Below are 51737 nucleotides of genomic sequence, written 5' to 3'. Positions count from 1 at the left end.
TTCTTGTTCTGTTGGAGCTTATGAGTGTAGAAGAAATTCGGTGAATATGTTTTATTATGTCCCCTTTAATGTATCCTCTTCTGAGTTGAGCTATAAATGCAACATTGTCTTCATATATCACTGTTGAGATATTTGAACTTGAAGATATTCTCACGTACTTTGAATACGATGGATTACAGATCGCAACCATATGTATTCTCGACTAGTTTTATATAGTGCGAGAATTTCAGAATGGTTGGAGGATGTTGCAATGAGAGTCTGTTTTGTAAACTTCTAAGAAATCGTTGTACCATTGAAAGTGAAAACATATCCTGTTAGTGAACGAGCTTTATGAAAATCAAATAAATAACCTCATCAGCCTAAATTTTTCGTTAGTTCATTATAATAAAATAAACCTAAATCAATTGTTCCTCGAAGATAACGAAAAATGTGTTTGACACCATTTCAATGTATTCTAATTAGTTTAGAGCTAAATCGAGTTAACACATTAACAAAAAATGCTATGTTCGGTCTAGTACATTGTGCTAAATACATCAGAGCACTAATTGCATTTAAATGTGATACTTCAAGACCAAGTATTTGTTCATCATCTTCTTTAGAACGGAATGGATCCTTTTTAGGATCAAGAGACTGGATTACCATTAGGGTACTTAATGGGTAAGCTTTATCCATGTTGAAACATTTCAAAATTTTCGGAGTATAACTTGACTAATGGATAAAGATACCATTAGGTTTGTGCTTGGTCTGCAACCCGAGACAATACTTAGTTTTACCTAAATCTTTCATTTCAAATTCATTTTTCAAACATTCAACAGTCATTTGGAGCTCTTCAAGAGTTCCTATTAAATTTAAATCATCAACATAAACTGCGACAATAGCAATTCCAAATTTTGATTGCTTGATAAAAACACATAGATAGATAGGATCATTAATATATCTTATTTTTATCAAATATTCACTGAGGCGATTATACCACATGCATCCATATTGTTTTAATTCATATAAATTTTTGTAGCTTTATTAAATACAATCTACGATGTGATAATTGACAAGATTCTGGCTTTATATATATATATCCATATCAAGCGACCCATATAGATAAATTGTCACTATATTCATAAGACGCATATCAAGATTTTCTTATACAACCAAATCAATTAAAAATCGAAACATAATTGCACACATTACTGGAGAGTATGTCTCATTATAATCAATACCAGGTTTCTGTGAGAAGCCTTGTGCAACAAGTCGTGCTTTATATCCTATAACTTCATTATTTTCATTACGTTTCCGTATAAGTACCCATTTGTATCCAACAGGAACAGTCTTGACATCTTTAGGTGTTTGGACTACAGGTCCGAATACTTCTCATTTGGCTAAAGAAGTCAACTATGCGTGAATTGCTTATTTCCATTTGAGCCAATCATGCTTTAGTCTATATTTATCAATGGTTTGCAGATCATGATCATTTACAATGTCAGTAGCTACTGTAAATGCAAACATATCATTGATGATAATTTCTTTATCTCCAATCACTTTAAGGGCTTGACTCTTTAAGGGGTTCTTTAAGGTATTTAGTCTCATTAAGGACCAAACGCATTTTAAAAATAGTATCATAAGTATAATCAATAAAAATCTCACTATTTCTAGATTCAAGTGCCTTTCAAGGCTTTGTTCCTCATGAAGAGTTTGTGTATTGTCAGGGTTTTTGGTATTTTCAGAGACTAGTTGCTTTTCTAAAGCAATTAATTATTTTAGATTTTTATCATCATTTGCAGCAGAACCTTATTTAATTGTTTTCCTTTTTCTCGGAACACTATCTTTTGAACCAATTGGTCTACCACGCCACAGATAATTCTTCAGTTGCACTTTTCATTAATTATTCTTTAGGTACAATGACCCGGCCGAGCATATTAGCAGTTAATATATATGATTTGGTCACTTTTGCCATTTCTGTAAATGCATCTGACAATTGTTATGCAATTTGCTGTAAATGAACTATCTGACGCACTTTTTTTTCACTAAGAGATGTGCGTGGATTTAAATGAGACAGATGGGGCCACTTTTCATTGAGGATCATGCCTAACCATATAGATATTTTTTCTTTCTCCTAATAGAGAAAAATTTGTCTCATCAAAATGATAATACGCAAATCGTGCAGTAAATACATCACTCGTCAATGGTTCAAGATATCTGATAATGTATGACGAGTCAAATCCCACATATTTTCCCAATCAACGTTTGGGTCCCATTTTGGTGCGTTGCGAGGGTGCAATCAGCACTTGTACTGCGCAACTAAATATGTGTAAATGGAATAAATCTGATTGATGTCCCAATACCAATTGCAATGGGAAATATTTATAATAGGCAGTAGGCCTTAAGCAGATCAATGCCACAGCATGCAAAATAGCACGTTCCCATGTCGAAATAGTTAATTGACTTCGTAATAATAAAGTTTTGGCAATTACCTATAAACGTTTAATGAGAGATTCTGCTAATCCATTCTAAGTATGTACATATGATACTAGGTATTCTACATCAATCTCAATTGTCATGCAGTAATTATTAAATGTTTTAGAAGTAAACTCACTAGCATTATCTAGACGTATGGTCTTGATTGGATAATCTAAAAATTTTGCACATAACCTGATTATTTGTGCAAGGAATCTTGTAAATGCAACATTACATGTAGAAAATAAGTAAACATGTGACCACCGTGCAGATGCATCAATTAAAACTATAAAATAACGAAATGGACCACTTGGCGGGTGAATATGTCCACAAATAGCTCCTTGAATCTTTTGTAAAAATGATGGAAATTCAAAATTAATTTTACTGGTTGATGGTCTAACTATAAATTTTCCTTATGAACAAGTAGTGCAACTATTCTCATTTGATAATAAAATTTTCAAATCTTTCAATGGATGTCGATAAGAATTTTCAATAATTCTACGCATCATTGTTGATCCAAGGGTGACCAAGGCGGTCATGCCAAAATATAAAAGATTTTGGATCATATAACTTATCTTTTATGACTGTGTAACTTTCCTTTGATTTTATTATCGTATAATATAAGCCAAATGAGAATGCTGGAAGCTTTTCTAATATCTCTTTCTTTCCAAACATGTTAGAAGTAATGTATAAATAAATATCAAGCATTATGAATATCTAATTTCGTACTTTTTGCTAATATGATCATTGATCTTCCAGTGCCTTCTAAGATCTATTGGACCTGATATTGTATTCACATTTGCCTTAATTATATTTAAATTAAAAAAATACCTCTTGTTTCAAAGAATCGTATGTGTAGTTGCACTATCAGCCAAACATATTTCTCCATTAAACATTTTATTGAAATTTATACCTAGAGCAAAATTCGTGCTAATAACGTGTTATGAATTGGAGGGAATAGATGGTATAATTTAAAAGAATTGTATGTAAGCAATTATTTAAAAATGATATATGAGCAAATGATGCTTAAATCACAGGGAGACGAAAATTAAAGAAACAAGAGCAAAATACTTTCAGAGAGAAAATGAATTGTGTATTGTCATTAGCAAAGGAAAAGTAATAAGCATTAATAGGTGGGGCACTCACATTTCTTAATTATAAAAAAATTAATAGAGAGAACACTTAGGATTGTTAATAATAAAGAAGATAATGGGGAGAACACTATTTGGTGGAATCCACATCTGCATTCCACGATTTACAACAATGTCAACATTCTCCTTAACACAATCAAACTTTAAGTGTAGAGAAAAATATGGATTTTATTTATGCAACAGAAATAACAAAATTGAAATCTATTACAATAAAAATGTCATTTTATATCTTCATGCATTATATCTTATATCAAAATATCTTAAGATGCTATGGCTATTCTTAAGATATATGATTTATTTTGGCTCAAATAAATCAAATAATGCAATAATGACATTAAATATACACCATATGTTCAGTTCCACTAAACAAAATTCAGATTCATTAATTATATGGTCTAGCATTGTTTTTATAAAATAAGATGTATGTCAACATCCAAATTTTATAGTTAAAACATAATTATATGTTTTAACTATTCAGTAAAAGAGTAAAGATTCTTAAAATTGGTAACTAAAAGACACAATATGAAGGTGAGAAAATTTTATCCAAGGAAAAAATAATTGTAGAAAATTATCAAATTCAAGCACTCACATATGCTTTTCACCGCTAATGGTTGAATATCTTAGACCTTGAAATTAGAGCATAAAACTATATGTATATATAAGTATAACTATAGCTCCATTTCTAACATCTTTATGTGAGTAAATCATGCCATGCTAGCTTCAATTGGATGATTCTAAGCACCCATCTCTGTTAATGTGATCACTTCTAGATTTAGAGGCGACACATTTATTCCATGCTGTCAACAAAATTGTCAACTTAGGCACATAGACCGTTGTATATACATTTTAAGATAACAGCTACATAATCAAAGTACTCCAATAAAATCTTATCAAAGATGTACTTATGAAAAGCATATTACCTTTTAACGACATTGTATATATCTTTATTAAATTGTATTTGATGGTAAGTATTACAAAGTAACAGAGAACTATATATACTGAACAATATGAATTGAAGTAGATTCTGATACCACATGTTAAATAATTTAAATTATAATAGAGATCGTATCTCCAATCATAGTTGTTCAAACTTCAATTGTTCTTTATATACTCAAATTGACATAAGACATCATCTAGTCTATTCCACTTTATAACCTTTCTGTTGTGGAGGAAAACAAGTTCTTAGTAAGCATTCATTTGTTAGCTAGGTTAAAGACCCTTTTATAGTAGTATTTCATAACTTAAAAGACTTTACACTTCCTTCTATCAAAAAAGTGAAATTAATAAACTTTATCACTTAGATTATGAAAGTGGTTAATAAACATTAATGCCTTAGAGGTACCATGTCACTTTCACTATATATTTTATAATCTTTATCACTTTCATTATGAAAGTGAGAGAAATTCTAGAATACATTAGAGGTATCATTTCAGTCATACAACAAGCAAATAATGTCATGACATGTATACATATTTTTTGAAAAACCATCATGCAAGTGGTGATTATATTAAATTCAATTACACATGTCATGCGTGCAGGAATTGATTGTAATACATTAGAAGTATTCTAAAATTTTTCTGAAAGTGATAATAAACTCTACCACTATCTCTTAAACCAAGTAAATGGGTCATTAATATGAGTTTATATATTTATTTATTTAATCAAGTGACTTAAATGAATATATGTTCTGTATGCTTTCTTTTAGAGTAATATGTTAGATTCTTGGTCAAAGTTACTAATGAAATGCAAGTTACGCAACCCAATGGGGGGTGAATTGAGATTTTAAAAATTTATGCAATACAATTCGCACAACAAATCAATCTAACATCTTAATGGAATAGAAAACAATAAATTCAAACAAGCATAATAATAAAAGAGTAAGGGAAGAGAAAAACAAACATATGAATTTTTACATGGTTCGGCAATTCCCGCCTACGTCCACGCCTCCAAGCCAACCAAGCTCGAGAATTTCACTATCCAAGTCTACCAATACTTCAAGTTCTTACAATTGACTTCCAAGGTGTCAATGAACCTTTACAATCAAGAGATTATCTCCTCAGTCTCTTCACCCTAAGTATTTCTCACACTTGTACACTCACAATTTGATAAAAACTGAAAATTACAACAAAAGCTCTCTTTAAGAGTGAATATGCAAATAATAGCACAATAATAATTTAATCTATGATGATTTTACGATTTGGAAGCTCAATATATGTTATATGATCTTGTTTATGCTTGCATTAGTCCTTAAAATGAAGTTGGAATTGAGTTTTTATAGTTAAAGCCCGAAAACTAGCCGTTATAAATAAATTCCCGCAACCAAGCGGTTAGCCGCTTGATTTATCGGGCTAGCTGCTCATAACAGTGATATTACCGTTAAATTTGAATTTTACTACAGTAACAATGTTCATTAAAATTATACTTTGGCCCAAAACTTTTTATAATTATACTATAGCCCAATACGTCATAAAACTTTGTAAACATGTCTAATTTCAGAATTTCTAAATAATACTTGTCGTACAAAAACTTTATGAAATTATGATATATTAGTATTTTTCAAAGAGGTCCTTTCAAAATTTAATATAATACCCATATTTTTCAAAGTTTTCAAAATCTTTCACTTTAGTCCAAAATTTGAAAATATGAGATTTTCCTCAGCCGTCAAGCCGCTAGCCTCAGGCGGTTAGCTGCTCATCCAATTTTGGATTTCAAATATTTGGATTACCTTCGGGTCTTCAAACTTTCATAAATTATGGTATGACCCAAAACGTTTTAAATGTTTGCAAATAGATCCAACTCCAGAATTTAAAATAATGCTTATTAAATTCTAAGATTGTAAAACTTTTCATTTTAGTCTAAACTACTCAAATCCACAAAATACTTTATCTTATAAATATAAAACATTTTAGTTTATGAAAAGTAATTATTTAAACTAATCTCTTGAGTTTCTCAAATGCTAAATCATGCATCAATTAAATCATATCGGCTTTACAAGAATTTATCGCAAAATTTGTCCGTTGAGCTCTGAACTTTATTCTTAATTTCGCCGTTGTCCATTGAATGTCTTGAACTTGATTTCACTTGATTTACTTGCATAAATATTATCCTTAAAAAACTAGTGAAAATGTGAAATACAATATTTATTAATTTTATTTAAGACACATGTTTGTTGTCATCAAAATTATATTATGTGTAGTCTTTTAGGCTAACAACTAAACCCTTGATTATCATACCATATGATAGGCATTATAACAAGCTTGATCTTGAGCTCATTCAACAAGAACTATATCTAGATCACCTCTAAGGTGGCTTGAGCCAAAGCTCTATATACCCTTTGTACTAGACCTTGAAACTAGTAGCTACTTTTTAAAGGACCAAAACATAAGATTAAGGCGGAGAAACATAGCATAACCAGCAACCGATTTTCTATAATTATTGATGCAGGCGCTATAAGAAAATTGATGATGATGCGGAAATATAGAAGTTTGATAGATAAGATAAATTATGTTTGTGGATAATGAAAAATTTATTGGAAAAATTTGAATGAACAAAATTAGGGTTCTAACCCTCTTTTGTACTAACCCTAAATATTGCGAATTTATCAAGGTGAACAAATCTAACATATTATTTTGTAATAAAATTCTCTTGATTTAAATAAGGAAAGCAAAAAAAAAAAAGCATCCAAATATGTCTTTAAAAAAGATAAAAATCCTAAAAGTAATAAGAAAAATAGGTAAATATCTTAAAATTAAAAAACATCCAAGAAAGAAGTGGAATTTTTGGTTGGATGACAGGGTAATATGGCGTAAGCATTTTGAATTAGATTTGTCTTGTTGCAAGATTTAGAATGGTATGTTATACAAAAAAAAAAACCAAATACTTATAACTCAAGTTATGATCTATAGAAAATACCCTACCATGCTCATCTTATGAACCATCCTACATCAAATAACTTACAATGACAAATAAAAACTGTCATTTAGAAGGGTAGATAACAGTTGTCATATTTGTCATTTTAGGTGGAGTCACGAAAAGATGATATACAAAAACTCGTCGCAATTTACAAAAATAATTATAATATTTCAAATTAATTTCGTCGCAGGTGTCACATGGTTATGACTAGTAATGTCCATCACGAATTTTTTGAAATTTAAAATAATAAATTTTTTAAATTCCTAAATTCTACGAATTTATTTCCAAAATTAAAATTTATTAATCTAAAACATCCTCCATTAGCAACAAGAAAAACTAGATTTGCAATTTCAATTTACATCACAAATTGTTAAAATTACCACAATAACATATAATGTACCGACTCAAATACATACTTACAAGCTTAAGCACTCACTATAATAAGCAAAACAAAGACACATAACCTTGGTTTTTTTTTTTATTTTTAGTAGCGATACCGACTAGTGTATTTGGTAAAAGTAGAAAGCACCTGCAAGACAATAATTGCCTTACAATCAAATTTATAGTAAAAGAGTGTTGAAGAAATAGCAACTATTTTAAGGCACGATTTTGAGTAGAATTCACTTAATTTTAATAAAAGGTGATTGGTATAATTTTTCGCGAGTGCTTCAAAATGGTATTTTTTTATGGACTCAGCTATCTTGCAACAGTTGCAAGGTACCATTAATTTTTGTCTTTTCTTGAGTTCAGTCTTTTACCATTGGATTTAGTAAAAAAATAGTTTCAAGGGTAGAGATTTGTCCATTTGAATATTAACATTACACTCCCTGGTATTTATTAAAAACATAAACAAGTTAAAGAGTTAAAATTTTTAGCACATAAGTCCAGATTGTCTCCAATTTATATTGTTTAATTAGTAGTGAGTATTAAAACATAAATTTTATTTTTAATATTATATATTTTATTTAATATTATTTATTCCATTTTATTTAATATTATTTAGTCATATGCTTATTATTATTTTTAATAAAATAAATTTTTATTCTTTTAAATAAAATATATAATATTAGCTTATTATTATATTTATTCTTTCAAAAAACTAAATAACATTAAATAAAATAAAATAATCAGTAGTGAGCCTTAAAATTGAATATCATTGCCTCATTGATAAAGAAAGTCTGCTTGCTTAGTATGATTGATTGAAATTGAATGCTCGGGCTATGGCTTTACCCCAATAGAACTTCAATAAGTTCCATCGGAATGTCAGCTCTCGTAGAAGAATATTTATAAGGTAAATGCTAAGTTACATTGAATATAACTTATATCAACTTACATAAACGGTGTATGATAATATAACTTACATCTACTCACATAAACAGAATGAAGTATGGGCTCCTTACTTATAATTGCAATTCTGCAAACAAGCATGCCGAAAAATCAGAAGAGAAAGCTGTGTCAGAGCGGTTGGAGAAGTTGCTTTGGTGGTGGGTTTCCTTTGCGCACTTTGTACTGCTGAGTGCTGAATGGTTTCATTATTTACCATTAGGGCCTGTGCTTGGGCCTGGATTTCTCAAGTCCGTTGCAAAGCTGCCTAATGCCCAGGCTAAAGATAAAAGTCTGGGTTCGGCCCATGGCATTTAAAGTTTTATAACATTAAATTTAAATCTAAAATCTTTAGCCCCTAAAGATCACAGAATACATGTATCAAATGATTCAAATTAATTAATGATAATTGAATAATATTTCAAGAAATCGATTTATTATAAAAACTGGAAAATCCGGGACCGGGCTCAACTTTGCCCGGCCTAGACCCATGATGATTGTGAGCCTAGGCCGGCTCTCCGAGTTCAAACTGGACTTCCCCAAAAAACCCACGACCTGCCTCCACCAGGCCCGGCCCATTTACCATCTGCAAATGGTACCGACAACGATTCGGTAACAGACCCGAACCTGGCATATTTCGCAGAGCTTCTCTTACAATTGTAACCTGTATGCGTGTCGGGGTCGCTGTTGTCCTTCTTCTTCAACTGCCGTCAATTCGATTCTCTTTGTTTCTAAAATTAGATGGGATTGAATGAAATATGAGTTTTTTCCTTTAAATATGCGAGGCGCAATGCCCCGTCCGCTGAGCCTCTTATTGCCCTCAATTCATAAACCTCATAATACTTTACCCTCGTTATTGCTGTTTACACGGTCAAATACTTGTTCCCGTGTTCTTGCTGTAGCCGAACATGAATCCACTGATGATTTTGCCGAAAACTTCCCACTTGAGTTTCATCCAGTGTCCGGCAAGATTGCCAGAAAATTAAGTGAACCAAATGCGAGAAGCCGGCACGAGGACAGAGACTACAAGAAGAGGTTGAGAGAATATTCCTCGTTGCTGCATGACTCTGCTGCAAAAGGGTCTCTGAAAGAGGGGAAGTTGATTCATGGTCATGTCATTAAGTGCGGATTAGAACTAGATTCACATTTATGGGTTTCGTTGATCAATGCCTACGCCAAATGTGGGACCGTTGTGTATGCACAGAGGGTGCTTAATATAATGCCTCAACGAGATGTTGTGTCTTGGAGTGCCCTGATCACAGGGTTTGTGGCTCAAGGATATGGTAGCGATGGCGTTTGTTTGTTTTGTGCAATTCAAAGGGAAGGTGTGAGGCCTAATGAGTTTGCTTTAGCTACTTGCTTGAAAGCTTGCTCTATGTCTCATGATGTTGGTTTTGGGAAACAGGTCCATTTGGAAGCAGTAAAACTTGGGTTTTTTTCGGATTTATTTGTTGGTTCTGCTCTTGTGGACCTTTATGCTAAATGCAGCGGGATGGAACTTGCCGAAAGAGTGTTTAAGAGCATGCCTGAACTGAACGTTGTGTCTTGGAATGCGTTGCTGAATGGTTATGGTGAAAGTGGTGATGGCCAAAAGGTTATGCATTTGTTTTGTAGTATGAAAGATATGGAGAAGAAATTCAGCAAGTTCAGTTTATCAACTGTCTTAAAAGGTTTTGCAAATTCAGGTTATATAAAAGCGGGTCAAGTGGTGCATGCTATGGCTATCAGACTTGGCTGTGCGCTTGATAAATTTCTTAGTTGTAGTCTTGTTGATATGTACTCCAAGTGTGGGTTGGTGGATAATGCACTAAAAGTTTTCTACATCAGGATCAAGGATCCTGATGTAGTAGCTTGGGGTGCAATTATCACTTGCCTTGATCAGCAAGGATGCTGCCAAGAGGTAGCTAAAATATTTAATCTAACGAGAGAGTCGAGCGTCAAACCAAATCAATTTGTCCTTACTAGTCTTGTTAGGGCTACAACTGAGACAGGTGACCAGCGTTGTGGTGAGAGCATCCATGCCGTTATTTGCAAATATGGGTTCGAATCTGACACTCTGGTTGGCAATGCCCTGGTTAGCATGTATATGGAAAACGGATGTGTGTCGTATGGTTCCCAAGTGTTTGAGGCAATAGCCCATCAGGATTCAGTTTCATGGAATGCTCTTTTATCTGGATTTCAAGACTATGAAAGTCCTGACCAAGGCCTAAGAACCTTCTACCAGATGCTTTTAAAAGGATTCAAGCCCAACATGTGCACATTTATTGTCATTTTAAAGGCCTGCTCTAGCCTCTCAGATGTAGGTTTTGGAAAGCAACTACATGCTCATACCATAAAGCACAGTCTTGATGGTAACCATGTTGTGGGAACATCTCTTGTTGACATGTATGCCAAAAGTGGATGCTTGGAAGATGCGGGTGTAGCTTTCGACAGCTTGGCTAATAAAGACCTCTTTGCTTATACAGCCATAATTACTAGTTATGCTCAAGCTGGTGAAGCAGAGATGGCTCTTAAGTGCTTTAGAAAGATGCGGCTTGAAGGAATAAAGCCCAATGAATTTACTCTTGCCAGCTGTTTGAATGGTTGCTCTCCTGTGGCAACTTTAGCAAATGGACGGCTGCTGCATTCTATAGCAGTTAAGACAGGGCATCTACTTGATATGTTTGTTTCTACAGCACTTGTAGCTATGTATGCAAAATGTGGATCTATTGACGATGCAGAAGCTGTTTTCAAGGGCTCGGTATTAAGGGATACAGCATCATGGAACATGATGATAGGAGGATATGTGAAACATGGACTAGGAGAAAAAGCTCTTGAAGCCTTCAGGATGATGCTAGATGAAGGATATGTGCCAGATGAGATCACCTTCGTCGTAGTTCTTTCAGCATGTAGCCACATGGGTTTGATTGAAGAAGGGAAAAAGCACTTTAGCTCAATCAAAAAAATTTATGGAATAACTCCGACGATCAAGCATTTTGCTTGTATGATTGATATTCTAGGTCGTGCTGGCAAATTTACCGAAATTGAAAACTTTATCACAGAGACAAAGCTCACCCCAAATGCCTTGGTATGGGAGAATCTTCTTGGGGCTTGTAGCTGGCATGGAAATATTGAACTTGATGAGAAGGATGCAGAGAAACTCTTAGAACTTGAACCGAAGATGGAGTCAAATTACGTATTTCCATCTGACATTTCTGCCACCCAAGGTAGGTGGAATGACTTCAGCGGGGTCAGGGCACTTTTGAGTAGTCAGGGTATTAAAAAGGAGCCTTCATGTAGTTGGATAGAAGTTGATGGTTGAGTCCACATATTCAAGTCTCAGGATGGGTCGCATCTGAAAATCAAAGAAATTTATATAAAATTAGATGAGCTAGTGGAGAATATGATTTCGGTTGGACACATGCCTATAGCATTTTGAGTTCAGATATGATCAAGGGTCAGTTTGATCAAGCTGGTGCAGCAGGCAGGCATTTATATCGCCAGATTTGTCCAGATGTTTGCGGTTAATGGAATTTGAGGTAATAATATTTAACCTTCTACTTAATAATATTTAGCCTTCTACTGACTCTAAAAGCCAGTTAATTATAAGAACTTTAGCATTCTCTCTCTGTCTGTCTCTCATATTTTAAAATTTTGTTGTGTGTGTGGTTCAGGGCACTTCACTTTTGTTTGAAAAATGTTTCTGTTATTAAATTTAGAATGGAAACTGGATCTTTCAAGGTTGGATACTTGTATTTCTAATTATATCCACTAATCATTTATTTGCTATTATCTTTTTGCTTAACTAATCTGATTAATTCATTGATTGGATTGCATTGTAACTGAAGGCGGCAACGCATAAATCACTGAGATTAAAGTCAAATTGATGAAGGCAGAACTCAAGAAAAATTGTCTTTGTTTACCCTCTTTTTTCCACATTTAATTTAATTACTGCAGCTAGAGAATCAATTTCAGCAAGTTCATTGGAACATTATCCTCCTGCTCAAACTCTGAATGAAATGACACCGATGCCCCATTGGTTATGTGCTACCAAGATAAAGATCCTGATCCAATTGTAAGCAATTCCTTCCCGTTTTTCATTTGAAGGGCTTCTTTTCGCAGTATATTGTCATTTCTCAACGTCTTGGTATGTTTGTCTTTATTCTGACCCTCTTGCTGGGTTTCTAACTAATTGGCCATTTAGATCAACACTAGTAGCTTGTGCGATAAAGATAAACTAACAATTAAGGCCAATTTTGTCTGTATTTTGAGTTCATAATAAAATTAATCACAAGCATTTGTCTTTGTTACTTGATTACCGCAATTATTAGAAAATTGTTTTAAAATTCTGTTGAAAATACTAATCTAATTCTTCTTGGTTAAATAACGGTTATTCAGTGGTCAAATATGTGGGTACTTGTGCAATTACAAAATTAATTCTCTTACTGATAACTGTAGAAGTTATCACACGAGTCACCACAAAAGCATTTTTTCACCTGATGGATAAGCACCCACAATGGTTTTTATTGTGAAGACTCCATTCAAAACAAGAATGATAAACATATGATGTGGTTAGAAGTTACATAAACCTTACGCGTGTGGACCAACCAACTTTCTTGCCCTATCTACTCTTTCCTTTTTTTTATGGTGTAATTTAGATTTTAATTTTACTTTAAATTTCTAAGAAAGCCCTTTCCTGAGAATGTTATTTTTTTGGCTTTTGCTGTATAACAGCATGGTTCACCAATTTCTTTTCATTCAAAATTTCACTTGCTTATGCATGCAGGCAATATAACCCCTTAGGAGCATCAAAATGAGACCCTCAGGGTTCTTTTGACAGATCACCACACTTCTGGCCAGGTTTGGCTCTGATACCATTTGTCATCCTCCAAGTACAGTAGTTAAGAATTTTTTTGTCCTGGGCTTCATGCACACATCCTTTCATTAAAAATGCACTAGGCATCTGTAGGCAACATCAACTTCTTCTTCCTGGATGACATTGGATGTCAAACTTTAAGTCCTCATACTGTCAGTAGCTTCTCTGTTGAATGAGCACAAGGATCATCGTTGGCTTAAGATCAACCATTGACTTGGTAGAAGGTGAGAAATCTCAAATATCAGTCAATGCATTTTCACTGCTCTTCTGGAATTCAATGATATATTATTTTTATTAAAATTCATATGCTGATATTGACCATAAACTTTTATTAATGCTGATAATTTATCTATTTCTAGCTGATTGCTGTTCCCTTGTGTTACTATATTTGTAAATTTTCCTTATTTTTTGTCTTTCTCTCAAAATTTTCCAATTGAAATGGTGTTCTCTTACAGAATTTTGCTGGAAATTTCTTGTTCATTAACCATGGTTCCTGAAATTTTGGAGGAGATCCTTTTTCAAATAACTTGAAGAAGCCTTCCGTCCATCTGCAGCTGAAATTCAGATATTCCAAATATACAAAATAAACAAAATCTCCCACAGTGCCGCTTACATCAATATTTACAGGTGCTATCATATTTTTCTTTTTTGATGATTCAGGCATACACAACCCATGTTTATAAGGTGATGCTTCGACTCATGACAGAGCCAAATGTGTCCAACCGATAATATTATAATCCGGCTCAAGCCAACTATAAATGGTGAAATAATTGGAAATACGCTTTACAGAGATGGATTATGCTTAATTTCTAAATATGTAGGTAAGTAAACCATACAAGGGTGATTTTCATTTAGGTAAGCCTTAGCCTTGTTTATGTGAGTTTCTAAATATAATCCGTGGATGTTTTGTTGCCATTCTTTTTGTAAGAATAAACAGGAAGATATTAAATAGCAGTTTTTCCTGTGGCATTCAGGTTCTAAATTTCTGCTGCAAAAAGAATACTGCTAACATTCTTCAAAGATAATTACATATGTATCTCATGTTTGTACAAAGTGTAGAAAGATGAAATTCTCTCTTTTACTCTTTATATCCATTTGTTGGTTACTTTATCTTTTACTATATCATATTATCGTAGTGTTATTACATTGAACAATATTCTAAACACAGCTAAATCACAAAAACATATTAGTTGGAGACTGGACTACTGCTATAAGCAGTATGTGTTTCCCTATTTACTTACCAAAAAAAAAAAAAAAAGATGCTAATAACATGATAGACAACACTACCAATTAGTTATGCTAGAGCAATAAGGTAAACAATATAGATATTCCCTAGGTATACTGGGATTTGATTAGAGAATGAGCTACTTAATGGTCTTAGACCAGTCATGACTCATGACTAATGAAATTTTAATTCATAGGGACAAAACAATCATACCACAAATGATGACCTAATTAAGTGCTAATCATGGTATCTTCATATGCCAGTATTTCTATATTCAAATTAGTAAAACATTACATATCCATTAGAGAGTAGCATAAGAAAGCCACAGAGATGTCATCTTTCACCATCTAAGATCTATTGCTCCTTTGTTTACACATCTTCGTCAGAAAGTGGTTCTGCAATGTCACTCTCACTACTCGAACCTTTGTTACTGACGGATGAGAACCTCTCTTTAGTTGAATCACTAGTGTTTGAGAGGTCGAATTTGTGATACTTGATCTTTTTCTTCTTGCCAGAACTTCCCCTTTCTTTTCTTTTTCTCCCACTGTCTTCAGTCATTTTCATAGAGTGAGCAGCGGCAACAAATGCTGCATTCATGGATTCGTTAATCTCTTTGTTCTCCTCACCTTCACTTTCCTCTTCCTCTCCCTTGTTATCAATGTAAAAGAGAAGATTGTCATTTGCTTTTTTCCCCTCAATTTTTGATGATTGATGCTCATAGTCTGCTTTGGAATTATCTACAGCTAGTTTGGCACGAGATTTCAAAATTCTATCACCAAAAACTCGTATACCTTGATTCTCAAGACTTAGCAGCCATCCTAAGAAATAGACCAATTACAGCTCAATATTGGAGAAAATAAATTATTGTAACCTACGAGGTACAGATAAGAAGTAAATGGCATTAATAGCTGCTTACTCAAAAGAGCTTTAGGTGAGGATCCAATTGATATACTTGCTTTTTCATCCATGCCAATCTGGCTTGCGATCCATTTGATGATTTGAGAAGGTAATTTGGAACTCGAGAAGGCACTAGCATAAGAAATAGCTCTCTTCTGATCTCCATCTTCCCTGCAGTATGCACAAACGATGAGCAAAATGAGCGCTTCATCAAAATTTTCTAGAGCAATATTCAGTTATTCATACCTTGAAAACTCTATGGCTTCTTGCATAGCAATCAATCTTGTCAAGGAAAGACTTTTAATACGTTCATCTGGTAGATGGGCTGCTCTCTTAGGATTGAGGAAAGAATATTCCACCAATATCACAGCATCATATAAAACTTTCCTCAATAACACTTCATCATTGGAACTCTGCACATATTTTCTCCATTAGATAAAAGTTTTAAAATAACCAAAAAAAAAATTTCAAAAGTGGGAGCTTACTCCCACAAGAAAAAGGCAAAATTTGGCTAATAAATAAGAGTACTGATGTTTACCCTGAATCAAACCCCAAGCATTACCAACGATGACACTGTTTTGATTCATTCTATTTTTTTTAATTTGAACTTGAACTTTTGCTTTTTACTTTCCCTTTTTCATCCCAATTACAGACCCCCTTTATCTTCCTTCTGGGCTACACGATTTAGCTTAGATAAAAACAAAAATGCAAAAGCAGAAGCAGAGCAACCTGCCACTAGTCAAACCACACGATTCAAGCATCTTCATTTGCTGTGATGTGTCGTTCGAGAATATGTGCAACTTAACAAAAAAAAGTCTTCCCATTTTATCAAAAACTAAATCAATTAGCTTAGGCCTCATTTTTCATCAAAAATATGAAAGAACGAATATTTAAATTCATCATGCATATATATAATAAATAAACCCAGGTGCAGAAATATCACGTTGGTTGTGGCTGTGGCATGATGGCTGTGGGTGGTGGCAGTGGCAGTGGCTATGCGATTGGGTGATTTTAGGAGAATGTGGTTGTGGGGAGTCATGCTCTGTGGTTGGAGTTGTTGCTGCCACTTTGTGAGTGGTTGTGGCTGTTGCGTGATGGCTTGGCAATGGCGGTGGCTAAGGGTGGTGGCTGGAGCAAGTTGTGGCTGACTTGTAAATTTCTATGATGGGTAGTGGCGATTGGGCGATTTCAGGAGAATGGTTGTAGGGATGCTCTGTGGTTGGAGAGAGTTGTGGCTGTAAACATCACGATCTATATATATTTAGCTTAAGTAAAACAGTGCATTTCAAAGTGCTGCTGTTTGACTCAGGGTATGACTCAGTTGAAATAACATTTTCCTATAAAAAAATATTTGCAAAGTTGATAGCCCATTGCTCCAAGTAAATCGTGATAAAAAAGAAAAATTTGTAGCCCTCCAAATGGCTTACAAACCCATCTAAAAGGACCATATGAAAGAATGTGATGAAGTGGAAACAAAAACCAAATGAACATAGAGACAAATACATTTCCTCATTTTTTATTTTAGATTAAGAAATTGCTAGGGGGTCTGTTCCTTCTTAAAATTACATTCAAGTAACAGTCACATCACAGGAGCACAAGAGCATTACCAAGTGAGGCAGAGACCTACTAAGAAGTACAAACCAACAGGAGAAGACACATAAATGGAAGAAAACATACTAACCAATATGGAAGTAAAAAGAAAAGATGGCTCCAAAAGCATCTTCAGTAGGGTCTCTGGTAAGCAATTAAGAATAAGAAAGAGACTAATCAGACTAGAAAACATACTAGAATCAATTTTACGCTTAAGAAAACATATCCTACAAATACAATACAACTACTTATTTTTCTATCAAGTTCCTAAAGTGCACCTTTATTAATATATAATTGCCGACGTCCAATAACAAGGGCATATTTTCGGCAGAGAGAGTAAAAGTATTGAAGAATAGACTAGAGAAGTTGAATATAATAGTTTCACACTATAGATGAGAGCACATTCAAAACTTTCCAATCAAAACAAGGATTAACATACCAATATGTAGAAAAATGCAATGTTATTTGTAAAAGTTGAAAACAACAGATAGATCTAAAATAAGGGGATAAAAACTACCACCCGAATGAAGAAACTCCAAATTTCAATCTTTTGCCCTTTACAAAAGAGTAAGTAAGAGCACTCACCAAAGAAGTAAACATTTTGAATTTTGGTCATGGAGCTAACAACCCAACTTGTCAACTCTTTTTCCAACTCCTTCCCTGCATCCCCAACCATGAAATTCAAGCAAAATTTCAACAAAAACACCTCCACAACCACCACCCCAGCCAAGTGATTCACATCACACTCTCTTTCACAAATCCCTCTAAAAACATCAGCATTTACTAGCGGCAAAAAAGACTCTAAATTTCCATTTTTATCCATCCACAAACTAAAGAGATACTTGACCGGCACAATCGGATTCAAATCATTGTCACTGATAACATCACTTTGTCCATTCAAATTCTTGCAATAACACACAATTACAAACCCAAGAATCGCATCAATCAAAGACTTCAGCTCTCGTATCACTTTCTTGTCTCTCTTTGAACCCAAGTCCCTTCCTTTTAGTTCAACAGCCACTTTATACACTTGAAAAGCAACTGGAGCCAGCAATGCAATACTCTTTGAAGAACCACATGAACCTGAACAAGCTGATATCAACTGAAACAGGTCTTTTACTACTGATAATTGATTCAAAGGATCCTCATCCGTGAAATTAAGTCTTCGAAAGCTCAAAGCAACATAGACCCAGATGGTTTCGAGAGGTGGGTCAATCTTTGCTTGCATCAGTTCGTAGAATATGTCTACAAAATGAGTGAAATTTGGGGTTTCTTTTTTAATTTCAGCTACAACGCTCTGCATTGATTGGGCTAGAGTGAGATTATAATTTTCGCTGATTAACCCATTGGGATTCCGTTGGCTCGTGAGTTCGTTAAGGAGAGACGTAGGCATTTCGATTGTCAAAAATTTTCAATCGGCGAGAGAAATTAGGAAGTGAAGCTAAAGCAAAAACAAAAACCCTAATTTCTGTACTTTGGTCAGGGAGCAAGGTGTTTGGGTTTTAGGGGTTTGGTCCAGTCAGCATTAGACTTTGACACGTAAGCATTGTGTCTACTGTGTCTTCTTTCACTCCCTTTACGTGTACTGTTGCATCCTATTGGCTGAAAAAAGTAGGCCCATATTGTCAGCATCTAAACAACCAATCAGAAAACGCGAAACACGTTTAAGTGAAAGAATGAATTCTCGGGGGGGTTTTTAATTAAAGATGCCCTAAAAATGGGGTATTTAGTTAAATATATCTTATAGTTGAAAATTATCTATATATTTTTTTTTATGTGGTACATTATCTAAAATACCCTTAAAGAAAAAATATAAAACACACACAACTCACCTCCAACACTTACACTTTTTACTTCTTACTCTTTTTAACTCCACACAACAACAACTCACTCCACACTCTCAAAATCACTCATGCACAGCTAATGCACTGAGAATTTAGTTTGAGCTGGGTGCATTATTCATCTCATGAATAAGGTATTTGAAGCTTTATTTTTATTTTGTGTTATTTATTCATTTTGTTGGCATTATATTATATTTAGGGGTTTTGTTTGGTTTGTGATAAACAATAAAGCAACTCACATTTTCATTACATTTACATCATATGACTGTTATTTGATGGGTTTTATAACTACATTCGGTAAAACTTGAATTTGTTGCTAAAATTCTGTTCTGCACCCGACATACATGACTCTTGTCGTGTATGTATGAATTTACACGACTGTAGTCGTGAAAATGTGTAAAATATTCTAATTATTATGACACCCTAGCATTTTATTGGTGCAAAATATATATATTTTTTCACTAGATATGTTCTCTTATTATTACTAGATTATAGTCGTGTGTTTTAATAAGTTACACTACTACTATCGTGTACGTATGAATTTACATACTACAGGTATGCATATATGTAAAATGTTTCAACCGTTATGAGACCCTAACATTCTATTAGTGCAAGAAAAATATTTTTTTGAGAAGAAATATGTCCTCTGACTATTTACTGGGCTGTAGTCATCTCTTTTTGCAACTTACACAACTTTTGTCGTGTATATATGAATTTATACGATAGCAGTTGTGTAATATATGAAAAATATAGTAGTCATTATGACACCTAGGATTCTATTAGTGTAAAGAATATATTTTTTTCTAAATATATCCTCTGACTATTTACTGGACTATAATTGTATATTTTAGCAAGTTATGACTACTGTCGTGTAAACAAACAATTACACGATGGCAGTTGTGTAAATGGACAAACGATTCCACATTTCGTTTTATACATTATTTGAATTTGTTTTGTATTTGTTGTATAATTATGTGTTATATTATGATAGGAAAGAATATCTTGAGTTATTTCCGTTGATATTTCTAAATTTAACATTTAAATGAAGTTCAAGCTTAAAACATTTGATCCAATCCCTCCCGTTTCAATTATGACAGATGATGATGTAGATTATTTTCATGACGAAGCAAAAAAACTATATTTGCTTGGGTATTTTAGCTATGATAATTGAGTAGCAACTTGTATTCCCTTAAAACTTATTATGATCCTCACATGTATTGGACCGATGTTATTTGATGTAAAAAAAAAAAAAGAGAAACTTTTCTTGTTTGATGTATTGAATTGTGTTATCATTTTGTTGTAATTTTTGTTCTTTATTCACTTACTCGAATATAGTCGTGTATTTATAAAGTTACTCGACTACCGTCATGTATATATAAAGTTACTCGAATATGCAAAATCATCTTTAATGATATCATATGTTAACAATATCCTCATTGCAACTATTACATCTTATGATAATTAATCCAAAAAATGGCAAAATCACAACAATGAAGTTTTTAGGTATAACACTATGTTGTTGGTTTCAACGACCTGTGTCCAAATAATTTGACAGCCAATGCTTTTCGAAATTGTGTAACATCATCCTATTGACAATATGTGTTGACGTCAAGGCCATGTGATAGGACCTCCAAGTACTACAACAAAAATGCTTCACAATCACCACTAATAAAATTCATAGACATCAATAATAAAATCACCATTCTTATTGGAAAAAAAATTATGATGTACTCAATTGCATACCCTGATTTTATTGCGGGATATTACGTACTCACAAGGATGATCTTTATTTATGTCTTTTACTGCATCTAGTGATAATCGATTAGAAATCTTTGCTTTGAAGTATTCAGATTTCTTAATTTTTAATTCCATCTGCATAAACATAAAATATTTTAATTATAATATAAAACAACTGAAAAGTTGCATAATAATATATTCTAGACCAATCAAAAAAATTATACGATACACAAGTCAAGTAAAGTAAAGTATTCATTACACGACAATAGTAGAGTAAAACATTCATTACACGACTACAACCGATTAAAATATTCATTACATAATTACAGCCGAGTAAATCATTCATTACACGACTACAACAAGCATCAAATATGTTTTGACTTCTATATCTCCTTGGATTTAAATCCTTTCATGATAAAACATAATGCTTACAACATAAAACTAAATAAAAGCTAAATATGTTTTCACTTCTATATCTCATTGGATTCAAATCTTTGTACAGAATTTTAAGTGAATGACAGTGTGAAAAAGAATTTACTTTAATATGGCTTGTCAACGAATAGAGAGAATGAAAATTTTTTTTATTATAAAAAATATATTGATGGACCATTAAAAAGCCAAATGGACATTTAATCATTAACATATTATTTGAAATCCATTTAATATGGGTAAGAAATAACTAGAATTGTAAATTGAAGGTTCATAGCAAATAATGGAGAAAACCTAGATTGCGACATAATGAATGCATACAAAGTTGAAGAAAATTCATTTATAATTCCCATGGATGAAGTCCAACTACAAACAACAAGTAAAACCAAACACAGATCTAATAGATAAATCAATGTAGACATAACTGAGTAGTCACAAGGATAATATTTGTTTTATCTAATTCCCTCTTAATATTTAATTAGGAACTCCCATAACCATTATAAGGAGAGTGAGCTCCCTTGAAATCACTCTCTTCAATTTCAACTCCACAAGTTCAAGAAGTTTCATTACATGAATCATGAAGAAACATTATCAGCAAGTATGCAAGTGAAACAAATAACTCGGCCAACTACAATAATGACCAAAATCGCATGGGCAATTTATTTTTTAAAACCCTAATGCATATGACCCCAACAATTATGAATATTAAATTCTCTTTATGAAGTAAAAATTAAGTGTAAATGTGGTAAATAACCTTTAATTCAGTGAATTTCCAGCCTTAGTTTGGTGAATTTCTAATGAAAGTAGCGGATTTGTGGTGTTAGAACCAGCAGCAAAAGAAGCACGAACTTACAGTTAGGGATGGCAAAACCCCGGGCCGGGTCCGGGTATTGCAATGACTGGACCCTGCCAGGATGCAATCGGTCCGGGTCCAGGTCCGGACAGGGTTTTAATCCGGGTACCCGAATTTTATATTTTTTAATATTATATGTGTATATATTTTTTATTTTTTGGTAATTTTTTAAGTTTTAAATTTATTTCAATAAAATTTGACATGAAAATATAAACTTTAAGTGTTTAAAACTTTATATATGTATAATAAATGAGTCAAATAAATATAAATATTTAAAATAATATATATTTTATAATTTTTTTAATAAAATCTGGATTCCGGGTTTATCAAGTGATGCCCAAGACCGATCCGGCTTCATACCCGGGTCGGGTAATACCCGGCCCACAACACCCAAGTACGGTCTAAATCTGGACCGGGCGGATATTTTTGCCACCTCTACTTACAGCAGCATAAGCATCTTGGGCATTGTAACATCTGTGATTTTGTAATATTAGATTTTGAATTGGGGTAATTATGTAATTGCATATTGAAAAAAGTATATATGAGAAATTTTAAACTATGAGGATGTATTTAAGTAAATACCCCACTTTTGGGGTATGGCGTGGATAAATCCCTGAAATTGTTCTCATACTCGCGTAGTGGGTTTCAAATTTGCCATATAAAGCTTCAGTTTTCATTAAAATTTAAGAGAGGCTAGAGAGATGGCAAGAATAAAGGCAGCAGTATTGGTTTATGTGGCAGTAATATTGCTATTATCGACATGGGCACCGATCTCTTATTGTGCAAAGAAGCCAGTGGCTGGAGCTAGAAAAGAAGACGTACCGTATATCACATGCCAAGTGTGTGAAAAGTTGGCGTCTCAGTTGTACCATCAAGTACAAAAGAAGCAAGCCCAGATCTCTCCCAAAAAGGCAATTTTATCATCTGGGTTTCTTTTTTGGTATTGTCATTATGCCAGGATTGGTTGATTTTCTGTTTTCTTTTGACCTTTTTTCCCCTCTTTTCAGATTTCGGAGTTTGAAATTATTGGGATTGCGGAGAATGTTTGTAATTTGAAGAAGGAGGAAGCTGACTGGATTTTGAAGATTGATATAGTTGAACAAGGAGATAAGTTGGTGGTAAGAGATTTGTTGTTATCGGTTGGTTGGTATTTAAGATGATTTGATTTCAATACAATAGTTGACCTCGAGTTCATGGTAGCGTTTGATGGGATCCGGAAACTGGTTCAACTTTTTAACAGAAAATTGTTGTGGTCAGATACCAAGATTGAGTTAATGAGACATGTTTGTGCTGATTTTATGTGCATTATGCTCTTGCTCGATAAATTCAAATGATTACTCATAAAGTTGCTTCCATTTTCAGTTGGTTGAGCAGGAAGCTGAGGGACAATGCAATTCAGAATGCAAGACAATCGAGCGGGCTTGTCAAGAGGTAAGATGTATGCCGTTATTTTGTAAAGTGCCTCATGTGGCCAGAATTTAAGCTATATGCGATTAATTATTTATTGTCCTTATTACCTGCATGATGATGGCTGTAAATCACATTGTGGTAGTGTAGGAAATTGTTCACTCAAAATTTGTCTAGCTTTAGCAATTGACTATCTTCAGCTTAAATATGTTGCATTATAATTTGATTTTAATTGGAATATTTGCAGATTATGGGATATTCTGACACTGATGTTGCTGAATATCTCTACACATCCAAGCCTGACATCAAATCATTGGTGAATTATCTATGTAAAGACTTGAGTAAAGCATGCAGCACCAAGCCACCACCAGTGCTGAAGGTAATGGCATTCCCTGTTTGAAAACTGAACATAATCTTCCAATCCATTATGTATGCCTCCCTGAAGACTATGACTTGACAATCTCAGAGATTTTGTTTGTCTTCTTATCTTATGATCTTTTCAGTTTTCAAACTCAGATGAAATTTAGTGCTTGTTCAGAGCTCTTTAGTTTTCTATACAAAATTGCAGATCTGAATCTGTTGGATATCTGAATATACCTGGATGATTAAGTCTGAATCATGTGTTTGTAGTTTTTCTCTGGTATCTCAGAAATATGAGTGTCAGGGATTGTGAAAATGAGGATTTTGGTAGGAAAACGAGAGTGAAGTGTCATGTTAAGAGGATGATGAGAGTTGAGGAAGAAAACGAAGATGAGACAGACATGCCTAAGAAATGTGAAGTTTTCTGTTCAAATATTTCAGTAGACCTTTGCTTCAGATAAAAGTAAGAACTTTGAATTTTGATTTTCAAAAGCATATTTAGACAAACGATACCAAAATAACTAGTGAACTACAAAAAAACAGAGAAAGAAGATTTCTTAGGCCTGACACAGGATATCATAGCTAGTTCCTTCATTGCAGTATCAGTTTTCTTGGGAGTGTCATCTGTTATGGTTGCTTGCACTCTCCCTGTCATCTAATGATTTATGATCAAAAGCATTACCAGTTATTAGAAATTGTTTACTTCTCCCCTGAATTAGCCACAGTAAATTCTTAAAGCATTTCTGTGTGTTACCAATCCTTGGAAAGTGTGTATTGACTTGAGGAAGGATATCCCTGAGATTGTGGGAGCTTACTTTTGGTGGTTTGTTTTCTGATATACCTACCCAAGGGTATTGATTCTTCAGTTTATCTTATAAACTACTTTATGTTAAAGAAACCTAAGTATTAAATTAGTAGGTTTTAAGAAGAATTTATTTCATTTCCATTCTAAGTAAGTTTTTCTTTAATTTTTTTTAGCATTTTCTTTGTTTTTTTTTTCTTGGCTTCATGTCCTGTGAGCCAAAAATGTACTACCCATTTGGATGAGTGTGATTTTAAACTTTCATTTGACTTTTGACATGTGGATTTTCTATTTCATCTAACTGATTTTCCATTTCCCAGTACCTTTATATGTTCAGCCTCTGACAATACTTGAAATACTCATATCAAGGTTCATTTACTTCGATAAATCAGTGTCGTTAGTGCAAACTTTTTGCCATTGAATTAATTGTGAGATGATGTTGATAGAGGATACTTTGGTTTGCATGTCTGATAAAGGACGGTGTTTCATTTAGTTAAATTGTTGTTTTTGTGGCCCAGAACCGGATACCAGGAGAACCTTTTGTACCCAAACCAGCTAAAGAGGCTGAAATGGAAAGGATTATGAGATCTATGGAGGTAAGAATCTTTTCTCTTCAGTGTATGCATCATTACAATTTTTGTTGAATTCCTGTCTATATTCTGTTTCAATGTTGTTCAGGGTATGCCAGGAGCACCCGGCATGCAAATGTATTCCAAGGAAGATTTGATGAACATGAAAAATTTTGGTGGAGAAGATGGCGATGATAATGATGATGAAGATGATGATGATGAGTCAGATTTTCCCAAGAATTTGGTACTAACTTAATATCCGTTTGAATTTTTGATTGTGAATATCTTTGTGCACTGACTGTTGAGACTCTTAACTTTTACAGGGCAAAGTTTTCAGAGAGAAAGAAAGTAAAAGTGGTGACTGGAAACAAAGGATCACAGATGGAATCTTGAATACGGGTGATGTATTGAAGAAGCAAGCAAACAAAGTCTCAAACCATGTACAACGGTGGTGGTCAGGAATTAAAGCAGCTCGTTCTAAGAAGCCCGGCAAGACAGAGTTATAGGCTTCCCACCCAAGATGGAAAGTATACCAAGAGTCATGAACAACCTTTTTCGCTGTACTAGTATGGTTCTTACTTCCGAGGCACCCATCTAGAGATTGTAGGAGAGTCGAGAAATTTGGTTTCTTATATTGTCTTTCAACATCCGAAGTACATACTGTCTTCTTCGAATGAATATGTCACACAACTGTTTATGTTGAATTCTCACTGGCAAATTATTTTGCTGAGATGCTGTTTCTGCTCATGTGTGAGGTCTGTACGTAGCCAGATGATCACTCATCTATGATTGTGTTATCAATGGCACCGGCAACATAAGTGAGCCTTAACCTCTGGAATGCAAGCATGTGCCGATAAATTCAAACACCTTTGAAGGAAAATATGCTATTCTCTAACGTCGACTATAATAAGATGTTATTATACCAATTTCTCTTTGCATATAATAGAATGCTATTGGACAATAATCAACCATATGCTTTATTTTCTTTTACTCTTTTAGGGATATTATCATTTTACTAATAAAGTAATTTTGACATATCATGTCAGTAACACGTTCTGTCGAAAAGTGCATTTTACCACCAAATATTTGCGTCGTTATCAATTTAACACCCTTATGTTAAAAACGTTAAAAAATTTCTAATGTTTTGCTGATGTCATAAGGGCATAAAACATTTCGTATTGAAGCCAAAATACTGCATTGTTAGTGTAAAATAAACAAAAGTAAAATAAACAAAAAAAACAAAGTAAAAAAATTTCAAGGGAAAGAATTAGAGAATTAGGAAATTGATAGCCCTAAAATTGGCCCCTCTCTCTCATTAATTTTTTTCTTAATTAAATTGTTATTGTTTTTAGTTGTGATTAATACTTGAATTTCATAAATTATAATATTAATTTTGAACCAGAATTATTATTATTATTTTTTGCTGTTTTTTGTAATTCTGCATATTGTTCATTATTTTTATTAATTAGAATTTTGAGTTGTTTTCTAAATCTTATTAATTGTTATTATTATTATAAATTATTATTAAATTGTTATTGTTTTTAGTTGTGATTAATACTTGAATTTCATAGGTTATAATATTAATTTTGAAACATAAATATTTTATTAATTATTTTCTTTGCCATTTATTGTAATTCTACATGTTATTCATTATTTTTTATTAATTACAATTTTTAGATGTTTTTTTATTTTGTTGATTGTTTCTTTCTTTTCAAATGGTAAAATTAACTTTTATTCTCTTGGGTAAAATTTTATTTTCTATTTAATATTAACATTTTTTAATAAAAATATAATAAATTGATAACAACGTAAAAGTTAAGAATAAAATATATTTTTTAACAAATTATATTACTGACATAATATATTAGAATAACTTTAATGGTAAAATAATAATATCCTTTCTTTTATTACTTTTTCTCTCTTTCTTTTTCCTGTTTATAAAGACAATGACAGATTTACAGCTAATGGTTTGTTTTGGTTTGATAAATGGATAATCTTTTGTGTGTACAGGGGCTTAAATTTGTAAAAGCTGTTAAGGCCAGCGACCTTTTGGAAAGTTTCATTAGGAAAAACAAGTCTTTTAAATAGGAATTTGTGTTGTAAGGACCACAGTTCTCTCCTATTTGAAATATTGGCGCTGTGCAGTCGTGCTATGTAAACTTAAATAAAATATTTAATAACATACCGATACATTAACAATTTCGAATATTTTCACTGTACATAATTAAATTTGTTTTTGCTTTTTTCATTTTTTTTTTAAATTCTTGAAAATGAACGACAACAGCAACAACGATTACGATAGAGGTAGAATGAGCGTGGACAAGACTCTGGTTGATGTTTGTTAATTAAATTTGTTAATATGATTATTATGCCGCGGGTAATAAGAGGAGCTCGAACTCAAAGCTATCTTCCTAGTCCCTTGCTCAGATCATGCGTTTCCCAGAGTGCATCTTCACCGTCACATTCTTGTCGTTACGCCTCAACAACGAAACCCAATATTTCTTCCTTTCAGGGCTCGGACTTTCACGCACAAATCAAAAGGATTACCCATTTGATAAGAACAAATCGCCTAACCGAAGCAAGAGCAGTGTTTGATCAAACGGAGCAAAGAAATACTAAAACATGGAATGTTATGATTAGTGGGTATGTAAAACGAAGAGAAATGGCTAAGGCAAGGAAGCTGTTTGATGAAATGCCTCAAAGAGACGTCGTTTCATGGAATGTGATGATTTCGGGTTATATTTCGTCTAGTGGAAGTGGGTTTTTAGAGGAGGCTAGGTACTTGTTTGATATAATGCCTGAGAGAGACTGTGTTACGTGGAACACGGTTATTAGTGGGTATGCCAAGACTGGTGAGATGGAGGAGGCGTTGCGGCTTTTTAATAGCATGCCTGCGCGGAATGTTGTGTCCTGGAACGCTATGATTTCAGGATTTCTGCAAAATGGTGATGTGGCAAATGCTATTGAGTTTTTTGACCGAATGCCCGGGAGGGATTCTGCTTCGTTAAGTGCACTCGTGTCTGGCCTTATTCAGAACGGTGAACTAGATGAAGCTGCAAGAGTGTTAGTTAAATGTGGGAGTAGATGTGATGGTGGAGAAGATTTAGTGCGCGCTTATAATACTTTGATTGTGGGGTATGGTCAGAGAGGTAGAGTTGAAGAAGCTCGAAAGCTTTTTGATAAAATCCCGGTGAATTGTGATCGAGGGGAAGGAAATGTGAGATTTAAGAGGAATATTGTATCATGGAATTCTATGATTATGTGCTATGCGAAGGCAGGAGATGTGGTTTCTGCTAGGGAAATTTTTGAACAAATGTTGGAACGAGACACTTTTTCATGGAATACTATGATTAGTGGCTATATTCATGTGTTGGATATGGAAGAAGCGTCAAATCTCTTTGTTAAAATGCCACATCCTGACACATTAACGTGGAATGCTATGGTCTCTGGTTATGCTCAGATTGGTAATTTAGAACTTGCTCTTGATTTCTTCAAGAGGATGCCACAAAAGAACTTGGTCTCATGGAATTCAATGATAGCTGGGTGTGAGACAAATAAGGACTATGAAGGAGCAATTAAGCTCTTCATCCAGATGCAAGTTGAAGGAGAAAAACCTGATAGACACACCTTTTCTTCAATTCTCAGCATGTCTTCTGGAATTGTGGATCTACACCTGGGAATGCAGATTCACCAGATGGTCACTAAAACAGTTATTCCAGATGTGCCAATAAACAATGCCCTTATTACCATGTACGCAAGATGCGGGGCTATTGTGGAGGCACGTATTATTTTTGAAGAGATGAAACTTTTGAAAAATGTAGTCTCTTGGAATGCAATGATAGGAGGATGTGCATCTCATGGTTTTGCTACAGAGGCTTTAGAACTTTTCAAATCAATGAAGAGTTTCAAAGTCTTGCCTACGTATATAACATTTATTTCTGTTTTAAGTGCTTGTGCCCATGCTGGTCTAGTTGAAGAAGGCCGTCAGCATTTTAAATCCATGGTCAATGAATATGGTATTGAGCCAAGAATCGAACACTTTGCCTCCCTTGTGGACATTGTGGGTAGGCATGGGCGGCTTGAGGATGCTATGGATTTGATCAAAGGCATGCCATTTGAGCCAGATAAGGCTGTGTGGGGTGCATTACTGGGTGCATGCAGGGTACATAACAATGTGGAGTTGGCTCAAGTTGCAGCTGAGGCATTGATGAAAGTAGAACCAGAAAATTCAACCCCTTATGTGTTGCTATATAATATGTATGCTGATGTGGGACGATGGGATGATGCAAATGAAGTAAGGCTGCTGATGAAAAGCAATAATATCAAGAAGCCAACAGGCTATAGTTGGGTAGATTTCTCTCCTTGTGGATAGTTTATTTGCTATATATGTAATTGTTGGGTCAATGGACCAAGTGGTAAGGTGCTATGAGATTGATATCCAGCCATTATAATGTGGAATTATCATTTCTCATGAGAATTTCGTTCAGTCAATATCCACCAGCTTGAGTGAGGACAAACAGGGAATTCCTTTATTCAGGTATGTGCTTTAGATGTTCCGAACATATTTATGATTGTTGGTAGATTTCTTATTAGTAACCTTATACAGTGGGATACCAAAATCATAAAATTTCTGCTCTTGTTTTTCTGATTGCATATTTAATTGCCCAATTCTCATCATTAAAGCAGATAATTTTACTGAAAAGGCACTAATTTCCCTTTCCGATACACAGAAACCATTGATGAATTCTTCCAAACTGTTTTCTTGACTTTCCCTTCACTACATTATACTGGGTTTACTTTTCAGGAATGCGGCTTATGATTCCTACATTATACTTGGTTTTTTCTTTTTGTTTTCTAACCCCTCACTTTTTGTACTTTGTCTTTTATGGGTTCTCGGATTTCAGCGTTTGAGATTACTGGGATTGCGGAGAATGTTTGTAATTTGAAGGAAGGGAAGCTGGCTGGATTTTGAAGATCGATCTAGTTGAACTAGGAGATTAATTGAAGGTAAGAGAATAATTATTGGTTTGTTTGTTAGTATTTAAGATGTTGCGATTTCAATTCAATCGTTGACTTCAAGTTCATAGTAATGTTTGATGGGATCCAAAAACTGGTTCACCATTTTTAGACAGAATTATAGTGGTCTGTAACCAAGAATGAGTTAATGAGATATGTTTGTGTTGATTTTATGTACATTATTCTCTTGCTAGATAAGTTCAACTGATTACTCATAAAGTTGCCTCCATTTTCAGCTGGTTGAGTAGGAAGTGGAGAGACAATGCAATTCAGAGTGCAAGATAATCAAGTGCTCCCATCAAGAGGTGAGACTTATGCCTTCTCTTTGGTTACAGTGTATCATGTGGCCTGAATTTAAGCTATATGTGGTGTTTATTGTCCTTGTTACTTCCGTGATGATGGCTGTCTACCACATAGTGGTAGTGTAGGAAATCATTCACCTCAAAGTTTCTGTAGTTTTACCAATTTTTTGTCTTCAACTTGAACATATTGTATGTATATCTGGACTGTAATTGGAATTTTTTTAGGTTTTGGATATTCTGACACTGAAGTTGCTGAATATCCATAGACATCCTATCCTGACATTGAATCGTTGGTGAATTATCTATATAACGACTTGAGTAAAGCATGCAGCAACAAGCCATCACCAGTGCCCAAATTAATGGCAATCCCTGTTTGAAAACCTTAACATTGATGTATGCCTTCCAGAGGACTACAAACTTGTCAATATTGGAGATTTTTGTTTTTCTTCTTGTCATTGATCTTTTCATTTTTCAGATTCAAATGAAATTTAGTGATCCTCTAGAGCTCTTTAGTTACCTATAGAAAATTGTGGTTCCAAATCTGTTGGATTATCCAAATATACCTGGATTCATAAGTACTTTTTTCTTTCTCTCTCTCAATACGTCCTGGATGGATAAGTCTTTTTTTTCCAATAAATACGTCCTGGATGGAAAAGTCTGAATTAACTATTTGTAGCTTTTCTCTGGTATCTCTTAAATATGAGTGTCAGGGGTTGCTTGAACGAGGATAATGAGAGGAAAAAAGATTGAAGTGATGAGGTTAAGGGAGACGTGGGATTTGAGTAAGAAAAAGAAGAGAAGAGATGGATGCTAAGAAATGTAAAGTTTTTCGTTCAAATGTACCAATGGACAAGTGTTTTCAGATAAAAGTGAGAACTTTGAATTTCTTTTTCAAAAAGCATATTTCGACAAAATGATAACAAAATAACCAGTAAATTAGGAGGAAAAAAAAAGAGAGGAGTAGACTGTGGATGAGTAGTCTTAAGGCTGTCACAGGATATTGTAGCTAGTTCCTTCAGGGCAGTAGCAATTTTCTTTAAGTGTTTTCTTTTATGGCAGCTTGCACTCTCCCTGTCATGTAATGGTTTATCTTCATAGGCATCGCCATCTGTTAGAAAATTGTTTATTTTACCCCTGAATTAGCAGCTAAACATATTAATGTGTGAGCCAGTCTATGATCCTTGGAAAGAGTAAATTGACATGAGGAAGGATATCCCTAAGATAGTGGGAGCTTAATTTTGGTGGATTATTTTCTGAAACAGCAACCCTAGTGTCTGGACTCTGTAATTTACCTTATATCCTATTAAAGTTTTCATGTTTGCTCATGAACTCTTGAAACCCAAACTTGCATAGGGTTAAGTTTTGGAAGAGAGAGTAAAAAGTTATGAATGGAAACAAAGGATCACCAATGAACAACCCTTTTTGATGTACTAAGGTGGTTTTGACTTCCGAGGCACTCATCGAGAAATGGTACGAAAGTTGTGAAATTTGGGTTCTTGCACTTTCAACATCCGAAGTACATACCTCTTCTGCGAATGAATGTCATACAAGTATACAACTGTTTATGTTTAACTCTCCGTAGTAAATTATTTTGGTAAGATGATTGTTTCTGCTCATTTGTGAGGTCTGTAATTAGGCAGATCGTCACCCAACTGTGACTGTGTATCAATGGCACTGGAAACATGCTTCAACATGCAACAATAATGGAGCCTAACTTCTGGATGCAGGCATGATCCAATAAAGCCGAATACTCAGTCAGCTGTGGACCCAAAGAATACCGATATTTGAAGGAAAATCTTTTATGCGAACGAGGGCTTTGTTTTTCTGAAAGGGAACAAGGGTTTAAATGTGCCAAAACTGTTAGGTCAGCGACCCTTAGGAAAGATTCACTGGGAGGGGAAAAATTGGTACAGCGGTACAAATATCAAAATTTTAAGAATACATTTCCATCAGCTGGAACATACGTTAAAAAGAATAAATACGAACTACAGACAAAGTTACACTTAATAAAACCAACTCATTTTTCCAGATACTGGAGCAATGAGAACTAAAAGAAGGGAGGGAGAGAGGGGGGTTGTTTTTTTTTGGCGGGGTGGGGGAACACAAGTTATCGCTGACAATGGCCAAACTCAACGCATCTTGTAATATTGGATCCTGGAAATAGCAGAATGCCTACCCTGCAATGAATATTTCAGCATTATATCAACATCTCGTGGATTCTTTTTGTTTGGCGCCACAGTCAAGCTCCCACTTATTGCCTCCCCCTCACAAATAGTTAATACATCTTCCAGATAAAGAACTGTTTGCTTCCAATGTGTAGCCCGTGATTTTGGACCTGTATTATATACTTCAAGTTGTCAAAAACACATCAAAATTTTGCCAGCAATTTAACTACAAAAACCGTACAGATTTTTGGAAAAAACCATTCTGAACCGTGATTCACAGGCTTATTGATTTTAAAGAGAACTAAGATTTGAAGCAGCAGATATCTAGAGTAAGCCCATTTAACTAACGAGAAAAAACTTCATAAATGCTTGGAGGTCACTTTTCAGATTCAATGCTCATTTGTCCAGATAAAGATAAAGATAAATGAAGTGAAGAAGTTGAAGGACAGAGAAATGAACCTGTTGAGAAGCCCATTAATTTGTGGCACTTGGTAAAGGTTACGTCAAAATATGCTACAAGAGCATGGATGTAATCATTACGTTGTGCCACAAGCTTAAATGGAGCTGTAAAGGAAGCATCCCCAGGTCCCATCTTGGAGATATCCATTGTCTGTTGTAAAAACAATTCAAGTGCATCAGCCAACAAGTCTATTAATATCTTCAGGGGAATGGCTCAGAAAGCAGAGGGAACACACACACACTGTTGAAAGAAAAGGCATTTAGTAAGTTTTCATCCACAACCTTGAGTAGCTGGCAGTTGGTAACAATTTGATTCTGATCAACTGTGTCAACAAGAGGTTCCATCATAGCTTGCTTCTTGATGCAGCTCATGTCAAAGCCATAGACGTTATTCCAAACTGAACAAGTGAGAATGGTAAAATGAAAGAGTAGTATGCGTGAGCCAATAAAATGCAACGCATTAAAAATTAATGCACAGTAATAAAAACACTTCAAGAGCAGCTGAAACCCCAACCACACGATGCAAACTAATTTCTTTAACATATTCCCTATATGAACTAGATTACTTAATTGAATCCATGCAAGAGGGCAATAGACTCACATTCAATCTTGTCATCTTTGTACTCAGCATCTTCAATGGCTGTCAAATAGAGAGAAGCTTTATCTGGTAACACAATTCCATCATCAACCTACAATCAGTCAAGGCATATGTTAATTGATTTAAATTGCCAAAACATGGTCTAGTAAGAACAAAAAGTAAACTCGATTTGGGGCACTACCAAAAAGCACTTGGCAGAAGGCGAGGAAAAGATTACATTAAGGGTAGCTAGCCAAACAGGGTGCAAGCAGCAATATAACTAAAAATTCAACTTCATGGAAATTCCATATTGAATGGAAAAATAAGACTGCAACTCAAACAAACACATGACCCAGCTCAGCCCGAAGGTCCTATGAGGGCCTCAACCAAGTTGCAAGTTAACTAAGTCTTTTCATAAAGCCATCAAATTGACCATACATTGCCATTTCATTTAAACAAGACAATTAATCTCTATCAATCTGAATTAATTTTGGATCAATGTATATCCTCAATGCAGACTTCACACGTCTAGTACTCAGATTAAGTCATCAAGAGAATGTATACCACATAGCTAATGCCCAGATAATTTAACAAGCTAAATATATGTAAAATGAAGTTCAGAGTAGGTTGACTTTCAAAGAATGCCTGCATCCCTCAGTAACAAGAAGACCCAACAGACTTAAAAACGCATGCTCACACATGATGTTTTGTCAGTAACACGTCAACATATGACATGGATAAACACAGAATTTGGCTTGTGAATGGAAAACTACCAGTACAAGCTCAGCATAGCAAACAATTCACAATTATATATATATATATATATACTGTGTGAAAATATTTAACTGATATGGTAGTTTAAAGTATATAGTCTAGAAACTTAGCACAAGAAAAAAAGATAGCAATTCTTTGACCATGACACTGATTAATCATCAAGGATTTTTTTTTTTGAAAAAAAAAATATGGAAAAATAAGAAGAAATGTGTTCATATATCTGCAATGGAATAATGATTAGATATATGATAGTAACCGTCCAAAATTCAATATATTATAAATTTAACTGAAAGCACAGTGAGATATAAAAATTTAGGTGCATCTTACTAGCCATTTATCACGAGCATACAAGACTGTGTTTAGCATGTTCTCGAACAACAAAAAATAACCCATCCACTCTGAAATAATTATATCCACTTTTGTAACTGGGAGCTCAATTTCTTCAATCTTCCCTTTTAAAACTGTTATAACTGTAATAATAAAATGAAAAATGAGTGAGCAAAAGGCTAAACTTTTCAAAGCAATTATACAAGAAGTCACAAATGGGATATGGACTTGAGTGAAATCACCATTAGAAAATCCATTTGCTTCGACAATCTGTTTAGCCATGTTAGCCATTTGGGAGCACTCAACCTGGAGATATGAAATTTGTCAGCCACATCCAGCGAGCATAGATAAACGCATGAGAAACTACAAACAAAAGCCAGGTATCGTATGCACTATATTGGTTGAGAAGATATTAATTAAAAAATAAAATAAAATAAAAGAAGGGCAATACATACTGCATAAACATGAGCTGCCCCTGCTTTTGCACAAAATAAGGATAAAATTCCAGTCCCGGCTCCAACATCAAGAACTACTTTGTCCTTGAAAAGAAACTTGTTCTGATAAATAACATTTTGATATGACTTAGTTCTCACTACATCCTTTAGCATTTCCTGCAATTTAATAAACTGTCAGCAATGATCTACTAATTATTTTTCAAATTGGGATGAACTCAATTGGCCTTCCATGAGGAAATAAAGAAGAATAAACTAGAGACAGCAAATAACAAAGTTGCCAGTCTACCATGTGTAGAAATTCTAAGCACAAAGTCCGAAGGAAAAATGGGAGAACAATTCCCCTAAAGAACAAGTGATTGAGCAAAATTCACTGACACAGGCAAGGTTTTCAGATAGCTAAAGAAAGCAAGATATTTTCGAAACTCATGCCACAGAGACCCTAAAGCAAATTAATGTATTGAATTCTAACAAGAAGCTTATTATCTTGCAACTGCTTTTATATTCTAAGTGCAACACAATCATTTAAGCACAATAAGCAGATAATCAAAAATATTGAATAGCCAGTCTAACAATAAACATATCATTTAAGGATTAAAACTTTAAAACATTAACAAAAAAATGTATTTAAAAGAAAGTTATTGGCAGAAGAAACTTCTACACACTACAGACAGCACAACATACACCAACATTCCATTACGTCGGATAAGAAAATAATACAACATCCAAATTGGATCTGAACAAATGTGTTAGAGATATAATGTTTCAATAGCAAAAGCCAAAGAGTTTTGTGTCCAGGTTCAGCGTACATACTTCATGAATACCTGCAAACAAAAACAAAAGGACAGAAAGCCAAAATGAGTTTTGCAAGAAACAGGAGCAATAAAATTTGCATTCATCCAAGTATCGATCGATTAGTAAGTTCAAAAAACCCCATTTAGTTTCAGCTAATGAAAGAATACAGAATGGATAGATACCAAAGTGAGAGTAAGAATCGAAGTAATAATCGGCGCTGGTCTTATCGTCTTCGCCGTCAATCATCGACACGTCAGCGTCGCACATGGCCTCATCTTCGATAGCAGTGCCATCGACGGGCGCCGCAACCGAATCATCGAGAATGGAGCTCGCAGTGGCGTCGTCTTCTTCCGCGTCTGCGAAGCGAGTAATAGTGTTGTGTTGCTGCCGATCGGGATTAGAGTCGGAGACTTTCGTTGAGCTTTCGTTGTTGTCGCTGCTCTTGTTGTTCTTGCGACGGCCCATCGACTAGGGTTTTCGAAGAATTTTCGTTTAGGGTTTATGGGCGTGCGGGTATAGCTTTTTGGTTTCAGTTTGGCTGCTTGCTTTGCTTTAGCTCAGAGGGAGTGCGTGTTTGGGTTTAATTAAAGGGTTAATTCCGCCCTGCCCCCAAATGTTTCAACATATTCCACTGCGTACTCAAATGTTTCAACAATGCTCAATCCACACCTAAATCTGTTAATTTGACCGTTTATTCTAACTGTCAAAAGGTAAATTTGGAAGTTCATGCTCTAAATATTATTTGATAATGATAAATTATATTTATTTGATAAGTTAATTGATGAGATTATTATTAATTACTTTTAATTAAGAATTTTTAATGTAAATATTAATTATTAGATTAACATTTTATCTCATTTTATTCTTTTTTAATTCAAGATAAGGGATATTTCAGATATTTCATTAACTTTTAAATAGTTCCGTTAAAAATAACTGCCAAATTAACGGAATTAGGTGTGCAGTGGAAAACGTCAAAAAGTTTGGGTTCGTGGTGGCAAATGTTGAAAGATTTGGGGGTTAGGTGGAAATAACCCTTAATTAAATATTGCGAGATTTTTAGAGGGAAGCAATCACGCTCTGATGCTCTCGAGCACCAAGAGCCAATCAAATTCATGCAAGTTTGGGCGGGAACGAAACGGCAGCGTTTCCCGATTTAAACATAAAGTGGGGTCTAGTTGCAATTTTGCATCCTAGAAGTAATTATTTACTTTGCAGTTTGCACACTCATATTTTAGTTAAAAATTATTATTAAAACTTGAAAGACCCCAATCACAGACAATTTAATTTTAATAAAAATAAAATATCTTAAAGAAGTGTAAGAGGTTTAAAATTCAAACTCGTTTCCGCGCTAAAGAAAGAATTTGATCACCACTAGACTATAATAAACATTATAATAGCAACCATAATAATTAATAAATGTAGCTTTGTCATTGAAGCTAATGAATTATGAAAATATAATTAAAAAGAAAGAGAGGATCTAGGAGTTGTGGCGCTCATTGCTCAATCAGACACAAACCACATAAGTACTAAAGTTGTCTGGGCGTGGATGTTCTTATTTGGACATCTTGTTTGGGCTACTGGATTTATGTTTTTAATTTCCTGGCGCGGGTATTGGCAAGAATTGATTGAATAATGTTACTATTGGCATCCTTTTATAAATCTCTTAAAACGCATTTCCCTATGTATTTATGCTTTAAACTTATTTACAATTATATTGAAAATAAAATCTTTTTACACCCATATAATTATAAAATTCGGTCTTGACGTTTCATCTCTCAATATTTTCTTTAACCTCATGTCCACTCATTACCGACGGGTTGAAATAAAATTTTGAAGAGTTATCTCCAAAGTGTGAAATTTCAAATTTGATTAATATTTTTCTCTGTGTTAATGCATTGGGTTGCAACTTGCACGTTTGAAATCTAAATTTGCACCGTTAAGATTTAGAATCTTGGTTCGATGAGTTTAATCACAGTCGTGGTAGACAAAAATTTAGATTTCATGTTTGTCAATGATAAAGCAAAGAACAATAAGCAATGAAGCAGAGCTCTTGTTTAAGAAATGTGTTAACTTTTTGTTTATTAATGTTGTGTTTGGCACCCATCATATCATGCACAAAGCAGCCTCATGTTTGGTTACAGCAATTGCTGCATTATAGTGCCTTTTAATGTATCATAAAGTACATTTATATTACATTAATTTTATTGCATTGTGTTATATTGCACTAAGGTTTATTAACCTATAATATAATATTATGTTTGGTGCAATGGTGCAATATGAACGATGATATATGTAATAATATTTTATATCATTATTTATATTACTATTAATTTTAAATTAATAATATTCAAATTTATTAATATTTAAGTACTTATCATTAGTATATTAAATTGTTAAATAATAATATATTTTTATATATTAATTATTCAATGTAATATTAAATTGTATTTTTATTTTTATATATTATTTAAGTATTTATTGCTAGTTAAATTGTTAAATCATAATAAATTCTCATATATTATTGTTGGTGGTAAATTATAGACAAAAAATATTGAGGGCACGACACATGAGGATTGTGACTCAAATCTGTGTCAAAGAATGAAGGGGGAAGTTCAAAAGGGATGATGACATAGAAAAATTTCAAAGAATCAGACCTAAATTGCCCAAGAGTGACATAAAGTTGCCTCCTACAAAGTATCTAAGTCACCACGTGTCTACATGGGACCACGAAACAATGGCAGCCATGCTAGCGCCACCAGGCCACGTAGCTATTATATATTCCCCACCTAAATTGTCTCTAAAGTATTTCCTTGTGAGTCGCCAAAGTTAGGACTGAGAAAGGGGGACCACGGACAAACCACTCGTATCATCCCCAATGAAATCAGGTGCTCCTCAGTCCTGTTGATTTATTTAAAATGGGCCAATTAGAATTAAGTGCACATTATCAACACAGACTGTCCTAAAATGGACAGTTGTCCAGCCTAAAGTAAGCTTAAAGGCCTCCACAAAACAAGCCAAATTATTGTTAAAATCTTACTTGAGGACGGGAATCATCAATAACGGCTCGTCACGTGTCTAAAAGGACATGAAGATGCCCTCAGGACACTCCACTTTAAAAGATCAAGTTGGTCTGACTAAAGACATAAGTTCACTCATACACCAAAAACACCCAATTTCTTTCCTATTCTAGCGTTTCTTTGAAACCCACCACCTCCTTTGACCTCTCATTGACTTGATTGCCAAAGAATTGTCATCGGCCACCACTGGCATCGCCTCTAACAACTATTTCTTGTGGTTTCAGTTTTATCTCAATTGCAACCTCCCCTAGCAGGCTATTTTCGAGCATCTTAGACTCTATCTTCACCAGAAAGCCACCCTCTGCAGAAAAAGCTCTCAGAATGTTGGGTTGAACTAAAATTAGACCTATTGCTTTAGCCCAAACAATTATTATTATAATATAATTATATAATGTGATATTATGTTATATTTTTATTTCTATATTTTTTTAATATTTATTATTAATTATATTAAGTTATTAGATAATAAAAAATTCTATATATTAATTATTATAATACATTGAAATTATATATTATTTAGTTATATTTTTAATATAATTAAAATAAAAATATTATATTACATTATTGAATAATAAATTAAAATTTTCTTTATTTATATTAATAATTATAATGTAAAAATAAAAGAAAATAAAAATTAACATTATATAATATATTATGTTAAAAATTTATTTTATTTATTATTGTAATAAAAAAAACTAATCCAACAAACTATGACATTAGCTAAATCTGACTGGGAGTCGGGTTTAGCCAATGCAACAATTTGTTGTAACCAAACATAAGGGTTGCCAAACACGCCCATAATACAACAAATTGCCGCATTAGTTTTTTTACTTAGAATAACAGATAAAAAATATAATATAATATTAATTTTTATTTTGTTTTATTTTTATATAATAATTATTAATATAAATTTATAAATTTATAATTTATTATCCAATAATATTATATTTTTATTTTAAAATATTCAAAATATAACTAAATAATGTGTTATTTAATTGTATTATAATAATTAATATATAAGAATTGATTATTATTTGACAATTTAATATACTAATAATAAATACTAAAATAATATATAAAAATAAAAATATAATATAATATTACATTATTTAATTATATTACAAAAATGAACTATTTTTAAATAATTTTATTTAACTAATAATATAACTTAAATAATTGGATACTATTAATTTTGATGATATAAAATATTATTATATATACTACTATCCATATTGAATCAAATATGATATCACATTATAACTTAATACAATTTAATACAATACAACTAATGTCATATAAGTGTGTAAAATGCATTCTAACTGTAATTGTTTGACTTTATATTGGCGTCTTCTACTATTGCTGTAGTGGCTTCCTTCTTGGAATTTGTTTACTAGTGGGTTTGGTTGGCCAAAGGTTGTCGGAGACCAAACATGCTCACGATTAATTTGCAGTGATGGATTTATCACTATATTAAAAATGAAGATATACGTCATTAATGTAGTAGAAGTTGGCAAGGAGTTTTAAAAGAGTTACTTGAATGCCAATAGCACCACTTTTGATTGAAACTTTAGTGTGGGTTCATGAACGCATACACCAGTTGCCTAATTTGATTTGATGGAGAGATAAACCGGTGGTTTGGGATAGTAATGGTACTGGTAAATTCATCCAAACTCGCGATTGCAGGTAATTTTATGGGTTACAGGCGAGTTTGATATTGTAAATTAAAACCCGCATTAGGTTGCTAGTGGATTTAGTATCAGTCAAATATCCGGCAAATACCCACATGGGTATCCGTCAACCCGTAGCTTTTATTAAATGTTTTTATTTTATTTTAATTAAAAATATTTAAATCTAAAAATATATAAAGTAAATAATGAAATGTGCAAACGCATGTGCAAGTTGCAAAGTGCCTAAATCGTAAGAGGCTTTAACTTAATGCATGGACTATTATATACTTATTATAATTTTGTATAGACTATTAGTTTTTAACTTAATGCATGGATTATTTCATTATTATAATTTTGTTCTTTGGATTAGTATTTAAAAAGTATTATTCTTTAGAAAATATTAATCTTAATTATTATTGTAGGAATCTTATTGGATGGTTGCTAATGGTGGTGAATGAAATGAAGATCTTCTTGTAACTTGTGTTGAATGATAATTGTTATTTTTAGACACTACGTTGTGGAATTTTTATGGATTTGTATATTTTATACTTAAATCTGCGAATTTGTGTTGGATTGATGTTGAAATTTTAATTTTCTATTTACATTGGTTAAATTTAGAATTGAGTATATTATGTGAAATTTTAGGTTATTATTATAAATTTACGTATTGAAAATTTGTGATTTTAGACGTGGAAACCTGCAAAAAATTCGTCGGGAATTATTGCGGATTTGGTGATTGTCAAACCCGTAGCGGGTGGGTTTTCTTAAAAAGATTAAAACCCACAATGAATGAGTTTGATAATTTAATTTTATGAGAGTTTGGATTTGGTAATAGCAAACTCATTGCGGGCAGTGCCCATTGCCATCCCTATCAGTAACCTTTTCCATTGTATAAATAAGATTGGTTGGATTAAGCAACTTCTCTATAGGTTATATATTCACTTATACAGCTTTTTTGATTGCCTCTACATCAGGTGAATTTAGTTAATTCTACTGTCTTGTACCTGCGCATCCATTTTATGTGGTGTAAGGTCTTAGACGTTCATTACACCCTTTTATTCATAAATTCATCCTTTATTATGGCATCACTCTTACTAAATTAACCTTTATGAGGCTAAAGGGTTTGGTTCGATTTTCTTGCTTTATGTAAGATCAATGGCTTGAACTTGAGTTTTTACTGAATTTCATGACTTGCCCAAAATTTGATAAAGGATGAGATGTTGGAAATAGAAGGGAATTAGAGGAATTTATTTCTGGCTCTTGGCTAAAATTTGACAAAGGATGAGATATAGGAAATAGGAGGGAACTAGAGGAATTTATTTTTGGCTCTTGTACATATTTTTCGCTCTTGTAAATGTATATACTACACTGCATTCGGTCATCGACATTGCCAACCCAATTAGCATCAGCAAAAGCATGGAAGTTAATGGAGGAGGACTAACGAAGGTAAAAGTCCATGATAAAGAGTGCCTTAAGATTATTTTGACTGTCGTTCAATGAATGACTGAAGGTTTATTTGTGCATGTATTATGACAGCTTGTTAATAGCAATTAAGAGGGAGACTATCAATTTTTCATTTACTAAAATTTATGAATACTACTGATTTCCTTATTGTTTTTATAGTATCGAAAAATTATCTTAGTTTAATAAATTTAAAGAAAAAGTAGGGTAAATCAATCATTTATTTTGGTAATATAAATACATTTTTGTTATAAGAAAAATATTTATAAAAAAATATCTTACTATTAATTTTTTTTCACTCTGAAACATATATTTTCTTATTTTTAGTACTTAATGTTGTAGATGTCAGCTGTATTTTACAGTTGTGTGTTGACTATTGTTGTAGATGTTAGATGTATTTTACAGCTATGTGTTGACTTAAATACTAGATTTTAGGAGATATAATTTCTAATTTTCAGGGATACTGATTTGCAATATCCTAGCTGTTTTTACCATTTTGTTTCTAGGGTGTAATGTACATAAATAGCTATTATTCTCTATTGTATAAGATGAGAAAATAGAGATTAAAAACTGAAGAAATCTGAATTTTCACATGGTATCAGAGCAACTCTTTTGAACTGAGCCTCTGAATTTTTCTTTTCTTCCATTCTAAAGTCTCAAGCCTTCCAATGGAGAAGACAACAAACCCTACACAAGAATATGAGATTTCCTCCAGTTCTGTAACAAGGCAGGACATCCCTTCGGTCTCCTTAGGTACTGAAAACCCTTCTTTGCAAATAACTCTGCACAAGTTAAATAACAGAAAATTTTTGCAATGGTCTCAATCCGTCACCTATTTCTTCGTGGCAAAGGACGATTAGGGTATATTATAGGGAAACCAAAGCCCCTGATGTCTTGGATCCTGGTTATCCACAGTGGGATGCTGAAAATTCAATGGTGCAAGCCTGGTTGATCAACTTGATGGACGTGGATATTGGTAGGACTTATCTCTTCCTACCATTTGCGAAGGAGCTTTGGGAAGCCGTGACAGAAACCTACTCTGACCTTGGGAATGCGGCTCAACTCTTTGAAATCAAGTCACAATTACGTGACCAGAAGCAAGGGAGTCTTTCGGTGACTCAATACTTCAATTCTCTAAACAATATATGGTAGGAACTCGACTTTTACTATGAATCACAGTGGCATAGTTCTGAGTATGCCATCAAATATAAAAGGATGTTGGATAAAGAACGCCTTTTTGATTTTCTTTATGGACTCAGCAAAGAACTTGATGAAGTTAGTGGCAGAATATCAGGAAAAAATCATCTACCCTCCATCCGAAAAGTTTTTGCTGAGGTGAGGCGTGAAGAAAGTCGAAAGAAAGTCGAAAGAGAGTCATGATGGGACTAGTGAAGGGACCCGAGACAGAGAGATCAGTGTTGGTGACCAAAAAGACAAATCAGTCAGCTGACCAAAAAGGACAAAAACATAGAAAACGTCCCTACTGTGACTATTGCCACAAGAAAGGACATACTCAAAACTCATGCTGGAGGCTTCATGGAAAGCCAGCAGATTGGAAACCAAAACATTAGTAAGAAGCAAAGGGAATGGTGATAGAGAAAACTAGTCAATTTGCCCTCACAAAAGATCAATTTAAGATGCTGCAACAGCTTCTCATACAAAATCACCAAGCAAAAAGAAATGACTTGATCTCTTCTAGTTGTAATGTAGTCCATACAAGTAACCCATCAGCCCTTAGCATCCAATCCCTTGAAAAAGGTCTTTGGATTGTTGATTCATGGGTCTCAGACCATATGACAAGGTCTTCTCAATTTTTCTCTAGTTACACTCCATGTCCAAGTAATTATAAAGTGAGGATTGCTGATGGATCATTATCCACTGTTGCTGGAAAAGGAACAGTAAAACTATTAGATTGTTTGTATCTTTTTTCAGTTTTACATGTCCCAAATCTTAAATGTAATCTTCTTTCAGTTAGTAAACTTACCAAGGACACAAACTGTGTAGCTAAATTCTGTGGTTCTAAATGTTTATTTTAGGATCCAATCTTGGGGACGATGATTGGGAATGCGAAGGAATATGAGGGGCTGTATTATCTCGAGAATAAAGGACCCGTGAAAGGACACGCGCATGTCTCTCAATGTGAATTTGTTTCTTTTAAAATAATGTTGTGGCACTATAGGTTAGGCCACCCTAGCTTTCTATATCTAAAAACCTAGTTTCTTTTCTTATTTAAAAATAAAGATTTGAGTTTATTATATTGTGATTTTTTTCAAATGGCTAAACAAACATGTGTTCCATTTCCTGCCCGTACTTATAAACCATCCCAACCTTTCTCTTTGATTCATAGTGATATTTAGGGTCCCTTAAGGGTCAACAACCTGTCTAAAGCAAAATGATTCATTACATTAATAGATGACCACTCTAGGACCACTTGAGTGTACTTTCTGAAGGAAAAATCTGAAGCTGGACAAACTGTTAAACAATTCCATGCCATGGTAAAAACTCAGTTTCAAACTGACATTCGTGTACTCCGTACAGATAATGGAACTGAGTATTTCAATTCTATTTGAGGGAGTTACCTATTATAACAAGGAATTGTCTACCAAAGTTCTTATTCCGGAACACCACAACAAAATGGGGCTGCGGAACGTAAAAAAAGACACCTTTTAGAGGTTGATAGGGCTATTATGTTCACAACTAATGTACCAAAAATATATTAGAGAGAGGCCATTCTTATAGCATCTTATCTCATAAACTGTATGCCCTCTCGAGTTCTTAAATTCAAGACACCTATTTTTGTTTTTCTTGACAGCTACCCATAAAATCACCTTGTTACCTCTAATCTTGCACTCAAAACTTTTGGTTGTACAGCCTTTGTATATCTTCTGAGTCTTCAAAAAACAAAGTTGTCACCTAGAGCCATCAAGTGCTTATTTCTAGGATATTCTCCAACCAAGAAATGGTACAAGTGCTATAATACTCTTACAAAAAAAATTATTCATCACCATGGATGTCAAGTTCTTTGAAAATCAGCCTTTTAACCTGAGTAATTCTCTTCAGGGGCAGAATTTGAGAGAAGATAATTCTTAGGATCTTCTTGACATTTTAGAACCTAAGATGCCTAGTAATTCCAGCCTAGAACCCAATATGTCCAGCGGTTCTAGCCTAAAACCCAACGTGCCCCGTAATTCCGGTCTAAAACCCAATCTACCAAGTAATTCCAACCTACAACTCAATTTGCCAAATACCTTCTCCCTCAGTCCAGACATTCATCTTAACCTACCTAACACCATAGAACTTAATAAATCAATAGTGTCACCAAGGAATGAAAGGATAAAAGCCAATTCACATTTAGAGGAATCTATAGGCGAGTTTCATGTCTATTCACGAAGGAAGAATAAAACTCAAGAGGTACAACCACTTATAGACCAAACAGAACCAAGATCTAAACTAAGGGAGGATTAAAACCCACCTACTGAATATGCTGAGAACGAAGTTCAGAAGTCCACAGATTCGCCTATTGCAATATGGAAAGGGGTAAGAAATTACACCAAACATCTTATTTACAAGTTCTTGTCATATGCAAATCTATCTAAGGAGTATAGGAATTTTGTGGCTAATCTATTTAATACCACTATTCCAAGGAACATCTATGAAGCCCTTGAGTCAAATGAGTGGAAGAAAGCTGTTCAAAAAGAAATGACAGCCTTAATAAAGAATAACACATGAAAGCTTGTACTAAGACCTAAAGACAAGAGGACTGTAAGGTGCAAGTGGGTATTTACAGTTAAATATAAGGTTGATGGAAGTGTGGGCAGGTACAAAGCAAGACTCATGGTGAAGGATTTCACACAAACCTATGGGGTGGACTACCTAGAGACTTTTACCCCAGTGGCAAAGCTTAATACTGGAAGGATCATTCTCTCTCTTGCTCCAAATTTAGATTGGCCTATCAACTAGCTTGATATCAAGAATGCCTTTTTGAATGGAGAATTGGAAGAGGAAGTTTACATGGATATGCCGCTTGATTTTACAGAAAAAGGACCTGCTGGAAGAGTTTGTCGATTAAAAAGGTCTCTCTATGGCCTTAAACAGTCCCTTAAGGCCTAGTTTGACCGATTTGGAAAAGTCTTGAAGAACTATAGTTATTCTCAAGGGCAAGCTGATCACACTATGTTCTACAAACAGTCTAAAGAAGGGAAGTTAGCTATTTTGATCGTGTATGTTGACGACATTATACTAACAAGGAATGACAAAGAAGAGCTGGAAGGATTAAAGGCAAAATTAGCTTGTGAGTTTGAAATCAATGATCTTAGACCACTACGTTATTTTTTGGGTATGGAGGTAGCTAGAACAACTGAAAGTATTCTAGTTACACAACAGAAATACACCCTAGATTTGCTAAAGGATACTGGTATGACTGACTGTAAACCTCCTGCCACACTAGTTGAACCAAATAGCAAGTTGGGTCTTGAACAAATAGTGCACCCATGGAGAGGGGGAGATATCAAAGACTAGTAGGGAGATTAATTTATTTTTCCCATAGTAGACCTGATATTGCTTTTGTGGTTAGCTTAGTGAGCCAGTTTATGCACTCTCCAAGAGAAGCTCACTTAGTGGTAGTAAACCAGATACTTCAATACCTAAAGTCAACACCAGGAAATGGACTTTATTTTGAGAAGGGAGAAAAAAAGAATGTAAAAGCTTTTATTGATGCGGATTGGGTTGGAAACGTCATGGGTAGGAAGTCCACAACAGGTTATCGTACTAAGGTGTGGGGAAACCTTGTAATTTGGAGAAGCAAGAAGCAAACTGTAGTGGCACAAAGCAGTGCAGAAGCATAGTTTTGAGCACTAGCACATGTAGTATGTGAGCTTATAATGTGCTTATTTTAAGGAATCCAACGTTTTGATTTTATAATGTGCTTAAAATGTATTTTAATCAGTGCAAAAAGATAACTAAAGAGAGAGAAAGTGTGTTGAAAAGAAAGAGAGAGAATGTGTTGGGTAGAGAAAGAGTAAAATTCTCTCATCTTTCTCTCTCTTTAACATTACTCACTAACTAAATGTGTTTTAATATTATAAAAATACTATTTATAGCATTATATCCTTGCGAGATAGTGTTCATGGGACCACATAATGGGGGGAGATATATCACGTGCCATATTTTTTGTCAAAATAGCTAATCATTAGTCAATAAGAGGTATTCAACTATGCACATTCTTCACTCAAAAATGTCATCAACCGTACTTTTAGAGTATGGAAACAAAGATGGAGAATTTTAAGAGGTATGCCAATATATATGAATCGTTCAATAAGTATGTGAAGATAATCGTTGCAGTCATGGCATTGCATAATTATATTAGGAAGTTTGCTTCACATGACTATCATTTTGGGAAAATTGAGAATGACTTAAGATTTTGTTTTAGATGGGGAGATAAACACTGAGGTAGATATTCAAGAAGAATATTGTGGTAGTAATGTTTCTAAAGGATAAGAGACAATATTATTACAAGTTTAATGCAAAGATAATATAAATATTTATGGTGAGCACCTGGACAGAGAACTATATGATTCCTAATGAATAGTATTTCAACTATGCATCAATCAAATAATATCAAATGGTATTGTCGCTCACCATAAGTTATCATCGTCCACTAAACTTTTTAATTGCTATAAAAATGTAGTTAATTAATTAATTATTATAATGACATATTAAGTATACAATAAATAAAGTAGAATATATTGTAAAAATAAACAGTATGTGAAAAATAAAATTCAAATAATAAAAAATGTAACAACATCATTTTTTTTCTCATTGTACATTAACACTATATTTTTAAATTCATTATCAATCAAGCATAATAAATTATTTAAAAAGTGATTGTCAAATAATCATAATTTATTAAACACCCTATTATTCAAATAGTCATTATTCACCAAAAACCCTATTGAGTTATTTGTAAAGTTGATTGCTTGAGAATCAAGGTAGAAATTAATTACTTAGTAGGTTAATGCAATCTCAAACACTTTAAATTAGTTTTTCCAGACAACTTTTCCATAAAGAAGACAATTGTTCATGTTTATATTTTGCTTCCTTATACGTATCTTCAAAAGTTCTTCAAATGAGATTTTATTTCTTATTTGAAGAGTTGTATTAGTAATAAGGGTTTCAAAAAAATCTTCAAGTAAGATTCTTCTTCTCTTTTTAACAAATCCAAAAGACTCTTCAAATATTAATATTTTATTTTTTATTTCATTATAATTGAAGAAAGATAAGCACTATGATTACGTCATCAAAAAAGTATGAAGAGTAGTTAAATTTGACGAGAAGAGAATTTGATTAAAAAAATATAAACTTTTTTTTTTGTTTGAAAAATCTTTTTGAAAAAAAACTTATTTTTTCGCTTATCATGTAAGTAAATAAATATTTAAAATAATAAAATTAAATTGATTTTTGAGAAATATTTTAAATGAACAAATAGCTAGGTGCCATATTTTGTAACTGCATTTTTATAGCAAAGAATAATTTTTATGTGTAAAAAGAAGAAACAAACACTTGTTATTTAATTTATCAAAAATAATTTTTTTTTCCTATTTGAAGAAAATGTAGAGTGTTTAATTGCCAACTATTTGATATTTGGAAAGATGGACAAACTAAAATTTAGTTTTTAAAATTAAGGTGTCGGGTAACATCCACTTAACTTAAAAAAATGACTTATTTTTTTTATGATTCTAATGATAAAGATTTAAAGTTAAAAAGTAATATTTTATATCTCTACCTATCTACTATTGGATTGCATAAATCTAATGGATGAAAAGTTAAATTTTAAGGCAACCAACCACCCTGATATAAATGTATCTTTCAAACCGAAGTAAAAATTATCTATTGGTCCTTGTGACGAAAACCATATGCATAATCTCTAAAGAAAAGAACATAGTGGATTACTTTCTTCCCCATTCATTTACACAGAGACAACTTTTGTCCAAGCTAACCACTCAAATTCAATTGTGAGAACGACAAGCACTTGCCATTTGATAAAATTCTAGTTTCAGAGTTCCAGTTTCAAAATAATTGGCTCATAATTCTAACAAGAAATTTGGTGTTTATGACCAAAACTTCCACTAACAGAGCCTTATTCTTAGATCTTTGGCACTACTTTCAACTATTTGATGGAGCAGTCTTGTTAGAAGGCCATGGAGCGCCTGCCATTATGGCTTCAATATCTGATATTTCCCGAGGTACGCTAGTCATGTTCTTGCTTCCATTGGCAGTGACAAGCTAAATACATTGAAAAAGAAAAAGTATAAACCATCAAATAATCACAAGATATCGTAAAAAATGTCTCAAGTCAGAATAATAAATATGCAAGTATGATGCAAAAGCAAGAAATTTTCTTCCAATTAGGGGCAAATGTGAGCAGTGTATAGAGGAGTACCACATCACTTTCAATGCGAACACCGCCAAAATCTTTGAATCTGCCAATTACTTCATGATTAAAAAACTTGGAAGTGCTTTCATTTTCCATGGCCGGGACCAACAGAGCATCAATGAAATAACATCCAGGCTCCACTGTGATCACCTATAAGATAGCATCTAAGCTTAGATGTTTCCCATGTCTTTCAAAGAACAATTCGTCTCAATAATAGAGCCAATGTGAGAAACAACAAAAGAAGACAACTAACAACAACGTCAAAGTACAGCAACAATGCAATATCCAAAGGACAGCAACAATGCAATATCTAGATAACCATTGCATTTAAATAGACATTCAAGATCCATCAATATCACTGTAAATGCAGCAGAATGATTTGATTTTCATGAGGCATAAGTATATGCCTATACCACATCATCTGAGAACTTAACCCAAAATGAATCCTCCGAGTAAAACATAGGAGAAAGCAATCACTTTGATCATAGGTCATTATGTAATATGTAAATCACATTATACAAGCTAGGCACATCAAGGTGGATCACATATAATGCTATGTTTTAAATTTTAAATCAATTTTTACTTTTTTAAGTTTAGTAAATTAACCTGCCCCACAGAAAATTTTAGTCAAGTAAATAAAAAACGACAATCATATTAAAATTCCAAGTACGATCTCTTGGGAAATAATTTGGAAAGACAAATTGCATATTTGAAAATCCGGTAGAAAACCAATTTAGAATTAAAAGAAATAGAAGAAAATTAGTAGGAGATAATCTATAAGATTTAATCATAATCTTAAACAGAGCACAAGTTTGACTTAAAAAAACATTGGTTACCATTCTCTCCTGGAGTTCTCTAACTGTACGTAGAGATTTTAAGCCAGGTTCTTTTGATCTTTCTGTTCCCTGCAAATCATTTTCATTGTTCCAGTCCAAAGAAATAAGAAGACAAAACAAGGACAGGAACTAAAATCCATCAGCTGTTAACTTGATCATATAAACCTTTGGGTAGCCGCCAGGATCATGAGTGTCAATACCCAAGAAATGCCCAAGACCATGAGGCATGAAAACAGCACCCAATCGTGCAGCCATCATCTCATCCACATTCCTACAGATAGATTCAGACTATGTAGAAATTGTTTTTTTCTCTTCTAAAAAAGATGAGAACCTGAAAGTAAATGACAAGGAGTCGCAGTGAAATTGCAAATTACCCAACCATGACACCACCCTTCTTCAGCGACTCCAGAATAATTTTCTCTGCCAATCTATGATAGTAACAACAAACAATTACCAATTTGACGATTGCAAGGCTAAGAAAAAGTTATCAGCATTTTTTAAAAAAAGTCAAAGGATATCTTCAAGTGAAGAAAACAAAGCAGAATATGCAACTTCATGCCTACTGAGAATCATGAATGAAACCACATTCAGTGAGTATATATAAGTAAAACACTCATTTTCACTTTTAAACTTACTTGTGCATATCCACCCAGCACACTCCAGGTTTCATTGCATTTATGACAGCATTGTGAGCTTTGAGGACGGCCTGCAGAACATGTTAATTAAAAAACAGGAAATCCTAGCAGTGAAAACCCTACGAGACACTGACTATGAACTTCTTTCTAATGACAGAGGATTTAATTTGAAGCCAGCTCTCCCTCAAAGCAGAAATGGGAAGGAAGAGGTGGTAATAAACACGCCCCTAAGTGCATCACTTACATTATATATAAGACTCTGATCACTAGTAAACTTCCCATTTACCTGCAAAAACAGTTTGAAATATTTAAGAACTAAGATAAAGGAACAGAAAACAACATGAGGTAATCCTTTGTAGT

The 51737-nt window shown here is 33.5% G+C and overlaps 6 protein-coding genes across 16 annotated transcripts in view; 3 read left to right on the top strand and 3 right to left on the bottom strand.

Moving 5' to 3' along the window:
• Window positions 1-9452: 9452 nt before the first annotated feature.
• Window positions 9453-14802, top strand: LOC102620716 (pentatricopeptide repeat-containing protein At2g33680-like). 8 transcript variants are annotated; one of them, XM_052435562.1, is made up of 4 exons: window positions 9453-12891; window positions 13603-13676; window positions 13786-13916; window positions 14148-14802. In XM_052435562.1, exon 1 carries the CDS (start codon window positions 9589-9591, stop codon window positions 12136-12138), a length of 2550 nt encoding a protein of 849 aa, XP_052291522.1. In that variant the 5' UTR covers window positions 9453-9588; the 3' UTR covers window positions 12139-12891; window positions 13603-13676; window positions 13786-13916; window positions 14148-14802. The 8 variants fall into 8 exon arrangements, with proteins under 8 accessions (XP_052291522.1, XP_024953081.1, XP_006475404.1 ...); XM_025097313.2 differs by having other exon boundaries at window positions 9453-12355; window positions 12774-12891; window positions 13603-14802; XM_006475341.4 differs by having other exon boundaries at window positions 9453-12355; window positions 12491-12891; window positions 13603-14802.
• A 250-nt stretch (window positions 14803-15052) lies between these two features.
• Window positions 15053-18892, bottom strand: LOC102620155 (uncharacterized). The gene is made up of 5 exons (XM_006475340.4): window positions 17990-18892; window positions 17496-17548; window positions 16061-16227; window positions 15834-15985; window positions 15053-15735 (listed from the first exon to the last, which is right to left on the bottom strand). The coding sequence occupies exons 1-5, from the start codon at window positions 18795-18797 to the stop codon at window positions 15287-15289; spliced, it is 1629 nt and encodes a 542-aa protein (XP_006475403.1). The 5' UTR covers window positions 18798-18892; the 3' UTR covers window positions 15053-15286.
• Window positions 18893-22860: 3968 nt separating this feature from the next.
• LOC102619880 (uncharacterized) lies at window positions 22861-26149 on the top strand. The gene is made up of 7 exons (XM_006475339.4): window positions 22861-23175; window positions 23272-23382; window positions 23627-23695; window positions 23919-24050; window positions 25352-25429; window positions 25512-25646; window positions 25726-26149. The coding sequence occupies exons 1-7, from the start codon at window positions 22966-22968 to the stop codon at window positions 25906-25908; spliced, it is 918 nt and encodes a 305-aa protein (XP_006475402.1). The 5' UTR covers window positions 22861-22965; the 3' UTR covers window positions 25909-26149.
• Window positions 26150-27457: 1308 nt separating this feature from the next.
• Window positions 27458-32818, top strand: LOC102619391 (pentatricopeptide repeat-containing protein At1g62260, mitochondrial). Of its 4 annotated transcripts, none has more exons than XM_015529437.3 (4): window positions 27458-29939; window positions 30307-30409; window positions 30655-30723; window positions 32448-32818. In XM_015529437.3, exon 1 carries the CDS (start codon window positions 27762-27764, stop codon window positions 29772-29774), a length of 2013 nt encoding a protein of 670 aa, XP_015384923.1. In that variant the 5' UTR covers window positions 27458-27761; the 3' UTR covers window positions 29775-29939; window positions 30307-30409; window positions 30655-30723; window positions 32448-32818. The 4 variants fall into 4 exon arrangements, with proteins under 4 accessions (XP_015384923.1, XP_024953167.1, XP_015384922.1 ...); XM_025097399.2 differs by lacking the exon at window positions 32448-32818 and adding an exon at window positions 31431-31479; XM_015529436.3 differs by lacking the exon at window positions 32448-32818 and adding an exon at window positions 30946-31106.
• Window positions 32581-36833, bottom strand: LOC102619098 (probable protein arginine N-methyltransferase 1). Its single transcript, XM_052436519.1, has 8 exons — window positions 36452-36833; window positions 35478-36298; window positions 35265-35328; window positions 35023-35165; window positions 33946-34033; window positions 33627-33742; window positions 33345-33495; window positions 32581-33055 (listed from the first exon to the last, which is right to left on the bottom strand). Exons 2-8 carry the CDS (start codon window positions 35628-35630, stop codon window positions 32850-32852), a joined length of 921 nt encoding a protein of 306 aa, XP_052292479.1. The 5' UTR covers window positions 35631-36298; window positions 36452-36833; the 3' UTR covers window positions 32581-32849.
• A 12562-nt stretch (window positions 36834-49395) lies between these two features.
• LOC102618795 (uncharacterized) overlaps window positions 49396-51737 on the bottom strand; it is a 6335-nt gene continuing 3993 nt past the window's right edge. Inside the window, exons 10-16 of the mRNA XM_006475335.4 lie at window positions 51622-51663; window positions 51378-51448; window positions 51117-51170; window positions 50908-51013; window positions 50743-50811; window positions 49913-50056; window positions 49396-49755 (exon numbers count right to left, since the gene is read on the bottom strand). Of these exons, the coding sequence (XP_006475398.1) occupies window positions 49636-49755; window positions 49913-50056; window positions 50743-50811; window positions 50908-51013; window positions 51117-51170; window positions 51378-51448; window positions 51622-51663 (606 nt within the window). The 3' untranslated portion in view covers window positions 49396-49635. The remainder of the gene's footprint in view (window positions 49756-49912; window positions 50057-50742; window positions 50812-50907; window positions 51014-51116; window positions 51171-51377; window positions 51449-51621; window positions 51664-51737) is intronic.

The sequence above is a fragment of the Citrus sinensis genome, chromosome 1, assembly GCF_022201045.2.
Source record: "Citrus sinensis cultivar Valencia sweet orange chromosome 1, DVS_A1.0, whole genome shotgun sequence".
In the NCBI taxonomy this organism is placed as follows: Eukaryota; Viridiplantae; Streptophyta; class Magnoliopsida; order Sapindales; family Rutaceae; genus Citrus; species Citrus sinensis.
Note: the sequence above shows the minus strand (reverse complement) of the source record. Positions and strands in the feature narration are given on the sequence as shown.

What these genes read in the sequence shown, in the direction of transcription:
- LOC102620716 (XM_025097313.2), top strand. Translation starts at nt 9,589, where the DNA reads ATGAAATATGAGTTTTTTCCTTTAAATATGCGAGGCGCAATGCCCCGT.
- LOC102620155 (XM_006475340.4), bottom strand. Translation starts at nt 18,797, where the DNA reads ATGCCTACGTCTCTCCTTAACGAACTCACGAGCCAACGGAATCCCAAT. An exon ending in GAAGCCATAGAGTTTTCAAG is followed by an intron (nt 15,986 to 16,060) that starts GTATGAATAACT and finishes TGCATACTGCAG; the next exon opens with GGAAGATGGAGATCAGAAGA. An exon ending in CTCACCTAAAGCTCTTTTGA is followed by an intron (nt 15,736 to 15,833) that starts GTAAGCAGCTAT and finishes TCTATTTCTTAG; the next exon opens with GATGGCTGCTAAGTCTTGAG.
- LOC102619880 (XM_006475339.4), top strand. Translation starts at nt 22,966, where the DNA reads ATGGCAAGAATAAAGGCAGCAGTATTGGTTTATGTGGCAGTAATATTG. An exon ending in AACAAGGAGATAAGTTGGTG is followed by an intron (nt 23,383 to 23,626) that starts GTAAGAGATTTG and finishes TTCCATTTTCAG; the next exon opens with TTGGTTGAGCAGGAAGCTGA. An exon ending in GGATTATGAGATCTATGGAG is followed by an intron (nt 25,430 to 25,511) that starts GTAAGAATCTTT and finishes AATGTTGTTCAG; the next exon opens with GGTATGCCAGGAGCACCCGG.
- LOC102619391 (XM_015529437.3), top strand. Translation starts at nt 27,762, where the DNA reads ATGATTATTATGCCGCGGGTAATAAGAGGAGCTCGAACTCAAAGCTAT.
- LOC102619098 (XM_052436519.1), bottom strand. Translation starts at nt 35,630, where the DNA reads ATGCTAAAGGATGTAGTGAGAACTAAGTCATATCAAAATGTTATTTAT. An exon ending in GGGCAGCTCATGTTTATGCA is followed by an intron (nt 35,329 to 35,477) that starts GTATGTATTGCC and finishes TCATATCTCCAG; the next exon opens with GTTGAGTGCTCCCAAATGGC. An exon ending in ATTAATGGGCTTCTCAACAG is followed by an intron (nt 33,056 to 33,344) that starts GTTCATTTCTCT and finishes TATATAATACAG; the next exon opens with GTCCAAAATCACGGGCTACA.